A 71854-nucleotide genomic window follows, 5' to 3' on the forward strand; every position below is an offset into this window, starting at 1 on the left:
GCGGTAATCCTTTTTCATCATTTTGGGAATGTTTAACTTATGGCTACACAATGGTATGTTTAGCCCGCAACCTTCATCCAGCGCCAGATTAGGGGGTGAAAACAACATTCGGTGCGCTTTTTGCGGCATCGTTACAGTTCATAAACTTTCAGCCCATCCCATCCGACACATATCCTGCTCGTATTTCTCTGAACTCTATTTTACTGGTTTTAATGCGTTCTAGTTTAGTTGTTTGGCTGGTAGATTCGTTTCGAACCCTTCCAAACCTGCAGCCAGTCAGTACTAATCTAAAAGGCTCGATAGGTTGTTGTTTAGATTTTCCCAAACATGTGTGTTTATTCCCCTGATCGTCCTGCGTTGTCGATGATCGGGAAGATGTTGTCGGTTATCTTCAATGCGCTGATGATCCTGCGACTATCCAGCCATAGTACAGCAAGATAACAATTTTGCCACATGTACGCACTGCGTAGCGGATGTGAAGATAATAAAATTGTTATGCTGTCTTTGTGGGCAGCTACATTATACGAGACAGCACCGTCTTGGAGGTCCGTACCGTAGACGGTACGTATCGCACTTTTCGCGGGAAAACCGTTCAAGAAGCGCGTTCCGAAACACGTGCATGGGAATGGGTTGATTTGCGTATACATTCTGTAATGCATGTACAACAAAACCCCACACAGAAACACACGCATTAATTTGTCTGGACAAAATTGACATTAATATTTATACTTTATTCTGTCCCGCTTTTTTTTTGCAGAAACGCATCCCACAAAACGTTGCGGTGGTGTAAGTCGCACGCACACGAAACGGCCATGCTGCTGACCAGGTTCAAGGTGGATGAGTGTGTGAAAACGTGCGTCATCGAATCGTGTGGTGAACGGTCGACGATCGCGTAAAACAACCGGTGGAAAGGACCAGCAGTGCTGCTAGTGCGAGCAATTACCAGAAGATTGTGCCAATTGATGTGAAGTGTTGAAGTGCTATGATGTCGCAAAGTTTTTCCATAAATATGGCCCCGAACGGTGCAGGCTGGTGGTGTGTGGTGGCAGTGTTCGTAAGCCTATGCATTGGGCATAGTTCACCGTACAAACTATCACAATCCGATCCGGACACGATACGGATCAATTTAGGTGAGTGATGATTTACCGCATTGATTAATGGAAGCATTTTCCACCAGAAGCATTTTCAACAACCATCTCCATCCTCATTATCATTTAGTTTTTTTTTTGTTTTGGGTAATTTTATTTCATTTTTCGGCGCCATTTCCCTGTGCCAACTTGCTCATTAGCGTTGTGTTTTTGTATGTCCTGTCCTCTAAGCGCGTCACCACTAAGCACCGAAAATTTCATAATTATTTTCCCGTTTAGCATTTGACACATTCCACTCGAGGTTGGAAAATGGCAGTCAGAATAAAAGAAGGGGGGAGGGATGTCGTAATGCTCATTTTTTTCACCGGGAATACTTTTACCGGCTTTCAAATATTTTGACGATGGGAAGCACTTCCGTCTTGCCGAGCGACAAGCGGGCCCGCGCACTGAAGCAGGCAGATGAAAGCGTGTCACATTCCATCACACGCGTGGGGCACGGAAAAGTTTAGAATTTTCTTTACGATTTTCACCATTTGCAATGCCGTACGGTCGAACGTGCGTGCGTTTCAAACCGGAGGCACTTAACCGTCGGCCGTGTTTGCTTAAGCGAAATCGAATTTTCCTGCATCTGGCGGTCATTGCGATGGGAAATTTGATACTTTATATTCTGGTGTGCGATGTTCCGTTTGCAAATGAACCGCAGAGGAAAGTGAATGGTGTTGGAGGTTAAAGTACGGCCCGAGGATGGATACGAAAAATGGCATTGCTTCGCCTAAACTTTCGTCTGTTTACTTTGCAACTCAGGCGAAAAATGTATCCATTCTGCACGTATCCAGAAACCTGAAAATTCCTACTGCTGTATGTATGACCATCAGCTTTTCGCTTTATATAGTTTGCTTTTCACGTTTTCATTCACGTACAGCCTTTGTTTACAACAATCAACAATAATTTCCCGACGCAAAACAGTTTAAGTAACAGCAACAACGTTCATAAAGGATCGGTAGCGATTGGTTTGCAGTTTTTCATGGTGCTATTTCAACCAGAAAGCTATTGGTGCGATTTGTTCATCGTGTGAGTTTGAGGATGATTTAGTTTGGAATTCACGAGGTCACTGTTTTCTATTACAAAACATTGCAATTGTTTAGAGCATTTCTATTCATGTGATAAGTCTAAACGATTTGCATCGTTACAAAATGTTAATGCTAGACGAGAAATGTCAGGAGTTTGTATTAAAGAGAATATTTTATGAGGAGTAAGAGCATATTATTTCTTTCGCAGTGATATCAATGATATTGATATCAATTAAACGTTTTTGGCGAATGTGATTTAGACTCATGAATCTGAATGAACTCTTTGAACTGACAGAATGGCTCTGAATCTCAAACCTGACGATTCAATACTCCTCAAAGACAATTAAATTATATAAGATTACGAAAATTCTCAAAGATTCTTAAATATCCATAAGATCCAGGAATCATTGAAGAGTCTTGAATACGCATTTTATAACTTATAACGTATTTTTTATGTTCCTTATCCTTCAAATTAACAATTCACATAGTGTTGAAATAACCCAAGTACTAATCCAATTAATCATTAATTTATTCGTCTCAAGATCTGAATGACACTCAAGATTCCTACGAATGAGTATCCTCGTAACATTTATTAGACACAACAATTGTTTTCTTCTCTTACACTTTTTAAGTTAAAACTTAAGGGCAAATTTTATTAGTGTACAATGGTGTTTTAATTATTTCTTTCAATGTACCACGATAAAGATTTTCCTTCTGTCAGGAACTGCAATTAAGACTCTCGTGTCTACTGACATGCAAAAACGAACATTTAATTAAGCACACACCCTGATTTCGGCATTGTTCTGACCCCTCTTAGAACTTCCATATTGACCACATTGATTCTTTAGCTCGTACGTCGTTCAAATGCGGGTTCAATTGCCACAGCAGCAATCATTCAGACGTACTTATTTTGAGAGATTGACGTATGGTAGTTGAACATTTGAACATCTCGGTTCATTTTTACTGCTTTTCCTGTGAATTTGGTGCTCTCATAGCAGCAACCCAAAAAAGATCGAATAGTAACAAACATAATAACAACAACATTGAACCATTTTTGCTGCGTACCATTCATTAATGTGATGGTGGGTACGCCTGGTCGCGCACATTACCCTCACTTCGGAATGGAGATTTGGTCATTTTCGGTGGGTCTGTGTTGGAGTTTGACCCGCATTACGTTGTTTTGGGAAAGAAGCACTGAACAGATTGTGGGTTTTGGTCGTACGACCTCGCGTGATGGACCCGATAGATCGTATGCAGTCATTTCTGCACTCATTCTTCAGCCTTCATTCTTCTCATCCGTCAGCTAGCTGTAGTAGAATGGTAACAAAACAGATGAACGAGAGTCCAACAAAAAAAAAAAACTACAGTTGAGAAATCCGTGCATCAAAGCACCAGCAGCGTTTTTGGGCAGGCCGCAGATTGTCCCGACGTTTAATTGCAAACAGGCGCGGTAGAACGTGCGAACCCTTATCAGACAGCACCAATAAATTGCCCAGAAATCGGTGACGAATCTGCACCGCACTCCGCCAAACCATTCCCTTGAGGGGGGACCCGAGGATGGGTGTACCATGGATTTGGATTCTCGAAGGTCAAGTCGGCCCTAGCAGATTCCGCACCCTGTGTAACCTTTGAAGACAAGGCCCTGAAGCGACATTTTGAAGCATCTTTGTTTTCCTGACGAAACCTTCAAGCACATACGACGGGTCGTGGCGGTCTCCCGACAATGTGTCCCATTATGGGTTTTTTTTTGTTTCCTTTTTTTGCCATCATGTTTCAGAATGTGAAAAATGATATTTTGTTGCCGATTTCATCTGCCTGTCTCGCTGTGAGACGTTGCCTTTCTGCTCTGGCACACGCTTGTAACGATAGGACAAGGATAGTGTTACCCCTAAATCGACCTGACGAGTTCGGACTTTTTTTTTACTGCTCACGATCACTCTCGCGGGACAGCAACGTCGAAGTTGCATATGCTGGCGTCTTGTGTCCTGAAGTCTGGAAGACGCCAGCAAACACAACATAATGCCTGTGTGAGAGGGAGAACGAGTGAGAGTGACTAGCATACTACGTCTGGCGCATATAATAGAGATCATAAATTACTTGCTCCTCCGACCAGTTTGTCACGCGCAGCTACCGATGTAGTCAGGAAGACAGGAAATAATAAAATGACAAAAATTAAACGAGATCGCTAGTCGAGAAGGAAACCCCCGTAACCCGAGCTACAAGCAACGTTGATGAAGTGTAGGGTGCGCCCAATGGTAAGATCGGATCGAATCATCTTTTACTTCCCATCGAAATTCGCTCTTTATTGCACTTGGGCAATTGCTTCCCATCATCTGGGATGTGTCGCATAAAGCGATTTGCATGGACCGCCGATCGAAGGCGGCAGAGATAATACAAGATGCGGCAACAGTTCCTTGACCTGCGGAGCGGAAAACGTCACACCGACCCGTCAAGGGCCTGAATCATGCACATGGAAGCTGTGATGCATCCAAGTAGCCCACCCATGTTCTAGATCTATCGACTATCGACGCTTTCATATCCAATGGTACTGAAGGTTGTACTGAAGACATGGGTTAGCGTTGGCTTATTACTGCTGTTTCCTATCAGTACGAGGCACCGAGTGAGTTGACCGAGAGCAACAACAAAAAATACCACGTTCATTGTGACTTCCTGCGAGATGTTGTGCGGTGTTGACGACACGTGAGGTAGCAGGCAAACATTGGGGATTAATTGAACATTGCCTACGCTTCGCATGATCCTCGCGTTCGCTTTCCTGCCTGCAGTACAATAATTTTCCCCCCATTAAACTGACGCTTTTGAATGGTCCATTTAGTTGCCACCATCCATTCCCTGGCCCTGCCGCGGTAGGGCGATGCGGGTTCATTTCTTTTGCTGTCCTCGAGACTGAGACGAGTCTGTTTTGCACGGGGCCCCGGTGGCGGACTATCTCTGTGGGCCGCCTTTTTATTGCGTTTGTTAACTCGATGTTTACATCGTTCGCTTTATGATTTGTTTATACGATCGCATCACTTTATTAGATGCGATCTTTGCCCTAGAGACTCACCGGTTTCCGACCGCGGGTACGGGTGCGTCTTTTGCCAGAAGGATCACATTCAAGGGAGCTGCGATTTTGGCACACATGCCTCCGGAGTAGCGAAGCAGCAAGCGCTCCGGTTCGGGTACGAAATGGTTCACCAAAATTTCGGTACGTACACAACGCACAGGGTCAGACAACAAGAGGAACCGAATCTGCTGAACTTGCCAGACAGCAAATCATGGCATCTCACAATGTTTGCCCGCTCGGTGGAAGCTGCGTCTGTGTTTGAAAGGGGTCGTTTTTTTCTGGTTGGTACATAATTTTATGGCTCCGTTCCTACGAATCTAATGTTCCTGCCAATTCTGACTCACCCGGTGGCAGTTGGGAGCGCTGCAAGATACTGATACTGTCAAATCTCAGCAACACTCGCTGGCTGGTTATACATCCGCGACCCTTGTGTTCCAGTCACCGATGATGCTGAGGCCAGCGGAAGACAGCGTTGTGGATGTTGATGGGATCTCATGTTGGTTTGCTGAATTTCTTGGAAAGGCAGGGATTACGCACACGCTGCAGCAGCGCATTACGGCTGTGGAGCAATGTCGGAAACCAAGATGGCGCCAACTCCAGGGTCTGTTGAGGCGAGACGGTTTGGAAAGATCTTCGCGATTAGATGGGTGACGATTGACAGGAGATGTAGCAGATTCCAAGCCGTTCTTGATTGATTCGTCAAAACCAGACACTCTCCGCTTTGGGCAATTGGTGCGAATGTTTGCCGTTTTTGTGGAGTACACGGATGTGTGATGTGATGACCATTTTTTCGGTGTTTTTTAATGAAATCCTGTTGTTGGCATCAATATTTCTGAGAATTGTTTGTGTACTTCATGTGTAATGAATCATTTCTGCCAGTTGGTTTACCAGAATGTGTTTACCTCAGAGGACGTTTACTATGAATGAGTTAGTCGAAAATCAACTTTTATGTAAAAGTATTCTTTTAACATCGTTAGCGAAAAACACGAACACTCTCAGCTGCAGTACCGTGGTCGAACTTCGTCTGCCTGCCTTGCAATGCCAGAAAACAACACCGCATTGTTCTCCACATCAAGATAATCGCGGACGCATTCCATTCCATGGGCAACGGTTATAAATGAATCTCGATCGTTCGGGTACTCGCGTCATAGCTGGATACAGAGCAGGTCAGTACGTGGTTGGAATACTTCCAGCGCTCCGTTGGAGTATTCGGTTTGTACAATTTTTTTTTTTAAATTAGCGGTTACCGTCGTTGAATAAAAGAGCACGACGTTATCATACGAACATTCTTTCGAAACGCATCAAAAAATGACTCCTCCCAAACAAAACCACATTGTAGCCCAAATTGTCTCTCGTCCCTTGCATGTACATGTTCATGTGGTATTTTACTTTAACCTAGCGTGTCTAATCTTGCGTGCCGATCCACCAAACCATTTGCCGACGTTGTTCGCGAAAAAGGTCTTTTGAATCGCTTAAAATAATTAACTCAATGATATGTTTGTCGTCAGATAATTAGCCCGCCCTGGGGAACCGTGGCGGCAAGAGTCATTTATGTGGCGTATAAATCCCATCCGCTCCCTCCAATCCAAGTGCCACACCCGGGGAGGGAGAGAGCTTGTACGGGTGGTTTTCTAACGCAACATGACATTCAGCATGCAGAGCAGCAGGGGGCCGGCCAAAATGTTACTCCAGGCCGGTGACCGCGAACTGTTCGTGCGGCAGCCACGGTGTCTAGTGTCCGGCAAGCTGTCACTTAAGCTGTCGTCGCAGTCAGTGTGTTGAGTGAACACAGGGGCTAAAACGGGCTTATAGAGCAAAGGTAGACTTTCGGGCGACGACATTGAGGGAAAGTCACATTGGGGCATGCCCCAAAGCTGAGAAGTTTCGGAATTATATTGGAAATATTACGACCGATTAATGAACTCCTTGTAGCCATTCGGTTTCCATTGCTGTCTTCACACTTCCGTCGCGTAAATGTAACAAATTCAACCATAAGTGACACTAGCATATACTGCAACGTGATAAGAATACGAAAGAAACATTTCGTCATCTTCCTCTGGTGGAAACCTAATGCAGATGAGCGCAAACACAAATATCCGATCGCAACGCTGGCAATAGTGTTTGCGAAAATTGTACGTCTGCAGAATACCAATCGTATCCCACCGCCATGTTCGGAACAACCATTAAGCATGTAATGTGCACACCTGCAGTAATTGATTAGATTGTTCACGGTAGCACACTGAGTCGCACTGCACAAGAGCCGATGTCCAAGCAACCTCACCAACCCAGAATTCGGTTTAACATTCCAACCTTACCACGGCACAGCTTAACGGCCGAGCTTGTTTCAAAATTAGTGCCAATAGATTACTCTCAAAAATCGATCTACGAAACGAACGCTACCGATACCGAGTGTTTTGCCCTAGTGGCTGTTTATATTGGCACATTCGTTGCTGGGCGAAACCACACGTTGGAATGTTTATTTACCTTGGTTTATGGGAAGGTGTCGAAAATAGCACACCGCCACTGACGCTGCAGATGATGATAATGACTATGGCGACCGGTGATGATGATGATGATGATGGTAGCATTAGTAGCAGTAACAGCAGGGGAGGATACGTACAGCGTGCCACCACGTTTTCAGCTGCTTGTGAGCTGCATGGGGAATAGGAATTGACGCAGCACGGCCAATTTTGTACACGCTGCTGCCTCATTCCGGTACCGTCTGAGAATTAAGCTTCCGGTGAGTGATTTAACTTAACGGCCAAAGTGTGGACGTGGAGGGAGTCATCCCATACACCTCGAGACTATCATTGTGTACCAAGGTTACCAAACCATCCGCATATGGTTTGGGCTGAAAGGGCCAGAAGGGTTAGTGTTTGTGTGTAGGAACACACCAACAGCTCGCTTGGTGGTTGAAGTATTCATATCCTGTTGGTGTCTTGGCGACATTGAAGTTAAAAAAGTGAGGTGCAGTGTGAGGGTTGGATTTTTTAAGTAAAAAATAATTGTTTGTTAGAAAAAACATGGTTGAATACTTCACTCTAATCACCACTTGACAGCAACATTACATCTCCTCCAACGCTCTCCAAGAGCTCAGGAAGTTAGAATTATCCAACTGACCTGTACCGCTTATTGTCGCTTTGTAAACAAACACTTTGCTCTACGGCCCAACAGAGAGGTTAATTGTTATCACTGCCCTTTTCATTTAACATTGACCCAAGACGGTTTGCAAACTACAATAACAGTAATCGTTATACCCATTACCATTGCCGATTAAAGGGCAGAAGGTTAACAGAACGCTGATTGAATCGTCTGTAACATTAAGAATTGTAGAGATTCTTTGATTTCCACCATCGCTCCCACCATGGACGATTCTATCCCAGAAACTAGAATGTGATATTTACGAACTCGCATTGCATGTTTGCGGTATACTTCCTACAGAAGGAAGGAAGTCCAACTTCCTTCAAGCACCCGGAACAGGGGTTCTAGTTGGTATGGGTTTGCTAACGTTCAAACGTTTCCACCGAATCTTGGGCGGTCACGTAATACTGTGCATCCGGTGTTTATGTTCGCGTTTGAAGTACGTTTACATCGATAAGTTTCCGCATAAACAATCCGAAATCGAACATTTCACACAAAGACGAAGAAACGGTGTAGGTTTGCGCTGGGAAACGTATCGCATCGCATCCAGCAGCTGGCTAACCGTTCCGTACTGCTAGCCTCCAGCTGAGGGATTTAGATGTAGGCACTACACCACACAAAGCGAACACACGTCCGCATCAAGACTGCGTGGACAAATTTAGCACTGCTATAAATTATTTAATTCGCCTACCATGCACGGTGCACCATCGGCTCGAACAGCATGTCCAACCAGAACCGGCCGCGCGATACACGCATGGGACATTCCGTGCATGAGCGATAGCGTGATTTGGGCGAGCGAAACATTTAAATCCTTCCTATCTGTCCATTCGGTGCAGTTTTGCAGCGCGAATCTACCAAGGGGTCCACCGTAAGCAGGCGGGCGAATAAAGATGATAGTAATTGAAGCTCATTTCCGTCGGTCTTACCCTAAACCGGGTCCATTCGTGCATCTTCCTAGCGCGGCTGCTAGAGCCCATGCTCGTTCTGCACAGCCAAGATGGTCGAACCGCAAGGGCCAAAGTAACTCCACAGTGTCACCAAACGAAGATGCGTCCCGTGCCCGTCCCCGCTCTGCATTTACTCCAGGTCCCTTCGAACATCACACCATGAATGACTGCAGCATTACAGCCATGGGTAAAAGGAAAAGTTATGAATGAAAGTGAAATTTGCGTCAACTAAAATAAACTCTGCTTGCTCGCAGATGCATTACGGTGCAGTCGTACCATCGGTGCTGCCCATCGAGGCCAAAGGCAACGAAACGCGTGTCACGAAAATAGAACAGGTGCAGCAACCTTTACAGTTGCGGCATATATCATTAATTACACGCTACAATGCAAATGCTTCGTTCCAGCAATTGGATGGCTTGGCGAAAAAAGATGAATGACCAAGCAGAAATGGGTGTAGCAGTATCATACGCTGCGGTATTCTACATGTTTCAAACGTTCGGTTACAGGTCGGGCCCGATATCGATCGGATTCTCGCAGCCAGCATCTGTGGGCCAGATGGCATCCATCGGGTGAGATATATCACTGTGCATCTCTCGATCGCATCTCCAGAACACGAAGATGCGGCGAAGAAAAGAGATACATTGTTGCATAAGCTAGCACCACCATAACTCTTTATGTGGTATTGTCTGTGAAGGTGGGGATGAGACCGAACTTCTAACAGCACAACCGGAACTAGCTGGAATACCAGCACGGTGAAGTGTACTGCGTCGATGCCGACGTACATTACCGACCTTCTAGAAACGCTTCTCTCTGGACACTGCATAGACATCAATTAGCCACACAGAGTACTTGTTGGAGCAGTTCCAACCATTGGCGACGCGTATCTGTCTGGTGCACTTGTTCGCCCCTGTTAGACGAAACGTTCGGTGATCGTCAGTTCCGAACCGTGCCATACTTTAGGCAGCATTCGAACACACAGCGATGCCCGGCGGACCAGAACGTTGGGCTATAATTAATATTTTATTTTCGAGTGGTTCAAGAGTTTGGGTTGAAGGTACCGGGTTCGGTGTGAGCATCTCGTTTTTTTCCCGATCGTTCGCGCGAAGGTCATTACTTTGATCATGGGGAAACGTTGTCACTGTCGAAATGCGATGGGCGAATGCACTCAACGCGCGCAAGGTAAACCATGTGCAGTTACACCGTCAGACATTAGGCAGGATATGCGAACGGGTGCTCGGATGGTTCGGTGAGTACGTTAGCCACAGCCATACATCACACCTTTCAAACTATCGGTCTAGTGCTGCAGACTGCATGGTGTCTAGACTGGAACTTCTGGGTCTTGTGCTGCCACAAAAAAAGAAGATCTTCCAACATGAGTTACAAGCAAAATCGAACGTTAAAAACCTTGCTTGAGAAGGTACTGAGGCACTTTGCCTGTTGGGAACGTGCAAAATGTATGCATTCTCGTGCATAATTGGAACCGGAGTTATTACGGTACGATCACACATTGACCTGTGAAATTATTCGATTCACACGAACACTCCACCGCGAACGAGTTTGAGTGTTTGAACCGTGGTCCTGTGACAGCAGCGTTGACAGCGGGCCGTCAGATAGCGGTGTCGCTCATCACGCGCGTCAGTTTCATCTGCGCACGTGCGCATGGGTGAAGGCGAAAAACGACCGCAACTCGATGCACATGTCACTAATTAAAGCCCGCCAGCTTGCCAGCGTACATCAGCGCACGGTTTCACGTTTTAATTAATATCATAAACGCGTAAAACTCATCGAAGTTGTATCAAGCGTTTTATGTTGGGCATCACCCGTTTGCGGTATGGACCGAATCCGTTATTTTATATACGGCGAGTTGGAGTGTCGTGGTCGATTTCCAAGCTATTCCCTGTTCGGTTTTGTCGTTGGTGCTAGGCAGTCTTTTCAAATGATGGAATGATCTGACTAAGGTAATAAAAATCTTTTGCTAGATTTAGTGCCTTCTGTGCACTGTGCCTTCCTCTTTTGCGGAACATCCAAGGTAAGGATATCCTCCAAAAACCATCAACACACGCTCTTGCTTAGAATCGCATCTTCGTAGGTTTGTTCCGCATCTGTTTTCCGAAAGCTGGTGGAAGCCGCAAATGTTACAACCGTACACTCCTGCGCCTATGCAACTTCCTTCTCTGACTCTCTCTCCTCTGCGGCAGGGGGATGGCTCATTCCGGTAGCGAAAATGGAAACCTTCTCAAAACCGCCCCGTAGCACCGTGAACGACGCAGCAAAACCCGGCCGCACACCAGCCGGAACCGTTCGAAAGGGGTTTTCGGGTCCCGAAAATGATCAAAACGGAAACATGTGCAAACTAGCAAACACCCCTCCGCCTCGATATCCGATGCGATCTTGCGATGCGCAGGTTGCGGTTGCAGCCACAGCTCCCACTGACGATCTTCATCCGATCTTCCCGTCGCCGTCCGGTCTCCGGATCCGGTTGCCTAAGCTACGACCGGAATACGGCTCACACCAAATACTTTAATTTCATTTGACGCGAGATTTCTTTTCTACTTCATACGGCTCAGACGAACGCCTGTGTGAGTGATGGCTTGCTGTGTAACGCCGGGAGCTGTACGCTACAAACAAAACCTTTAATTTTAGCTTGACGTTGTCCGTGGGTGACGCTCCACATTGTTCATCTTTCTTCCGTGCTTGGCTGTTTGTCGACCCGATTTCAACACTTTGCTAATAAAATCATTTTGTCTAGAGCCGAATGTTTAATATCCTTCTTCCATTTTGTTTTATTACAGGCAATAAAAAGCTCGTGAAGGAAACGGTCCCACTCGACGCCAAGCTGACCATCAAGTGCAATTTCGACAGTCCCACGTGGTACAGGAATGGTAAACTGATTGCGGTGGATCATAAGCGTGCGAAATCGTAAGTAAATTCGGATATTGAAATTTGTTCAACAAAGTTCAACGCAATTGTGACGGATAGGAAAATTGTTCCTCAAACAGGAGTTGGAAAATCGATGTTGGACATGACTTTTCCCCAACGACAAGGAGAGATAGGAACAGTGCAATAGATGCATTTAAACTATCTCTTCGGCAAGGAAACCGTGCTAGCCGCTTGTCTAGCTTTCGTGGAAACCCGGTAGAAAATTCACCAGATGGCGGTCGGAATCGGGTCTGAAACTGTTTACCTTTTACCCGGGCGCACGGGCGCACGTACGCGGCGTCCACCCGTCGGAAAAGTGGGGTCTTTCCGTCCGTATGTTTAGAGCGCACGGCGGAACTGTGACCATCGACCGCACGGTACACATGGAAAAATTGGTGTGTGTTTGAAATTTCATTGAGCAACTTAAAATAAACACAAGCGCAGAGTTTTGTTGAAATTTGGCAGTATCCACCAGTGATGGGCGGACGGGAGGGAAATTGAACGGACGCAGCGCGTGATGAAACAGTCGCAACGCATTTAGGGGTAAAACAGAAGCAGTGATGAGTTCCCCGAATCCACCCGGTGCTCTTTAACTGGTGCGTCGGTCACCGTACGTGTACGGAGTAGTGTATTTTACAGCAGGGCAAAAGAAAAACTGTTAAAATAATCCCATTCGGTGCAGAGTGGATTTGTGTTGCGCCGTTACTGTGGTCTGCTGATTCCTACAGGTACTACATTAAGGTTCTAATGTGTGTACATTAAAACAGTGCTTGATGGGTCGGCTGCTATGGCTCAAATTGAAGTACAAATTCCAAAGGACGATCCTCGCCCGCGAACTTGCCAACACGGGGCGGCTGACACCGATCCAACGCCTGCCCCCTGCGCGAAGCCCGAGCGTAGTTTACTTTCGCTCGTTCATCGATCGACATGCATGCGATCAATCTTTTCCCTCGCTCGGCAATTCCGACATTTTGGGGCGGTGGGGACGCAGCCCGACGGGCCGGTACGTCAATTTGTAATCCATTAAGAGCAATTACTAGCGTCTCTTACCGCGACAGCCCGTTGCAAGAAACTGCATTCAAACAGTGGCAAAAGACTGGCAGTGATTGTCCGCACGGTTTAAACAAGGAACTGAACTGCTTTTCTTCAACGGCCGCTGAAGGCTAACGCGCTCCACTGGTGCAACACTGTTCCGGACAGACGGCGTACTTTATGTGCGTTAAATGGGCTCAATTTTTCACTTACTCTTTCAGCTTCTGTCGTCCTTGGAACGGTTTCGACAATGTTCCAGTCTAAAAATACTCCCTTGGATGCAGTGGAGGTGAGGGAAAAAATTATGAGTTTTAGCATCTTTTGTCTTTTTTTAATATTCTTGAGTTCCTCAATGTTTACAAACATACGGTCCCGGCAACCCCATCCTAAGCGCGCGATAGTGCACGCGTGCTGCATCAACAGCACAACTACATTTAATTCCATCAGGCAATGGAGGGCTGGATTGCAGTGAAGATGCATAACAACACTGGAAGGGAACGAACCTTCTTGATCGGTTTTCATTCCAACATCTGCTCGATCGCTTCGTGCGCGAACAATGTGGATGGAACATTGTGCTACCTTCAAGCCACAAGGTTCCCAACACAACCGATGGGAGAAGATCGAATGAAGAACTCAAAATGTAGTGAAGTTATTGGAAAACCCCAAAATTCAATTAACCCCACCCCCTCGTACGTTGCCCAAACCATACCGTGAGGGTTGAGATAATTTCCAAACGAAATGTCGAGTTCCTTCTGCGCCGTTCTGTCGCTGTGCAGCCACAGTCAATCGAGTGGAAATCTCCACCGATCGACAAATCTTTATTAGATGGTGGAAAAATAAACAAACCTTCATGACCAAAGCAGGCACGAAATCGTAAAAGCGAACGAAGAGAGCGTTTTCCTCCTGGCGCGGATCGATCGATCGACCACGTGCCTTCGCACGCGTACCAATGCTCGTACGTTACCCTGGTGCCGATTGACGTACACATGAGTAAGCAAAAGGTTAGGCGCGGCGAGAAAGAATTTTACACCAGGATTAGTTCGGAGCCCAACGATTGACACTTGAATGAACTGGCAGTGCTACTCCCCGGGAAATAATGCAATTTATGACACGACGAATATACGCTCGGAGTTCCCGTCGGGAGCGCGTACAGTTGACAGACACGGGTCCCGGTTTTGGAAGTATGGTGGCAGTTGCTTTTGCTATGGGTTGATGTGATTGGATTTGCTGTTTGATGGATTTATTGCCATACCTTTGTAGACTTTTATCGGACCACCCTCTGGCCGGAGAGGAGTCTCCGTACCTTCGTGGAGAAGTAGAAAACAATAAGTAGCTAGAATTTATTTCCAACGGCGTTCCTTCCGCCCTATAGTAAGTGTTATTGACAGATAAGCAATAGCATTAAACAACTGTACAACATGTGTTCGCGTTGTCTAATTCCTATGTCTGCTCGTAAAGGCTCGCGTATACAGGGGGAGGCGTAACTTAATAGTGTGTACTTAGGTTTAGACAAGTTTGGCTGAGTTCGGGGAAGATGTTTGACTTTCGGGAGGAATAAAAATGAATGTCAGAAACATTGATGGAGTAGACTAATTACATATGTATTGTATTTTCTTCCTCTCTCCAACAGATTGCGTTTTGAGCATGTTCGCAAAACCGATGCCGGTTACTATTCGTGCGGATCCGAATTTAACGAATGGTCCAACCTGACCCTATCCGTGTTCAGTCAGGAAACGGACCAATACCAAAGCGACGGTGCCGGAATGGCAAATCTGGAACGCAAAAGTTTACATGCAACATCGGCCGGACCCGCACCCGGTAGTGTTAAACCTCTGGACATACTAGACAACGAGCTGAAGGAAGGTCCTCCGCGGATACTGGGTACACGCGATGAACCGTACCCGAGCTCGGTTGTTCGCGAGGTGGGTGAAGACTATCGGTTAAAGTGTGACGCGGTCGGTCAACCAGTGCCGCACATCAGCTGGCAGAAGGATGGCCAAGAATATCGGGACAATTCGTACAAATCGACCATCGTGTTCAAGCAGCTGATGCCGACGGACGCCGGCACGTACGTGTGCGTGGTGTGCAACGTGCACGGGTGTGTAAATTCAACAACCGAGCTGGAGGTGGTCGAATCGGGAGAGCTCGAACCGGCTTACATTCAGCACAACACCATGGAAAGCCATTCCCAGCTGCAGGGAGATGTTCGACCGGGTCCGGCCCAGGATACGGTGATGGTGCGTGCGATGGGCCGGTACTACCCGGTCGCTACCGAGAAACGAATGCTCCAACCCGAAGAGGACGCGGAAGAGGAAGATGATGATGACGAGGGAGAAGATCCGTCCAATGGAACCGGTGTGCACGGGGCCGACACGACGGAGGATAGCGCGGGTGCGGTAAACGGATCCGGTACGCCACCGCCCGACCGTTGGCCCGAGTTCATGAAGAAGGAACACATGCCGAAGATTGTGTCGAAGCCGTCCGGCAACATGGTGCGGCTACGGTGTCCTGCCGACGGGTATCCGAAACCGAACATCACCTGGACGAAGGATGGGCGCGAAATCGAACGCACCATGGGGCAGGTGAAGAAGGTCAACTGGGCGATCGTGTTGGAGGATCTGGTGCCGCAGGATTCGGGCTTTTACACCTGCACCGTGTGTAACCGGTTGGGATGCGCCGACTTTACTACCAAGCTGGAAGTGAAAGGTGAGTTGCAAAGGTGGAGCAGTGGGGAAAAATCAATTTGCCACCAAAGCGTCAGGTATTTTCGTGCGTATATGGTTTTGATCATCATTCTTCCTTCCTGGGTGGCGGTGTCTCAATCGTGTTCAGATCGCTTCCCAGCTCGTCCACTGTTTACGGAACGTCCGAAGAATGTGACCACACTGGTAAACACTACCGCCATCTTCCGCTGTCCAACGCTGTCCGAACTGGAGCCACACATTGAGTGGGTGAAGCTACGCATTGTCGAGCTGGAGAATGTATCCATACCGGAAAATCTTAAGCTGAAGGTACCGAGAGACAGATCCGCGTGTTGGTTAATGTTGGTGAACGGTAGATTTACGTTGTTCGACTTCGGTTCCTACGGTGGTCGGTTCCATACGGTGTAGTTCCTTTGTGTGTTGGGTGTTGGGTTTATCTTCGCTCCGGGCGGTTGTTTGTATATTACTTTTAAGGGAAAACTGCTGGTGATGGTCACATAAGCGTGATAATAATTTTCTTGTATCCTGTGAGGTGATGTAGCTCTTACTGCGGTAACACAACGCATATTCCTTTCCATCAATTTGCAGATCGTGTCAACCACAAGCCGATCATAACGAAAGCATTATCAAACGTGACGATAGTTATTGGTGGAAATGTCACGATGGAGTGTAAGGTGCTGAGTGATCTCACGAAACACGTGGAGTGGGTCAAATACAAAGGTCTCTGCGATGTGAATTGCGACGATTTTACAAACACTGTTAAGGTGATGGTTAAAAGAAAAACAAGATTCTCAGACTGCTAACACAATAATCGCCTGTCTCCTGTTGTGCATTAACCGTCACTAATCTTCGATTTAGCGATAGTTTAAGTAAGTTTGTGGACTAACTAGATTTATTAACCTATTAACAGTTACTAAACAATGAAGTCGTAATGTTATGTTAGTGGCTTAACAAGCTTTACAATCTTATTAAACTGTTTACTCCCATGTGTCCTCCCACTATCAGCGTGATCCGGATAATCCTGAAGTGTTGACGCTGGAAAACGTAACTCATGCAGACGAAGGTTGGTACACCTGCATTGCGGCCAACAGCCTTGGTGCGTCGTACGAGAGTGCGTACCTGCAGGTGTTGGACGAACTACCCCCGGACGACACCCCAACGGCACATCCCGTCCGAACACATTCGACGCTGATCATGGGCATGACGTTCTTTCTGTGCGTCTGTTTCGTGGTGCTGGCCGGCGTGGTGATCATAGTCTGCAAAAAGCTAAAGCGCGAAAAGATGAAGCATCGCGCCATGGAACATGTTAACCAGTGGACGAAGAAGGTGATCGTGTTGAAGCAACCGATCGTCGAAAGTAGCATACCGGGCATGTCAGAGGCATTGGTAAGTTACTTGCGAGATTACTACTCTTGTGTTGTTTGGAGCTGGTTTAAAGATGTCCTTCCTGTGTTTTACTTATTAGCAAATGCCGATCGTTCGCATCGAGAAACAACGGTCGACGCTGGTGCAAAGTGGAAACTGTGATCCTACCATGATCTCGGAGTACGAGTTTCCGATTGATCTGAATTGGGAGTTTCCCCGCAACAAGCTACATCTGGGCAAGAGTCTCGGCGAGGGAATGTTTGGAAAGGTCGTCATGGCGGAAGCGCACGGGCTTGTCAAAGGTCATCCATCTACCGTGGTTGCCGTTAAGATGCTAAAGGGTAAGCAAAGTACACGAGGAGTACAAATTGAGAGAGTTTTAATGGAATGCATCGGTGTTGTTAATCGTTTCCAGAGGGACATACGGATGCCGATGTCAAAGATCTCGTGTGTGAAATGGAGGTGATGAAGATGATTGGAAAGCATGTGAATATCATCAATCTGCTAGGGTGCTGCTGCAAGGATGGTCCACTGTACGTGATTGTTGAGTATGCTCCACACGGCAATCTGAAGAACTTCCTGCGAAGTCATCGCTTTGGATCGAACTACGAGGCAACCAATGAGAAGGAAAAGAAAATTCTCACCCAAAAGGAGCTTATCTCGTTCGCGTATCAGATAGCGCGTGGCATGGAACATTTGGCTTCGAGAAGGGTAGGTTAAGAATAACTAAGCGTCTTTGAAACTTTTATTGAGAGTTCGTGTGTTGCTTTCATGTAAAATGCAGTGCATTCATCGAGATCTGGCGGCCCGAAATATCTTGGTGAGCGACAACTACGTGATGAAGATAGCCGACTTTGGGTTAGCCAGAGACATCCACGATCAGGAATATTACCGAAAGACGACCACTGGCAAACTACCGATCCGATGGATGGCACCGGAATCTCTGGAAGAGAAGTTCTACGACTCGCAAAGCGATGTGTAAGTTGCTATCTGTTTTGCACAACTTTTGGAATTGGATTTAAGATATTTTTCTCTACCTCCAGATGGTCTTTTGGCGTGCTTTTGTGGGAAATTATGACACTGGGAGGAAATCCTTACCCGTCAATCCCAACGTGGGATAATTTGCTGGAACACTTGAAAAAAGGCAAACGGATGGAAAAACCTCCGCTATGTTCGATTGAAATGTACGTTGGTGTTTCGTTGTTCGAAGATGTCGGCCATCGACCACGACACTAATCAATGGTTACGGTCTGTTCTTTCTCAGATACCTGTTCATGCGAGAGTGTTGGCATTATCGACCAGAAGAGCGGCCCACGTTCAGTGAAATCGTGCAACACTTGGATCGGCTTGTGAGCATAACGTCCAACGAAGAATACCTAGACCTAGGACTACCGCAGCTAGAAACTCCACCATCTAGCGACGATAGCGACGACGAAGAGGACGAGGAGGATTGCGACGACCAAGCGGGCACGGAACACGAACGTGTACACATGTATCGATTTAATAGAAGCTACAACAACGACTGTATCTACTAATCATTGTGCCATGCAGAGCGGGTAGAGTTCTTTAGGATGAGTCTCGTTAGGAGCATTCTCATTGTAGATTATTTATTGTAAAGCGTTGGGTGAATGTGAATGTATGTTTGAGTATCTTGAATTGCTTGGTGCAGAGTTTTACAGTAGTTCTAAATAGTGAAACACCACACGGTGGTAACAGAATAAGGCAACGGCTACAGCTGCCCAGAAGTATGAGGAGTCACGAACTCGGAACAACACTTCGGGATAACGAACTCCGGTTCAGGAAGCGAGAATCATAATTGTGGCAAGCACAACTTCGGAATCACGTTTCAACATGTGGTGCGAATCGCTGATCTACTTCAAGGAAGACACTCGTCTTCTTGGAGGCAGACAAACCATGGGACGAATTTGGTCTAAATTGGGATAGAGATATCAAGTACGGGTTAAAATAACAGCTTCACAACCATTTGCAAGTAAATAAGTTGGTTTTCGTGGTCTTACTGAATTTATGTTGCGAATACAGCCGTCGAGCAGCTATGAAATTGAGTACCCAACGCGGATGTCACACGTGTCGTATGCTTATAGACGTTAAGTTTGAACAAGACTGTATTTATTTGATGTAATTAAGAGCAGCTTAGTCGGTAATTAAAAACAAAACTAAGGAGGGAAAACTAGTCAATAACTGCGGATCCTTTCGAGCAGCATATCCAAATCTTATTGCGTAATACCAATACCATGACCACATTGAGGCCATTACATGTTTATTCATTTGATATGTCGAAGATTGCTTCTCGGCTCATTATTTGAACGCCAAAGCAATCCCAATCCGAGTTTAGTAGTAACGTAATGATGTGTAGTTTTAAAGAAGTTATGTTAAGTCACAGTTTTTCAACGATGTCTTCGTCGAATCTGGTTTAGTTTCATGAAAGTTGTGCCGTTTGTGGAAGCATGAATATAGTGAAATGTAGGCGGCATAGGTCAATTCTATAGGACACCCCATGGAGGTCAAATGCATACGTAAGAGTAGGGTTCAACGAGTATTATTGTACATAGACTGTAGATGAACAAAACTACCAACACTGGAAAACAATTGTAAAAATCGAAACTACGAATAAAGTTTAAGCTAAAAACGATGCAGATCGAATGTTTTTTTTTTTTGACGAAGGCGTTATGATTTATTAATTATTTGATTTAACATTTTGCTACAAAGAATCATTTCTATAGGTAAGTTTTCTGCTGTACAGCTCGCCGCTCATGGGATATTTGAAAATTTTCAAACGCACGTGCTATCGGTTTACAACAGTACATATGCAACAGTAAAAATAAATACGCCTGTTTTATTAGACAACTTTTAGTTCTTGACTGAAAAAGGTGTCCTTCTATTGCTTCTTTCACGTTTAATACTACAAATAAATCACTTTTTAAACCAATTTTCTCATAAATTACGATAGAACATTTTTTCAAATATATTTGAAAAATACAATTTTGGTCGACCAATTAAAATGCCCAGTGTGCCGTCGTGTCATGCAGATCAGCTCGAACGTCTGTGGAAACTGCTCGACGACAGGTCTAAAAATAAAATAAGCCACGAATAATCGAAATTTCGTCTCACATCCAAGATGGCGGGTAAGTGCGAGCGTCTGTTCTGGGAGACGAAAATTTGTCGTGGATTTTCCCGCAGTGTATCTAATCTTTGGTTACACCAATGTTCACAGAACTGTTCGCCAAATACACATGTACCAACTGCCAGGAAGATATATCGGGGATCCGCGTGCACTGCGTGGTGTGCACGGACTTCGAACTGTGCCTAGCGGTAGGTGTTGATGCAAAGAAGAAGATGAAGAAGGCGAAGAAATGTCTCTCCCATTGGGTTACTTGATTACTGTGTTTTGTTTACAGTGTTTTGCTGCAGGTGCCGAAATCGGACCGCATCGGAATGATCACTCGTACCAGTTTATGGACTCGGGAATACTTTCCATTTTCCGTGGCAAAAGCGGCTGGTCGGCACGCGAAGAGCTGCATCTGCTCGATGCTATCGAACAGTACGGTTTCGGTAACTGGGAGGATATTAGCAAACACATCGAAACCCGCACACCAGAGGAAGCAAAGGACGAATATGTGTCGAAGTTTCTCAATGGCACCATCGGGCGGCATACATGGCAAACGGCAGTCGATCAGCGCCCGATCCTGACCGACCACACCTCAGACGATACCGGACCACTCAGTCAGCTGTTGATACAGAAGCTACCGCCGATGGATTGCACGGCCGAGGAAGCGGCCGCCCTGGGCTACATGCCGAATCGGGATGATTTCGAGCGTGAATATGACCCAACGGCGGAACAGCTCGTTTCTACACTGTCGTTACAGCCGGACGATGAAGATGTGGACATGCTGCTGAAGTTAGCCCAGGTGGATATCTACACCCGCCGGTTACGCGAACGGGCGCGAAGGAAACGAGTGGTGCGCGATTATCAACTGATAGCCAACTTCTTCCGCGGCAACATGAAACGTGCGCGACAGACCCGCGACCAGCGTGAATTCCGTGAACGGTTACGCACTTACTCTCAGTTCTACACGTCGCTGGAGTTTGAGAGGCTGATATCGTCACTCGAACGTGAACGGGCGCTGCGGATTCGTTTGTCCGAGCTGAATCGTTACCGCTGGAATGGCATTCAACGCGTCGATGAATGTGTTCACTTCGAGCAGCATGTTGCTGCGGCGCAGTATCGCAATACGGGACCATATGGACATGGACGGACGGTATGTATATGCGTAGCTTTCCGCACCGGCGTGCCGTTGAAAGCCATGGAAATGGATAGGTACGGATGCATTGATATGATTAGATTGTTGATTTATTAGCTACACTCTCGTCACGATGTTTCGTGTATTGTACGAACGATTTCACTACAAATTATCGTGCTCCATTTCCATAGCAACAACAGTAGCACACCGGGCCGGGTACCGATTATACATGGGAGCTATTTCTTGTGAATACAATGTTGCCAACCGCGAAGTTAATCGGTCTCAATCTTTTCTCTCTCATGTTCTTTCTCCCAATGCTCTTCCCGCGCGTCACTGTCTGATGTGGCTGTTGTGCCCTTTGTTTGTACGGCGGTTTCCGAAATAGCTTGCATGTATAATCGGTCCAAATGGTCAGTCGATCACCGGTTGTATACGACAAATTTTGACAGGACAACCGAAGCAGAGGCGCCTCTGGAGAGATCGCCAAAGGGGCATCCTCGGTGTTGGGCAGCGGAATGGGCCAAACGGGAGCGGCGTCGTCGGTGGGTCAGGTGAATGCGACCCAAGGGGTACCATCGACGGTGGGATCGGGAAGAAGAAGCGAAAACGACGCCCGAAGCTTAAATTCCATCGACCGAAAGCCCACGCACCTCACCGAAGACCGGGTTTGCTCCGACGACTCATACAGCAGCAAAAATTGCTTGGATAGCTCACAGCGGGAGGTGGTGACGAGCTCGGGCGGCCTGCATCAGTCAACGAGCGGCCAGAAGCTCCACCTCCACCCCCATCAGGCGAGCGGCGGCGCAGGGGTCGGAAACCTGGCATCCGAACCGGCACAACAGCCCGGCGGCCAGCTGCTGACGTCTAATGAAATTCAACTGTGCAGTTCACTGAACATGCCCGTTACCAGATATCTCACGTTAAAAACGGTTCTGCTTAGCCGTCCCGCGCTAGACCATAACATTCATTCGGTGGGGGAAAGCATCGTGAAAAAGTATCTGGTCAGCCGCGGTTGGTTACAGACCAGCCCACAAAACTAGATTCATCAACAAGCGCGTATTTTTGGTGCCGATGGCGCGAGAACGTCGGAACGGCACCAGGTTTTACCGTGTATTAGACGCTTTAGAAAACGGTTTTAAGTTGATGTTGATCGATCTCATCGCGCTGTAAACTATCTGGTTAATACGTGAGATAGGCGGTATGTGGGTTTTGGAGTTATACCTTTAGCTGTTTGAAGGTCTACAATTAGATGGGATGTAAATTAAACGTGCACGAATTCTAGTTCTTGCTGTAACCCGCTCGGTTTTTGTCGGGAACAATCGTGCACACGCACTCGTACTGTGTAAGCAATGCCATAGTTACATTATTCGAAGTGTAGTTCACATTCCCACTGTGTGATAGTAGACGCTTTTTACATGCAACTAGACAGCGACAGCGGTAAGCGTCTTACCGTGCAAATGGATAGGTGCAAGCAACAACTCAATCACCACTAGGATTAAACAACAAAAATTGTGTAAAGCGCATGTGGGAAAGAAGGTCTTTAATCGTAAAATAAATCGTTATTTTGTAAAGCAGCGGCTTCTTACCTACAGTACCGTGGAGAATAAAATTAATTTAAAATATAATCCCTTTTTAGTTCTATTTTATTCAAACTAACCATTCTGAATTCTTTAACGTCGAGGTATATTAGTAATAGTGTGAAATAATTATGTTATTATTGGCTGTTTTTAACACATACATTTGCTGTCGGTATTTTTTAAACTAAAGGTAAGAACCTTTCGGTTAAGTAAATGAGGCACCATAAAGATGAATGAAAACATATTTGTTGCTCCAACCTTGTGAATAGCACCTGAAAACGATGTGACGAAAGCTTCAGCGTTAAATGGTAAATATAATGACCAGCTTGCATCTGGCTCCATAGCTCAGCTGGTTAGAGCGTCGTGCTAATAACGCGAAGGTCGTGAGTTCGATCCTCTCTGGAGCCAACGAAATTTTCTTTTTTCTTTTTTTATTTTCTCCTTCTTAAGTTTTATGCTATTTTTAAGCAGAAAAAATATAAATCATTATAACGTGTTGAAGATTCGAAAGAAAATAACAAAATATAGACCATCACTCTCTAGTGACGCAGCGTCATCCCACGTAATCAAGCTGAATAAATTGATGAGTTTTCTGCGCCTATTTTACCACTACACATCTACACCAAAACGCCTGTTGAACTGCAACGCTGCTGACGTGTCTGCGTCACTGAAGTCGTAATGTCAAATCGCGCTAGACATTGGAACAATTAGGGGGTCGATCAAGTGAAAACACGCACGATTTCCCTGAAAATTTGCACGCAGAAGATGAAAAGCGGTTGTGAAAAGGTGTGCTAGTGTTAACTTTGGCCAAGGGTAAGCAATAAACGTGAATTAAGGCGTGCGTGGTGCGTTTATTGTATCGTGGATTAGCATTTTTCGTGCTACGGTGCGCAAGCATCTTTACGTGTGCAGTTTGACACTTGGATGATGGAAATTCCAGGGCTTGGGTTTGTTGTTGTGCTGTAAGCGCTAAACTGGTGTACCTGTCTTTTCAGCATTCCTGCACTGTGCACTGCTTTCGTGCGTGCGATTGGTTTGACTGTAGGCGCAATCCCGTGCCGTGACTAGAACAAGGGTGCGCATAAATGCTCACCGATCTGCCCCAAAGTGTTTACCGTGTTGTGCGTTGAAGTGTGGCGAACAAGTGAAATCCAATTTACGGAGAAATAGTACGCTTGCATCCTCGAGGGGGGTGACGTTTCTTGCAGGGGTATCCGGAAATGGTCGGTCAAAAGTCTACCGGTGTAGGGGTCCGTACGAGCGGGACGAAGAAGGAAGAACTTTTGGTCAACGTTCAGGTGAACGGTAATGACGAGATTGATCTGGTGCCGGTTAATAAGAAAACCGAGTACGGAAGCACATCGGATGATGATCGGGATGGTGATGAAGATTACGAGGATCTTTCGGACAATCCGGACTCGGATCCGGATTTGTTGGAAACGGCCGATGGCCGACTGATACTGGACATGAAGCGCAGCAAGTACTGTGGGAAGTGTAAGAAAATTTTCAAAACAACGTCGGTAAGCAGCAGAAGCTAGTGATCGTGTGATCGCTCGTAAGAATTCCCAGGAATTAGTGAACCGAACTAAATGTTACAACTTCTTTTCAGGAACAAAAAGCACACAAGTACAAGTGTCCGGGCGTGGTGGATGAGGTGCAGGACGTTATCTTGAAGGAGCGCATAGCGGCCAAACATGCCAACCCGGGCGAAGAGTTCCACAAGTACTGCAATCCGAATCCGGATAATCCGTGCTATTGCTGTGGCGAAGATGTCAGCACGGCACACGTCGGTCACATCCGGTGCAAATTCTGTCCCAAATCATTCAAGGCGTACGAGTACATGGAGCGACACCTGAGCTCTATCCACTCGGAGTCGGACGCATTTCCGTGCTGTTACTGCAACGCAAAGTGCAGCACACAGACAATCTTGGACGAGCATCTGAAGACACACGACGAGGGCAAACCGTACGCATGCATGGCGTGTGGGAAGGATTTCACCCGCCGCTACCATCTGGACCGGCATGAGAAGCACACCAAGTGTGGTATGGTCCCGAAAGAGGTGGAAGTCTTACCGTGCGAGGTTTGTGGCAAACAATTTACACGCATTGACAATCTGCGCGAGCATTTGCGTTCGCATATGGGCAAGGGAGCGCGTAAACGTGATTACCAGTGTCCGTACTGTTCGAAGTCGTTCTACGGGTCATCACTGCTAAACATACACATTCGCACGCACACGGGCGAGAAACCGTTTCCGTGCGATCTGTGCCCGATGTCGTTTCCGTCCACGGGAGCGCTACGAAAGCATCGGCGCAAGCACACCGGCGAACGGCCGTACCGTTGTGACGAGTGTACGGCAACGTTTGCTGCGCGTGAAACGCTTAACCGGCACCGGAAAACGCACACCGGCGAAAAACCGCACGAGTGTCAGGAGTGCGGCAAACGGTTCATCCAGGCCACGCAGCTACGAACGCACATGCTCAACCACAGTGGCGGCAATGCGTTCGAGTGCAGCGAGTGTGACGAAACGTTTAACCGGAAGGCCCGACTGAACGACCACATCAAGTTCATGCACAAGGGAGAGCAACCGTTCGAGTGTGACAAATGCCCAAAAACGTTCTTTCGCAAGGATGATCTAACACGCCACGAGCTGATCCATTTGGACGTGAAACGTGAGTTGACTTTTTGTTGGCGATCAATGCTTGGAGTGATGCTTTATTATGTTTCTTCTACCTTTCCAGCATACGAGTGTTTGGTGTGTAGAAAATTTTTTACGACCAAAAACGCTATCGTGTTGCACCAGCGGACGCACACGGAAGAAAATCCGGTGCAGTGCAAAGTTTGCTCGGGAACGTTCAAGCGGTCCGACTGCTTGATGCGACATATGCGCACAAAACACCGGTAAGTGATATGGGTTAATTCGCAAACACTTAAATCGCTTACTTTGCGATTAAGTTAATACTTGTTGGTTAACTTCAAATCTAAGAGACTTAAAATAATTGTATATTGGAAAATATTCGATGCGATAAAAATGGATTATATAAGCTTGTTCTGCTGGTTTGTTTTGGGTCTACAAGATAATGTTTTCACCTACATTGGGAACCTCATTGGCATGCTACAGCATGTAGAGCAGAAGCTGCTGATCGATGAACACCATAGAAACCGCACCGTTTGAACTAGTATAAAATTTATATTATATCCTTTCCTGGGATTGTTTTATTTAGGTTTATAAATTGCCGGCAAAAATACTATGTTCAAATTGACCACAAACGTTTTTGAGCTATGATGTTTTCTAACTTTTAATCATACTTTGGAGATTACCACGTATTGCGAGTACTGCACTATTTCGCTGTTTTGGCCTGTAATTTTGGATTGGAGTTTATCATGGACTTCCAGTAAAGTTTACGGTAAAGTAGATACTTCTAATAATAGATTTATTCAAAGAAATCTATTTTTTTCAACATAATTAGGAGCCTCCCATGTTAATTCATTTGTGTGATACGAAAATGATTTTTTTTTTAACGTGTACTGAATAAATGGTTTTCTTACCGTTTTTCACAAACAGTGATTATTTGGAAAAAATAATCGACGATACGGAGAAAGAGAAGATGGAAAAGCTGATGGCAAAGCGGGAAGCGGAAAAGGAAGCAACGGTGGAAATAGACGGTGCCGTCTACCAGATCACCACGATGGAGGATGGCCCCGCAAAAGAGGACGTCTACAGCACCAACCAAACGGTGGAAATGTTCGAAGTGGTAGAAATCCCGGCAAGCAATTCAAGCATGCCGCCAACCACATCGGTCCCATACGAACTGATACCGATCGTGGATGACACGGGTGCAGTTTTGGGCGAGAACGGTATAGTCGAGTTTATCGACTTGTCAAATGCAGCCCCGATACAGCCAAATGTTGCGACTATTAAAAAGGAAGTTGATTCGCTTAACAAATCCAAATCACCGGCAACGGCGACTGTCACTGCTCGACCAACACCAGCGGAACCGATCGTTACAAAGAAGGTCGATAAAATGGCGCATGAGGACAAATCGCCCAAGAAGAACGTTACAAGCTCCACAAAACCAACCGGCAGCAGCAGTGGTACGATGAAACTGAAGTTGGAAGATGCACCGATGCGTTCGCCAAAAGAATCACCGCCGAAAGCGGTCGCAAAGGTAACGAAAGAGATTCCCCGCACGAAGGAGGAACCCACCAAACAGGTAAAGCCGGTCACACTACCGACAGCAACAACCCGCCCGAAAGAAGCTAAAGCAAAGGTGATGGATGAGGTGAAAGTGAAGCGCAAACGTGAATCAAAAACGATCGGTTCGAAGCGTGCGCGCACGGATGAAGACACTATACCGATCTTCCTGAGCGATGATATGTTGGAGCGCAAAATTTCTGAACTGCTGCAGATGTTGATGGGGGATGAGATGTTGCGCAGTTTCGGCTGGCCGAAAGCACCGGTCGAGGAGGTGCTCGGGCGCGTTATTATGGGCTGCGGCCATCAGCCGGCAAAGGGTGAAGAGGTCGGTGATCATACGACGCGTATGCGCGAGAACACAAAGATTCTGTTTTCCGTCACGATGGACGATGAAGATATACGATCCTTGTTGAACAACCACACGGTTGATGAAGTTATCATGCACGTGTTAAAAAATAAATAGTCCAGCAATATTGGGAGCACAATATCGGCTCGATGAATGCGGGGGCTCTTCTCAAAAAGCCTCGATTTGTTGATCTTCCGAGGTATCCGAGGTGCAATGGATTGAAGTTTGGCTAACTCCACACACAATAACGGCAATTTGTGGCCTTCTAAAGACCTTATACAGCAGTAAGGTTAGAGTATTCTTTTATTAACCTTTAAAGATTTAACAATGTTTTAATTATGCACGATTATATTGATAAGAGTATACAATAAACACGAACTGAGCTAATTCCACAGGCGAAAGAGAAAGTTTGTTGGAATGTTTCGCAAAATGGTGTATAAATCACAGATTTTACAGGATTTTATTCAATTAGCCAGATTAGCCAGTGGGAAAAGAAACCATTTCTTTTAAGCTTTGGCATTCGGTTGCGGTATATTTGCTTCGCTACATGAACTTCAACGCAAGCATGCCTGCGAGTATAACCACCTCCATTACGATGATCATGATCAAGATGAGCTTATTGTACAGCACGTTACGTTTCATCGCACGGATGATGGCACCGGATTTGCTAAGATCGTCATTGGCGCTCTCCAGACGACGTTGGCTACGTAGCAGAGATTCGCGCTGCACTTCAAGTTCGTTAATTACCTAAAATAAATGAGTGGGTAAGTAAGTGGGTTGCGATGTAATGAAAGCACTACTCACTTCATGACCCGTATGTTCCGTCTCGATGGCAATCTGATTCGAACGGGCCAGACTGGCAGACGTTCGTTCTAATATTTGCCGGCCCTGTAGAACCTGCTGCCGGTGATGATCGTTCCAGTCAAAATCGGCCATCCTGCTTGATCAAATTGTGTTGTTTTATCCAGCAGATTGGTGTAGAAATGCGTCGAAGTTGTACTGCTTTGTTATTGTTTCGGAACGTTTGTATACTTTCGTTTGTCACCCTGTGCTGTCACAGAAGTGATGTTTGCACGTCAATTTCATTCGTCGATGTTTGTGTAGGAAAAGATGTTTAATACATTATCGTAAGTAATTAACAGTGTACAAGCGTTTTAATGAATAAAGCCGAGGCACAAGTTGCTAAAGAAACTTTCATTCAACGGAAAATGTTTATATCCGTTTTATTTGTTTGTGTTTGTGTCCGTTTTATTCATATAGCGAAATAAAGCCTTTTCAACTGTTTCAACGATTGTCTTCCATCTCGCTCATCGCTGTCATACAAACTATGGGCAAATATGTAGTTCAAAACGACCACATTGAACAGTGTAGCCGAACAATTTGGTCAAAACATTAACAGCCTGTCAACGTGTGTTCGTGATGAAATATCCATTTTTCAATCCCATTTGATTAAAACTCACACTCAGCCGCACACACACATCGAAGGTACGTAAAAAGGTGTGTGCACTGTGTAGTGTATTTTCCCACCGCCCAAGCAAGGTAGAAAACTGTGCACTACGTGTGGAAAGTTCACAGTCAAGTGATTCGCTGCCGGAACGAGTTGGGTTTTTCGTGCACGCGGTGCCGGAATACTGCTTTATCCGACAAAAGGTATTAAAACCGTCTCCATCGGTGCCGTTGTGGTGTTGTGGGGAGTGCAAGCATAGCAAGGGAAACGTGTGCAAAAGTGCTACTGCTCCACTGTTCACTCCAACAGCAACAGCAAAGATTGCTCCAATTTGTGGCTGTGATCTAATTTTGTCTCCCAGTTTCATCAATGGATTAAAATCTGGTCGCACGCAGTGAAGACCCAAGTTAGAAAAGACTGTTCATACGGTTTTTTTTATGGCTGCCTCTGTTTTACCTCCGTAGCAGTTTTCGGTTCAATGAATCGGCTTTGGTTGTGTGGGAAGTGTGTGAAATAGGCACCAGGAACAGGAAAAGACATCGCATTCATTTTTGTTTTTTTAGTTGCAGTTTTAGTGTGGTAAGATTTCTTTTCTTCTATCTTCTTCACGGTTGTTTTAAAGTCCGGAAAGTGTGCGTGTGTGTGCAACATACGGCAAAAGAAGAATTTTCTCTCCCTTGTGGGTACGGTGGGACCGTTGTCCAAAAATAATACTCGCCTCAACCGTATGTGTATTTTTCGCTGCACACACGCTAGTTTGTTTGTAGTTGAAGAGTGCAGATCTACCGTGCATGGGGTGCGCGCGTGTGTGTGTGTGTGGCGCTATCGTGTTACCGTATCGAAGTATGCGTTAATCGTTCCATTTTCGGGTGTGAATATTGTACTGGCATGTGCGAAGAACCATGAATGATTTGGTGTACGGGTGTGTGCGTGCGTGTGAGAATGAATATTTATGTGAACATAACTCGACGTCGGGGAACATCTTTACCATACAATGCACATTTCCCACCATTTGGACTGCATCGTGTCGGTGTTGACTTCACCTGCAAATGCAGTGGTAGTGTGTTAGTGAGGCGGTGTTCAACAATTGAGCAAGGGTTTTAATCAAACAGCAAAAAGAAGCGGGAAGCCGTGCGCGTGAATAAAACCAGGTGCGCGCGTGCGTTTCGTAAATAGAAGTAATAATAATGACAGTGGACAACTCGGCGGATGGAGAATAATTTCCGGTTTGTGGTAAAGATGGAACCACCTCCTACGCGCTTTGTGCTAAATAAATGTTCCAAATGTTATTTTCATCTATTTTTATATTCTCTTACGTGTGTGTGTTTGTGTGTTTGTGTGCTTTTTAACATAATTTTATTCTACCTACTTAAGTTATATCACATGCTGCAGAGTACAACTGCTTCAACTTGCCGGCAGGCTTTTGGTGTGTATACTTTGATCTCCAACGGAAGTGAAATCGATAGCCGTGGGGTTGATATAAAGTGAGAACAAGCTGTTGAGAATGCAGTAATTATCGTCGGTGTATCCAAGCAACTCGTCCGCGTTCCTTTTTTTATTAATAAAACACCACCGCGATGTTACAGTGTCGATGGTTGTTCATGTATAACGCCACTTGCTAATTTCGTCACCGGCGCCTAACCCTGGCACTGTGCGCTTGTGTGCGTTTTGGTGAGTGCGGTTGAAATTTTCTTTTTATGCCTAAGGACGGGTCGTATTGCTTGAATATATTGGAACCGAAAGGTACAATGAATATTAGTTTTTGGGGGCAACAATTTTCATCACAAAATTTCACTACACAGGGAAAAGCAAACGTAGCAGCAGCAACATCAACTGATCAAGTGAAAACAAGTGTCCAGTGTGTGTTTTTGACAGGACATGAGATAGTGCGCACGTCCAGCTGGCAAGTGTTGTGCTGTACTACATTCATCATAGTAGTCGATTTGCCGGGTTTGTTCTCAGTGTTTAACATTCGTCGAATCGAACACAGTACCCAGTTGCGAGTTGTCCAAATTTATCCCATCCCGGCCCACTGAGGGATTCTGACCTACAGTGTTGTTAGAAAAAGCGGCAGACCACAACCCAAGAAAACGGTGGGAATTCAACCTCTATCGGAGCGATCTAAGTAGCAGCAGTAGCAGCTTCCCGGACAAACCAGAGCCGGGGTTCGTACTCACGAGCCAACTACCAACCATCCAGTCGTAAAGAACCAGCAGCTGCAAAATGGGCGACTATACGTTGGACGTGGATAATCTGATCCAGCGGCTCCTGGAAGGTAAGGAAATTGCGCAATCTTCTCGTTGCCTTGTCTCTGGCTCATTCTCAATTTTCATGAAGCTCACACATAACTCACCGAAGAACTATGATGCAGGAGGGTATAGTACATCCCCAAGAACTTACCCTCCTCGTCATGTCGCAACACTCGTTTCTTTTCATAATACACCACCACCATTCCTCCCCTTCCCCATAGTATTCATCCTCCATGCCACCCCGGCAAGATGGTCGGCAAAAGGGGCTCTCCCTCATAGTTGGGTGATCAAGTTTAACCCGCCGTGGAGTTCCATTTTTATTCGGACATTTCCCTGCTTAAGCGAAACCTTCACATTTCTAGTGTTGCTCCACTCGGGTGTGTATGTGGCGGATGTGGCGTGTATGTGCGCCGTTTGTATTTCCCTTCACTTTTCACTTTCTTCCTATTATATTCCTATATCATCGTTCGTCGTTTTCGTGTTCATGTGGTTAGAAAAGGTCGTTTTTCATTCAACATTTGTCGCCATTGAATCACAGGAAAATTCTTCGCTTTTTATTTCCCTTTCCCAGTGTCCCTAATTCGTTCGGTGTTCATTTGCTTTCTTACTTTGGTTGTTACATTCCACATACGTTTTTATTCCCTTTTTCGTCTGTCACTTTTAAAAGTTTCATTACTTCACTGTAAGTTCTCTGTGTTTAGCACAAGTAAACTTCCTTTCATTTCACTTAAAAACTCCTCCTTGTTCTTTTTTGGTTGTTTTTTGAAAAAAAAATCAAAGAATTTACTCATCAAATCCGGTTTTAAAGCTTGCGTTTTAAAAAGCTTCAAATGCTCTGTGCAATCCCTCTTGCCATTAGTGTTGATTTCGCGACTCCGTGTGGCCATGGCGGCAAAGAGTTAAATAATTGTTAAAACTCACTCACTCGGATGTAATGCACTGTACTGAGAGGTTTTTTTTCCAACATAAACCGTACCTGCTGATCAGATGGCCATATGTCAACGAACGAAACAAGTGATAACCGGGTCGGCACAAGGTCAGGTGAATTCTGACGAAGTGGTTGGGTAGAATTCTCCATTAGAAGGTATCCAAATTTTTTTTAACGGGTTTTTGGTAACGTGTGGCATGATGAAGCATGATCACTTATCGTGGTCCCATTCGCATCAGTTGGATTCGTTCTGTTCTCCAGTGATGATTTTGTTATGGTTATAGGCAGCTCACAATACATAACATTCTCACTGGTCCCTCTAAAAAAAGAGCGTCGTTGAAACTGTAAGAAGCCAAAAGCATATAACGAAACAATAAAATCACTAATCAGACGAAGCGGTTTGATTGTCATATGTCTAAGCGAGGTTTAAATCGCTTGCATACGTCAATAATTACTTGGTGTCAATTGTTAACTAACAGCGAGAACTTAGTTACACCCTTTTGCTAATAATGGCCGGAATCATACTGTAAGCCTGTTTTTCATTGTATGCGTTTTGACGTTTCCAGGCTTATCCGCTTACAGCTCCCCATGGAAATGGCAAGTCAAGTTAAGCCTAGGAAAGAAGGATTAGATTGTTTACCTAATGAAAGCTTCGGTCAGCTGCACGACAAATGTCAAAGCAAACCAATTTTGCTAGCAGGTCTGAACCTGTGGTCATGTGTCCTGTGTGTTAGAAATTTCAAGTATTTTTTTTACGAAAACATAAAAAACCAGATTTATTTATTGTTTTAAACTATTTCAATTTAAAGTTCAATTGCTTAACTTCAATCGATTTTGATTTTGAACTTGTAGTTCCGTAAACATGAAATTTTGTACTGCTTATGTCAAAATATTATGTACTGTATTTAATGATACAAGCTTCGAAATACGAGGATTTTTGCCGGGTTTTAGCGGTCCGCTATAGTAGCGTATGTCGGGGACTGCCTGTACCTGGATTATTTGACAGATACAGGTTGAAGGCTTAAGTTTTCTAACTTATGGTATGATCTGTCCCAATATCTTAAATGTATTAGCTATAGTCTTGATGAACCACTTTTTGATGGACTTAAGTGCTTCAACAACAAATATTTGTTATTGCAACTATTTATATAACATCATCATAATTAAAAAATCATGAAAGAATACGTTTGCAAAGGTGTTATAAATTGTTTAAAAATATTTGAAAATCAAGTAAAGGCCAACTCCTCCCTTCTGTGTGTCACGAAGTCCTCTGGCGTATTGGGATATTCAACCCCAAATGCTTGAAAATTTAATAAACCCCTTTCTGGTGACCGTTGCGTGTCGACCGCGTCAAAAATAAAAGAGTGTAACTTTTTTTTTGTGTGTGCTGGTTCAAACACATTCATTTCGAAGCACTCAAGCCAATGTTCACTGGCCAGTGTTATCACATCATCGTTTGTATGTTCAGCGCGCTTACCATACCACACCAAAATTAATAATTAAAATGCTCGTTAGGTTTTTCGATTGATGGACCGACGTGTGTCTGTCGTTATCGGGCGCCGATCGATGGAAGTACCCAATATCGCCTGCACGGTTTCGTACGTATCGTGAGAGCGAGGGTAGCGAGGGACCTGACCGTCGTCCTTGGGCGAGTCGACGAGTGTCCTTCGGTTGACCGAATCCCGGTATTGGGGTGTGGATTGCCGTAGATTATCCGTTACTGATCCCTCGGACGAATGTATACTGACGGTGCAAGTGTTATGAAGCGATGGGCTTTTTCCCTTCCTCCCTGTCGCTCGGTGGGAAAAGCTTACTTCATTACGCTTTTATTATCATACCCATATTTTGAGCTGCGCGCTCCTATCGTACACCCTGTTTATTTGCTTTCCCAGTGTTTATTTATCTCCTGACAATACGTATACAATAAACAGGGCACGATTGAATCGTGAACCGTTTGGGAATCGCCCAAAAATCTCCCCTCATCCCCACCGTATGCAGCCGCTTTTGCGAGGAGCTGTTTTGGTTCTGTTTTGCTAAATCGAAACGGGAGGAAGAAAAATAACCCAACCATTCGTCCTCACTGTCTCACGATTGCCTTCGAGTGTTCGATATGGCGCGAGAGCGTGTATTTTTGCTGGTGACCGTGAACGTAACATACATGCTGGTTTGCCCCGTTCTCGTGCTTGTAGAAGGGCGAATAAGTGCGGGGGAAGGGGCGCTAATGTTGCATGTGTTGCAGATGTAGTCCCGATGCCACGGGCACTATTATTGACTTCAATTGATTGGGAAATATTTTTATCGCGCGCCAATCGATTTTGCGACTTTTGAACTTGTTATTTTCGGCTGCTTTTACAGCGCCGACCGGGGTTCTATATGTGTGGCAGCTTTGAACGTTGATGGTGGGGTAGAGCGGCGGTTTTTTTTAAGGGAATATGATATGGATTGTTGATCGAATGCCAATGTTTGTGCTATGGTTTTTTTTTGTTGAAAATATGCTAAATCTGCCTCCCATGTGCCACGACGATTATCGCTGTCAAGGGTAATTAGACAACCATTATGTGTCTTACTATTGTTCTGCAAAGATCGGCTCTTGCTTTTGTAGCTTATTGGACCTGTTTTTTTACTGTGACATCACTTACGGTAGAGTACCAGTGGTTAATATCACGTCATGCCATCTAATCTTTGTCAATCAAACTTTTATATGCATGGATTAGTTGTTGTAGAATAAGAGAGGTTAGCGATTTTAAGGGGACTCGTTAGGTTGAATATGTCATTGCTAAAAAGACTGCACAATACTGAGAACCATTAAGGTTTATTATTTCACTGGTATCATCAAAAGCCAAGATGTAATCTAAAATTATTTATATAATGACTTGGATAGTTTTTTTAGGTAAATTGATACACTTTTTTCGGTACAACTACCTGAATAGGTTTAGGACTGCCATTTCTGGCTTTCTTTGATTTAATTAACCCGTAGCCGGATAGTCAGTCTTGCGTACGGAGGATTAGTACGGATAGGATTTTAAAACGGTTCTGTCGTGTGGAGACCGCCGTCGCTACCACCACCGAGGCACCTCAAGTTAATACACTCCTTACATATATTGCTGGAGATGCGCTATTTACACGCATTGTAAAAGAAAAATATTGAATAATACAAGTTCGACAAATGTCCATATTCATCTGAATATCTGTGAATTTGGTAATATTAGATATCTGGTACCTGGTACCAAATTCAAAATAATTCCAGATATTCCTAATATAATTGAAGTACTTAATTGGCTCATAAATTATATATTTTTTTATATCCCCAATGTAGTAAGTTATATTTACGATTACAAAAAACTTTACCATGTAAAATATGAACCATTAATACACAGTTGCAAGCACAATTGATCGGACTATCGTGAGTCATCTCAGTCAGTTCTATATGTTCATCAGCCGATCGGTTAAGATCGCGTCGAACCTAAACTATCTTTACTGGCCCAACAATCTGCAGCCTACTTCTATCGGATACTTAAAGACCCTGACTGAATATGAAATCTTTACACGGCACTTCACGCTGCTACTTCGAAGCAAAAAGCCAAAAAGAAAGACCCAGAAACAGTAATTAAGAATCATTCATTGGCAGAGGGTGATGAATGTTTTGCTATCCGCCCGCGAATCCGTTAGATCCGGAGGGTGTTTGCTTTTTTTTTTACCTATTTCGACGCACAGAAACAGCAACAGTGAACTAAGCAGACCAAAAAGAGAACGCAGGGAAGTGCACACAGAAAAGAACAGACCAGATCATGAGTGATCTTTCCGAGAACGAGTGAGCGGAAGAATGAAGCTTTGGCAGCACAAGTGGAGGAGAAACAAACATACATTAAACATACCTGCGGTCGCTTGCGAAGGTGGTGCTGTAAAATTATCTTACCACTTGCCATGTATATGGGGGTGGGGAGGGGGCTACCTAATGGGTGATGATCTGATTTTGCTTCCTTTAAGCCTTTCGGTCCGTTGTTGGTTCCGACTCATTCTATGATAATTTCCTGCTGTTGTTTCTTCTGCCGATGGAGGTTTCGCGCTTCGTGTACCGTTTTCACGTGGTTCTGTTTCGTAGCCACATCCAGCCGTACAGTAACAGTGTTGTTTTCTTGTGTTCGCTTCCGCCCCCGACAGTGGGATGTTTCTTTGGTGGGTTTTTTTTTTGCGCGAGGAATTGCTTTTTTTTTGCTGTTGCCTCCGCTGCTCGATACGGTTGCGCTCGTTTGCTCCATTTTGGGGAGCACCCGGAACGGTTGGATACCGCTAAATGGTAACACCCACCTGCTTGCTTACTGTGCGCGGTGGTACCGGCGTCCACCATCATTGATGGGGACGGTATAATGGGCTGGAGGTGGAACAAAAATACTGGAAACAACGGCACTTATTGAATACAACCGTGGAAAGAGCAATCATCCGCTTCGGTGGTTTGGCTGTGGTCTAATAGAAACACCTTTGCGTATTTTGCATGTCATTACCGATGGGGAACGAAACGGCTGATGTTGATTTCCGTACCAGAATCATCTTGTATACCTGTACCTACAAGTTGACACTTACGGGTTCGGTTAACGGTTGAAGATAGCGAACACGTTCCAATCGTTCCGCGGTGAGTTCTAGTACAAATGATTAAATATTGACTAATTGGCGCACGTAGCGCCTGATAGGTGAGCAAATAAGTACGATATATCGTCTTACAATATTGTGTTACTCGCCTTACAAACAATACCAATTGTTGCTATTAATTTATAAGTTAATAATCGTAAATTCACCAATACAACCACTTAAGCTCATTCGACATTACATGCGCGGAGATGTTAGAAGACGACCAAGATAAATATAGATAAGAAATGAACCCAAGTTGAATCTAATGAATATCGAACTCTATTTAGCACTTTGATAGTATTAAGCTATCAAATTAATGTTCATAATCAATAATATAAGTCGTATTTTTTTACAGGACTTTTAAAATACATATGTGCTGTAATCAGTAATTGCCCGTTTTGATGGCAAAGGTTTATAGCAGAAGAGATGCAAATACATTCTTAGTGTTCTATATCATCACTTACGAATTGCAGTGGTGTCTATGCGAATGCAAATAGCTTCAGTCCTTCTTGCCAGCTTTATATGTCTCCTCATTTTGCACAAGAACACACTTAGTTCGGATCGTAACAAACTTGTCGTCGGAAGGAGCAAACCCCTATTCGCCACAATCTTCATCGATTCTTAAACACCCCTTCACTGCAATCTGTTTATTTCTTTCAATTTCTGACACCCATCGATTTCAGCTATCACGCTACGATTTGTGCCCGCTTCAGCGAATGCTTTCGATCGATTGGAATGTAGACCGGCGACATATACTGCTGCTTGCGCTGACGAGATTCTAACCGTTGGAGAGTATGTTGGGCGAGTGGATTGGAAAAGCTTTGAAGAGACCATCCACTTTTCCAGCCGCGGCTTCGAGTGACACTCGATAAGTCCTGTTACTGCATGACCATTGCCGGCGTATCGTCCTTTTTTCCATTTTGGAACGAAAAGTGCTCCCCCCCCCCCCTCCCCGGCGCGGTAAAAGGACGACCAGTTGGTTGGGTGTTTAATGCTGTTTGGCTTTTCGTTCCCATTGACTTAAGCTGATATGGAGTGCTCTATTTTTTGGGTAGCTGGTTTGTGTTTTCTTCTTCTTCGTCTTCTTCACGCCCGTTCATTCCGTAAAGTGCTACTTCTTCCCCACTTACGGACGGTGGAGTGGTCCGTACTCCAACCCCGTGTCGGTGGGATTATGGCAATATTTGTCAAAAGTGAGTCACTTTTATTAAAACAATTTCCATCGCTTTTCGGCATTGGGTCGGGTGCCGCCCAGCCACGTGTCAGCAAAATTTGACGAAATGCTTGATGTTAAATCGTGCGAAGAACAAAATACCGAGTACCGGCGTATCACAATTCTGATGCCTTTCAGCTGCACATACCTACAGCTTCACAGCTGTCGGTGTTCCAGCACCGTACGTGGTGGTGTGGTGTGCCACTGCCACATTTCAACATTCTGCAGCAGTATCTATTCCACCGGTTGGCAGGGTTGGCTCTCGCTACGTTATCTCATTTGTAAACATCAAATTTCCTGCACCCGTTCCAGCAAGTGAAAGTGCTCGTTAGCATAAATCATAACATTTTCCTCGCCGAGGTGTATGGGCACATTTTCCGTCCCAATTTCGCTCGTTTGTTTGACGAGAGTAGTCTATCGCTTTGCATTTATTAAAGATGTGAAAGGAACCAGAGCCTTGGGAGGGACACTAAAATATTCGAACTCGATATTTGCCAGATAAGGGCAAATATAATATCCCTTCAGATTCTTTTGATATCGCTGTGTTGTCGTATGGCTGTGTGAAAAGCTTTCAGCATCTTCCGAAAGAAAGCTTTCCAGGTATGAAAATACGATGTCCTTGCCGATAAGATGGATATTGACAACTCCTTGGCAAGGTAAAGTATTTTGGAGGCGAGATACAAGTTTGGATATGGATAATGGATGAAAGAATATCAGTTTGTTCCCTCGTTTGGATTGTTCCCATTCTGTCGTTCACTCTTACAGGGGCTTTCAAGTTCAAGTGGTAAAGCTGGAGCTATCGATGAAGGGTTTTAAGGTGATCTAAAGTGTGCGAGATCGATGCAGCATTCTTGCCAACAGTCAACATGGTCAACAAAACTTCATAGGGACATAAGGAATTTTCGGGCTAGGGCGTCCGGTGTCATTCTCATGACGTAACCAGCCCACCGGAGCCTGGCGAGTTTAATCCGCTGTTCGACAGTAAGTTGGTTTTTGCTTCGTTAATCTTCAACCCCTGGTTTTCTGCCGCCTACTCATTCCTATGATAAGCATCCGCTACGTAGGAGAACCGTAAACCAATGATATTTATGACATCAGCGTATGCCACGATCTGGATTGTCTTTTAGAAGATGGTCTCGGAAGTTTCCACCTCTGAGTTGCGGATGGCCCTCTCCAGCGCTCTGCTGTTCCGCCATCTTCTCCAAGATCTGCCGCATGGTGAAGATGTGATCAGTGGTTGATTTTCCGTTTCGGAATTCCCTCTGATAGTTTCCAGCTACCTTTTCAACGAATAGGACAAGATGATCTTGTGGTATAAGGGATAATATTTTGCAGGCGGTATTCACCACTGCGAATTGGTAATGTTGATCGCCATCAGCTATTTCTTTACATTTGATTCTGAGTTTGGTTTAATCACCAACCACCACGAGTGCAAGCTTCGCGATAGGTTTGTCAATTCGCGGCCTATTTGTATCGAGTCTATTTTTAGCCACATCTTTACATAGCGGGGTTGGAATGGCGGATTTATAGTTTAGCGCTTGCCCCCATTTGTGGTGTGAATATTGACAATGTTCTCATAAATACAGCAGTGGTTCGCAATGTCTGCTATCGCGTCGTCCAAACTGTGGAACGTCGTTTTGTGTATACACGGTAACGGATCGAACCGATCGAAGGCTGAAGAAACGGTAGCAAACAATGGGATGCCAAAAGAGAGATCCCTTGGATACAGAGCATTTACGATGCTCTATCGTGTATCTATACAGTACGACCGATTGTTGATATGTGGAAGGGCGTGCTGCAAGCCACAAATGCACGCATTCACTGCGCCCTGGCAAACGTTGTCTATAAATAGCGATCCCATAGCGAGATGGTCACATATTTGCCGGTTCAATTTTCGTATCGCTTGCTGGTAACATTTCAAATTAACTCTTCTTCCTGTGTCGAATAGCTAAAGAATTTCAATGTTTTGTTATGTGCATTTGTTTTCCATGCTAACGTCTACGAAAGAACTTTCTTTCTCTCCGCTTGCCGTAGTTGGGGATTCGCAATACAATGTTACTATGGTGGAAAAGCTGAACAGTGCATAAACCTTGGGATTTTTGGTGTGCGAATTTTAGAATCATTTTCAGTGTGTGATGTTCATTTGTCAATTTGGCCTATGATTGCCTATGATTGAACCACGTATCCAGGGCCAAGCAGAAGTTCCGCTAGATAAACGAAATTGACACACCACTACCATATATCCGCCTCGTACGAACATCGAAACCTCCCATGTCCATAGGTAATGGATTTCTATTTATAATGTGTCTGGTTGCTAATGCGAGAAGGTTGGCCCCGCATGGATGCCCGTGGGGTCGCCCTCTCCCCCCCACGCCAGGTCCAAAAGAATCGCACACGCACGTAAGGGTTGCTAGGTTGGGGTGAAACCGTTCTGTTTGCCAAATAATTTACCTCGCGTTTTCGGGATTTCGGGTTGCGTTGCCCTTGAATGTTTAGTGTGTGCCGCTTGTAACGGCGCACGGCGTTCTGCTCGCTACATTATGTCAGTTTGTGAAAAGTTGCTTTCGGAGTTTTCTCCATTGCGACGGCTGTCGCAATCGAAATCCCTCCCCAATTTAAGGATTGACGTACACAGCTCCTTCCAAAAGGGCTATTTTCCATGTACCCATGTACGTTTTGGGGGGCTTCCATGTATGTTTGATGGGTGTGTGTGTGTGTGCATTTTCATGTTCATCAAAATCAATTTCACTGATGAACGTTACTGGGTATCCAAAAATAGTTTTTCACGATTCACATGTAAGGTTTGTGAATTGTGTGAAATGTGTGCGAATTGTTTATACGTGTGTAATGTTGTTTTTTTTTTTGAGAGTCAAGGTGGAAATTGTCCGGACTGTACGGTAGTTAGTTTCTGGCACAAATTCAATGCTATTGACCACGATGCTTCGTTTGAGTAGTTTAATAACGTTGTTTTCTTTTTCTTGTGAAAAGTCATTAAAATATTGTAGAAACGGTTCTTTTTTTAATTTTTAGAATTCCAATATTCTAATTATTTTCCAGTTGGTCTAGCCGTCGCCGGGATCATCGTTTTGATTTTAGAAATATTGAGAGTTATAAATGATTTTTCTAACTTCTAAATTAGGTTGAAGAATTATTGCATGCTCCAATTTCCAGTGCGGTTGAATCACGCGTGTAGAAATAGCCAGTTTGCTGCTACCGTCTTTTTAAAACATAGCACAGGGAAGATCTTTTTACGCGCTATCTTATCACAGGTCTGCCCTGAGTGTGTCTACCGCGATCGGGTGAACCTATTTTTTCCCCACCCCAGACGTACATGGGCACTCGTTCCTGAGATAAGCGCAAGGCAGCATTGATGTTTACCGAAACTAGAGCATGTGCTTGCATTGAGAAATATGTGCGGCATTTAGTTGTTGAAATGAGATGTTAAAACATATTCTGAGTTGAACGCGAAACCTTTACTTCCAGAAGTTAAATGACATTAAATTTAAATGTGCTGTAGATTGATTTTAAATTGTCATTTTTTTGTTTTTTGTTTTACTAGGAATATAACACGAATTGTGTTTATTTGTGTGGTGTTTGCCAAAACGTGATGTGATCCCACGTGCATTACACGATGTTATTACATTCGCCGACGTAGTGCTCTGATTCATTCGTTTGTTTGCTTTTTATAAGCTGATTGATGAATGGACTATAAACAGTGACGCGTGCTGATAGAGAGATCTTCCTCCCTGTTCCTCTAGAGCAGGGGTCTCCAAACACTTCATTGGGTGAAATTACCGTAGCTGGGAGCCAATTACCCAATAACTTGCGGGCCACTTGTAGAAATATTGCAAACCAGATATTTTATACGTTATGTAGGTTTGGAATTTAATTAACGAAAACAATAATTACTATTTAAACTGCTAAAAAATTTCACAACTTCGTTTTAATAAGCTAATTTTATTTATTTCTAAATATGGCGCGGGCCTCACTGTCTCTCGAGAGCCGCATGCGGACCGTACTTTGGAGACCCCTGCTCTAGAGCTAAATGCGTAGAGAATTTTTAACCTTAGATTGTTTGAAAGTTTTTTTTTCCGTTTTGTTTAATTAAATTTTCATTCTGTGAATTTGATAAGCAGAGAAGCCTGATAAGGAAGAACACATTTATCATAACGCTACAAACCATCAATGCTTAATGCCGGTGAGATATCACCCTTATGTGTGGTGGGAAATTAAATCGCTTCTGCTAATAACGACAAAGAATGAAATCAAACCTGTACCTTATCGTGCCACTGGGGCATTCAGACATGGAAATATGTTTGTCATTACCCTAGATTTTCACTTCCGACCCTTTTTCGTTTATAAAAGCGTCTTGGGTTGACCCACAATCGACAGGATGGCAAGTTGGGAGAAGCATATTTTGCTCCCTTTCGATCCGTACATTTTTTTTTTGTGTGTGCATAATTACATTACAACAACTTGGCACATACGCTTATACCTCACAGATGCCTATAAACCTTCCATTCGTGTGTGTGAGAAGAGAGCTTTGGTTCTGATTTTCTTTCCCCACCCCAATGAAAAAACCACCATGTCGTGGTCGTCCGAACCCCTTTCTGGATCGGCGTTCCCGATAGCACTAACTTTTCGATCGAGAATGTCCTTGACACGGAATGTGCACGCCACCGACTTTACGACCATACAGGCGCCACACTGTATTGTTTGCTGCACTCCTGGTTTAATGGTTCCCGCTTTTGCCACCGCGAAGTGGGTGGTTGGAATGGTGGTTTTGAAACGCCGAATGGCGGAAAAGAAAGCTCAACAGTTTTCCACCCGGAAGAACAAAGAGGGGTGGGTTCGGTTTGAGGGGGTGGCGTCGCTGGTTGGGACTAGAGCTTTTGCGCCCGCTTCTCCTGTATTATTCAGTGCCCGGCCGAGGTGTCGTAGAAAGTTATTTAGATGCAATCGATCGTGCCCGAAGGATTTATATTTTAAATTGAACCATTGGTTGTACAATTAGTTGGGTGAAGATATGTATTCGTAACAGAAGAAAAAAAAATCATTTCACTCGGTCGTACTTGTTGCGCTTCTATTTTGTCTTGGAGTGGTTTTTTTTTTAGTTCAGCATGAACATCAGTTTCGCGGCGCGTTGTGCCACGGTGCATGCAACGCAGTATTGCTAATGCAATTTAAAATGTCAAATGACGTTTTTCACCAGGCGACGTTTTTCCGGTTGCGGCAGCCATGCCATTCCTTATCTTTCGTGTCCGGTTTGGGCGGGTGGGGTCGAACGATAAGGGTCGTTTGCCAAGGGTCGTCTTCGTCAACTCAGTTGGGTTGGGAAAATCGATACCTGAACAATGTTTATTACAGAGAGAGACAGAGAGAGAGAATGCGATAGTGAGAGGGAGGGAAAGAGGGATGAAGAGAGAAAGAGAGTGGCAGAAAAAGGGAAAGCACGTGTCCTGAGCTACCGCACAGATAAAGTCCGCTTCTGTGTCTATTTCTATTCGCCCACTAATACTACCAACTGCCAGGGGTTGTGAAAAACGCTTGCGAGCTTTCCAACCAGAAGGATTGTACTTTCGTGTGTTGCCTCTGTAGTGTACTTTTCATTGCCAGTCCGGTAAAGATGTACCACTTCCCAGCGGACACAATGAAACTTTGGCGATGGGTCGATGGGTTGCCTCGGCGGGGTTTGTGGTTAAGCTGGGAAATATGTTAGCAACCGTGAAGCGTACGCAGTTTTCTTCATGGCTTTTCCACCGGTAAGACGGTGGCCCAGTTCGCTCGATGCGTGTGTGTATGTGTGTCATTTCAAGCGACTTTGTGCGTTGACCATGACACTCGCCGTTGAATAAGTTGCTGTAAGTTGAGAACGCCTGGAGAAAATGAAAAATGGAAAATGGCAGTTCTTGGTCATCCGTTCCCTTTATACAACGCCATTGCCAACCCGCTCTGTGGGCCGGTTGCACTGCGTCGATGGGAAAAATATTATGCCCGAACCAAGCCGGATGATGGAAAGTTCGCGCTGCTTTGAGCACTCGTTGAAGTTAGGATCACGTTTTTCTCACTTTTCAATGGCTTCCACGGGTGATGGTGTGGCCGCGTTGTTGCTTTTTCGCTAAGGATTCCCTTCCCCGACAGTATGGTGCTGTTGAATCGATTGGAGAATTCTTCAACAACCATGACTGGAAAGAAAGGCCGGAAGGAAAGGAAATCATACATTCAAGCCCGGGAGAAAGTTATTGACAAGGATGGGAAAAAAACTTTTCTGGATGTACTTTCCATAACAATAGCGTGTGCCCTGTAAGCAATATAGCTGCAATAATTAATTTTCTTGTTGATTGAATTTTCTGCAGTGATATCGGTCCGAAAGAATGTGAGCCGCAACCGATCAGAAGCTGTACCAGTATTACGTGATAGTTCGGGGGAAAATGTACCGTACTGACCATACGGGAAGCTGTTTGGAAAGTGTGTTTAAAAAACGACCTGCTATACGACATTATAAAACGTTTTTACACTGTATTGGCTGTATTGGCGGAACGATAGTTCTACAGTTCGGGAAGAATTAATTGGCAAAATTAGAACGGGTTCTACATGGTCTATCAAGCTGCACTATCTGTTTGTGCGCAGTTATTTTTTTATCAGAAACTTATTATTTTATTTCGTTTTCCCAGTGATCGAATGAAAAAGTTAGGGGTAAAAGGGCAATGTTTGCACCGACGAAAGCAGCTTTCGGTGCGTTTTATAATGTGTTTCAGCGGGCCGCAACCAGCACTGTAAATGTATTAGCCCTTGACGACTCACACCGGTTGTACCGTTGATGGGAGGGAACGGAAGTCCAATTTATAGCAGTAGAGCTGTATCAAAGTTGTTTGGGCAAAGTTTCGAAGGGTAGATAATTACTTTCAAACTTGCCCTTTTTTGTGCTTGGGTGGAGGTTTCATTGCTGTTTTAGGAGCGAAGGCGTTCCTTCATGTGCGCTTCCTTGCTGTAAAGCGTTTGTAGAACGAAAAGCATGTGCTTTGCAATGGTTTTGTACTGGTTGAGGAGGGGTACCCAATGTTTCGTCTTTAGACCACAAAGTGCAAAGCTTTGGTGGAGAAAATCCATTAAATGTTTAATCTGTTTAGTTGAACGAAAGCTGATGGATGAATGTTCACTGATTTACGGCAAATTGATGGATATGTTTGTTACAGATATAGTGAGAAAGAGAATAATTGATAAGTAAAAAAAGAGATAAGAAAGAGAAAGTAAGAGAGAGAGAGAGAGAGAGAGAGAGAGAGAGAGAGTGACAAAGGCATAGTGGCAAAAAGAAGAAACATATCAGAAGGAATAGAAAAAGTGGCAGTTTGAAATGTAAACAAAGTGAGAAATAATGAATAAAGAAGATCTTCGCAGATTCCTGAAACCTTGGAGCTATATGAATCTTGACGTATTCACGAAGCTTTAAAGAATTACAATCCACAGAAATTGACGATTCTAGGCTTACCTAAATGCTCAGAACATAACTTATTCAGAGATGTTGATACGTATGAATCTCCAGAGTGTCCAACATTCATAAATCTATAGATATTAATGAATCGTCAGAGATTTAGATGTGTCAGAATTTCAGGCTTCAGAGCCTGATACATATTTTGAATGTCGACTGATCCGAATGACTCTTCACTGAAGATTCATATGACTAGCCGTTCTCAAAAGCAATTCGAACAAACGCCTAAATACAGTCAGGATTTGATCTCTGAATGTATTTAGCATTTCCCTCAGTTTATGAACTTTTATGCCTGCTACTATGTTTGCATTTTGCATTTCCGTACCTTGCATCGACGAGTTAGTACATCTCCGAGGTCACCCAAAAATTGCTAGGTTTGTGTGACACTTTCCAATCCGAATGGATCTATGTCCGTGTCTTCCTGGTGCGTTCGTGATACATGCAACCAAGCAAAAGAAAAAGTACATGCTGCCGAAACAAAACAGAACGTGGGGAAGAAAAATGTATGTCACGGTTTTCCCACCGTACTGTAGCAACCCCTTTTCAATGGTGCTTCCCAGCGAGGGTGCAAAGTTTGGCTTGTCTAATGATTTAACGAGGTTTCGTTGATGGTAAACATATTTCTCTAATTTTAGCTTCCGCTAAAAGGTGGACAATTTTTCAGGCCGTTGCGCACTTTCAACAGACGTGTTTTGTTTGCTTTGATGTGGTTGCGGTCGTTACACAGCCAGAACATGCCGAGCCGAGGACAATACTGTAGCATGATTTTGCAGGTACAGTGAAGGATGTTTTTGGTTCAGTCCTCAGTTTGAGCATGGTGTGGATATGGTTATTGCGAGAAGTAGCCTTTAGTGAGGCGTTGGATAAACTAGTGCATTAGTCAATATTGTCTCAGGGTCAAATGTGTCAGGCGCGGACTGTATGAACTGCCTATCACGACATATCAAGACCTGAGCTTTAATCACTTCCACGGCCTTTCATCCGCCTCAAAGGGGATTGAAAGTGTGCAGAAATCATAGCACGATCATCAAAATTGCTTTGATGCGAGTGTAATGTGTTGTCGGTGTGAGCGAACGAAAGGTCACAACGAACGACCGGTGTAAACATGTCACTCAAATTCGACATGGCTGGCCGCATGCTTCACGATGTGACGCAATTTCTTACGGAGTTTGATTGTCATTGATGCGGCGAGTTTCTGCAGGCAAATCCATTATTTTGCACTGCTGGAATGAGATGTTTAGAATGTTTGATGAGTGATAATAATATATTTTATAAAATTTGTCGGCACAGACACAGCAGTTGTTTAGTTTCTCATACATGGTTTAGCAAAATTTGGAGATTGAAGTTGACACGAAGTGCGTCAAGCTATTGGCGTAAGTAAAATACACAAACACTTTCGACACCGCGTAGTTTAGTGTTTGAGGTGAAATGTGAACTTTGAAGAGGATTAATATTTCCGTTGCTTCAAGATAGGTTTTCAGTCATGAACTTTAGAAACAAAATTGAACACTGCATAATTTCAAACGGTACGAACCACGCTTTCTTCGGCAAAACAAAGCCAGCTCGTTAGGTTCCTAAACAGCATGAATTGCATAACCTTAAAGTTCTTTGCTACAGATCGTGATACAGTCCGGCGTGAAGGTAATGCAAGCTGCTGGTTCGCTTCGCTAAGCCGTGTTACATCGTTAGCTGGTTAAGGCATGCGCAACAAAGAAAACGAATGTCTCTACGTCACGGTTTCGTAAGCGGACGGCCAGCTCTTGAAATGTTACATATTTATCACCTTTGATACGGTAAATGATCCGGTTCCGGTTTCATTTCACGACACGGCGCCACCGGGCGCAGAACGTTAAAAATATGTCTTCCGGATGTGTAATGCTTTTCGCGCTGGATGGTGCGCCCTTAGGAAACCCATTGGCAGCGGCGTGGCATGATGAAACGGGATGCCCTAATTTGGGGGACGCCCTGTTTTGGGGGTGTCCAGGGTGTCCAAGGATGCGAGGTATAAATTCAATATCGTTCGAGTTAGGGTTACTTCCCTGAGGGTGTCTTTCGGGGGAGACCTACACCGTTGCTGTCTGCTGCTGGCATCTGTCCGATACTGGATGATGTATGCCGTCTTTGGTTACCGTTCAGGTAGCACCATCAGTGCTGACGGATATTTGATAAACAAGTCTTAATACCCCGCCGGTCAACTAAAGCCGGGTGCCCATGCACCAGAAGCGAAAAAGGTGTGCACAACACGGTGTGCTGCGTAAAGCAGAGCAGTAATTTCTTTTTATGGAAGGGTGATTTAAGGAAATTTCTTGTCGCGAGCAACTACCACTACAGCATGCCCAATCGGTGAAGGCGCGGTGATGATGATGTTGCCCCGGCCCGAAAGCCCGACGTGGGGAAGTTTAAAGCGCACAGCGAACGAGCGCACGGGAAATTGGTTCGCTAGTTCAATTTGCTGCTCAATAATTAGGTTGAAAATGAACATTTTCCCCCTGCTCGCTGACAGACGCGAGACGTCCAGACGGGGGCAAAGAATGTTTGAACGGAACGGGACGAAAAATACGGCCCGGCTGTGTTCACGTGTCGCGCAACAATTTTACCTCTGCTGGCAAAAAGATGCTGCTGCCGTAACACTATTACCTTATTTTTTCTTTTTTGCATTACCGGCGTTGACCGGCGTCGTTGGGGAAGGAAATTGGGTTTTTGCAAATGTTTTCCATCGCTGGCATCGCATCCCCCGTAAAGCGGATCGCCCGTGGTGTGAACCATTACCACTGTCACTTTATGGCAAGGTGTATCAGTTGCCAAGGTGGGAAGATTTGCCAAACACTTATTAGTTTTGGAGCACTGAAAAATCTTAGCAGCAGATTTTAAACTCATCACACATATCGCACTATGAATATTTATTATCTACAATTTGATTACAGCATTGTGAAGCGTGTGTGTTTCCTTCAAGTTCAGCAATAAATTTAATTTGGATGATGGCTTTTCAAAAACACGCTGCGTCTGAAAGAGAAAGGAGGAGTTACATTGAAGGAGGGTTTTCATTTGAATCTTTCACATTTAACTTCCTCGAATTGAAGTGCCTTTTACCTTCACATGTTTAAGGTTGCATACTCCGGCTAGCGCTTCAAACGAACAGTACTCATTAAAGTACTCTTGCCCTTATCTGTAATATCATAATATCATTTGGCATGCATAACCATCCCCCCGAGAAAACATACACCGATACGCCTTTTGACGCTGTCCAGTTCGTTTCATCTTTGTTATGCTCGTTGTGTTTCGTTTTTTTTTCTTTCTTGTACTTTATATGATCAATAACTGTTTTATAATATGCGCTATATCTCTCTCTCTCTCTTTTTAATAAACGGACCAGATTTTTGGCTTTATTTATTCGTTTTGTTTCTCTCTTTTCTTTTTCTCTTTCTTTTCCCGCTGCTTTATAAATTCCGGATTTCGTTTCGTTTTGAACGGCCAAACAACTGCTCCAATGAAATAATTTAACATACAAACCTTACAACTGCGTTACACAATGTAATAACACATTTGGCCTTTGGTTTGGGTTTCTGCTGCGACGTGTTGTACCGTGTCGTTGTACGATGCATCAACTACTGTGCGCGCTGCAACTGTTGTGGAACTTTGGTACCGATCATCTGATTCTACATGCTTCTTGGATATATCTGTCATGAAATTAAAAACAATACCAATGCCAAACTAAATGATAATCACTCACACACACACACATACACTCACACACACACTAACTCCCCAACGCTATCGTGCTTAATTGGTGGTACATTATTCGTAACTCATCGCCACTTACCACTTTACCATCTCTATTGTGCTGTAATTCTGCCTTTCTATGCTTTCTTTTGGATCATCTTGTGCTCTTCCCTTTCTTCGGCGCACACCCGACGATCGACGGCTGCGTGATCCCATCCGAACGAATGCACAAACATGGCGCATCCCGCGATCGGTCTCCCACGCCCCTTTGTGCCCGGTACACTTGTTTTGCTACTACCACCGTGCGTCATGTTGCGCGTCATGTCCAACAGCTCACAAACTGCAGCAGCAGCAGGCGCAAGAGTCCCGGAAAAAGGGCAAACTGAAAGAGATATTCTCGCACGATTTCATGGGTATAGCGAACATTGCGAACGGGAATGAGCTCCACATTCCTTTGTTATGGTTTTTGTTTCAGAGTTTCTTTCTTGTGTTTTTGGTTGCGCGTTTGGAGTTTGCGTTTCGATTTTGCATTCGGATAGTAGTGTTCCGTTGTATGATTAGTTGCTCCCCTTATCGGTTGGTTTATGTAACCGGGTTTAATTCTAGTTTGCATTTGTTTCTGATACGCATAGTACATTGACCTTTCCTGTCCGTGGTTTTCGTTGATTGTATTTAAAAATATCTAATTTCTGGAGGTGTTTAGTTGCATTTTGGTCTTAATATGTTTTCGTTTTCTTCTTTCTGTATTTGTTTTGCACTTATGGTGTTACACTGTCTATTCTGTCCTTTTCCGACTCCTTGTGTACTGTTGTATGTAACAAACGGTTGTGCCTTTCCTACCTGTGTTGTGTATTTCCCAGTTTTCCACGACTTCGCATTCCTTGTCTAATTCTTCTATACTCGTTAGACCTGTTTGCTTGCAGTTTTTTTTCGTGTTTTAGTTATCTGTTGGTAGATGAAAATGGCTAGATATCGTCTATTTTTGATGTAAAAGCTGAATGCTTGATTGCCCGGAACAATGTTCTTACATGTTATTTATGAGCGAATGAATAACCTCTGTTAAGATATTCTGTAAAGTCCGTAAAATTTTATAGCGAATTGTGAATTTTGATTGTTTGTTTTTATTAATATACAAATTCGTAAAATTTCGAAGGTAAGGTTTACAGATATTAACATCAGTACTTTGTCACCCAGAGTTTTGAACAGATTACAAGAAAATTATGAAGCTGCGGGGCGATGAGATTTGCCTCTAAACTCAAAACCTCAGGCACTTTTAAGTGAATTGAGCGATGATGAAAAGCTGGCTCAGCTACAGAAGTCCTAACAATTTTTGAGACTTTATGATTCCACTTTTTGACTCCTCAAACCACAATTTGTTTGACCATACTTTCCACAAAATTAAGGTAATAACAAAATATAAACAAGAAATACAAATACGTGAAACACATTTTACTCGTCCCACACTGTGTGTTGTCACCGTCAAAAAATAGATCCAGCATGGCCGCCAAGAGTGACAGCTTGAGTGACTGAATGTGAGGAAAACCTCAAGAGGCAACGGAGACTTTGACTTACTTTTTGAGGTAAATGAGTGACTGAGGAGGTTTGAGACGCAGTCTCAGCACGCGTTGCCCCGCAGCTTAAGATTTTTTAAAGTTTGACTAAATGTCATACTATTACAAAAATAAATTTAAATACTATCGCAATACAATATCATTTATTTACTTTCATTTATTCATTATTTTAATGAATATTGCTACGATGATTATTATATTGGCTAACATTGTATCATGTTACACTATATATCATCAAAGATGGTGTTGTTTAATGTATTGCAGTTATTATGTTTTTAATAATGGGAATTGGAAGGTGTGCATTATTGTTGTTACAATCAACTCACTAAAGTTCATCTCAAATAGTTTGATGTACTGAGTCTGAAACATCTTCCAAACTGAGATGGTTTTGATTTTGTCCACATGAACAGGTTGGACATACTGTTAACAGCTACCTGTTACATATGCATGAATGAGTTTGCAAAGCGTTTCTCTTTCTCTCGCCCCGTTCGTTGAATATGTAAATTTCCCCTATTCGAGCTTCTGCGAGTCCTTGGAATTCGCTGCAAACCCATCTCGAAGACGTACCCTCGCTCCTCGCTCCAAGTGTCGTAAAGCTTTTTTTTTTCGTTTTGCTCAGGGTCTGCACCGTTGCCCATTACTCACACGTGCCCCGTGCGACTGGAATGGATTAAAAAGGGAAAACAAAGTCGGCAGGCAGCGGTGACGAGTGAATTGTGCAAGTAGACGGAATTGTTTATTCAGTCGACTCGCGGGCTGGGTGAACCATCTACCGCATGTGAAGTTCCAATTTTCGTTGTGCTCTGTGCTGTTGCTGATTTAGCTGTCAATGTCATTATCATGGATGAATTGGCGAAGGCAACCAGTGGCCGGTACGCTTTTTGAAGGGTTATGGCATGGGCTGTGGACCATATTTTATTGCGATTGTTACTGTTGTTGTTATCATTTACGACTTAATTGGATGATCGTTTGGCTTGATAAATTTGATCCATTTCTGACCTGGTCGTTCTGGTTTGGCTGCGTTGAAGCGTCGAAGTAAATAAATAAGATGATGAATAATACGTTGCAAGAGTTATTGCAACGTTTATTGCCAACAATCTTAACCTCTTCCCCGGTTTGTGATGTCAATAGTTATCGTAATGGATTTAAATGGTAAATTAATGGTTCACTGAGAACATTAGATTGCGCATGTCAAGGACTGCTAGGAAGTGGGTTGTTAAAATTTTACTTCTATGCAGATACGCGTTCTTGCATTATGTCGATTCGTCGTACCTTGGTATTATTTGCTCGTGTTACCATTTTTGTTGCACACGCTCTGAAGCATTTAGCTCTACTTTAGCAAACATTGCTTGTATCATTTGTACGGGAAGATGTTTATTTTTTTCTCACGAACGGTAGTAATTACCTAATACCTATCACTGCCATCATCGAAGGGTTCGGTTAAACAATCACGTGGCATCCTTCATGTTGCGTGTGCTTTGTATCATACATGATAAGCAACGTAAAACCTAGCCGGATGTGAATGTTTTGAGCACTGTTACCATAATTTCATCCCAGTTTTTTCACTTGCGTTCCGGATGGATTGGTTAATACATTATCCATCAGAAAGAAAGGAAATTGTTGCCCACCTCCTCCGTGTGTCTGCTCTGGTAGTTGGGCGCAGTTATGATCCTTTCTTATCGCACACTCAAAAGAGACCATCGACGGTGATGGATCTGCACATGAGCTGCGCTGTATTAGCGTAGGTCGAGCGAATGATTGATTGCAGAGTGTGGTGGAAAATCATCAAATGATTGTGGTTTACATCTTCAACGACCGTATATGTATATATCTAAAGATGCGGGTATATCGAACCCGCACAGCTTGGGTGGAACGTTTGCCTTTCATCGCGTAAGCATAAAGTTAAACAAAAAGGTACATTGATAAGATCCACAGTGTAGGAGGCGTTCCTGCTCTACAGTACCGGGCGCCTCCATCTGCCCACGGAAAAATTCTTTAAGATGTTGGGCGTTCTTCCATGAACTGTTCTTTCCATAATTAACCAATCTGTTAGCATGATTTATTGTGGTTTTCAATTGAAATATGTTTTCTTTTAACTTCAAGGTTGCTTCCTCCTTTGATTTAGTCAACTACAAGCTTGGTACAACTTCCTGTAGAGCTGTTGTCTGTTGTTGTTCGAGAGTGCGTTTTACCGTAAAACTTACCGTACCTTTTTCCTGCTCTGTCCACTAGTTTGTAGCTAGTAAAGTTTTCTGTTGAATGATTGCGGATGTATTGTGCTCTGCACTTTTAGGATAAACATTAATGTGTGTTGTCTTTGAGTAGCACCTTCAGTAAAGTGACCTCTTCGTAGTTTCATCACTAATGATGTTTTGTTTTGTTTCTTTTTCTTTTATTTTTCGTTGCAGGTCAGTATTTCGCATACCTCAGAGTTATTCAAAAGTTGTAAGAATGTTTGGTATTATTTAAAAGTTGTAAGAGCGTTTAGCGATTTTAAAAAGAATATCAATCCGGAAGCTATCGAGACACGTTGTAATATGCTCAGGTTGGATTCTACGTACGAATGTTTTGAGCAGGATGCAGGATCTCTCAACGTTTCTTGGAAAGGGAATATTGGATCGATAAATATCTGTTTTCGTTGCAGAGCTCGTTAGAATATTTAAATTTTTAGTTAATAACTATATATAATATTATGATTAGCGACAGATATAGTTCCAATCGTATTGTTAAATGTATTAAACTGTTTCGTACCTAATTCCCACTGGCTCTGGAAGTCAACGAATAACCGATACGATATGCCGTCATTTTGCAAGCACTGCTGCAGCACTGCAATTGTTTTTTTTCTCTTTCCCCGCTCTGTTTGCCATGCAAAGCGTAACGAAACTGTCATCATGCGAGAATACGCGTCATCGTCGGCGCGACTTTGGTGGTTTTAGCTTCCAGCAAATTACTGGCTACCAAGCACCCTACCATTAGTTAACGTTTGCATACATAATACCGAACAGATATGGGTATGACCGAACATAGACATGCAATCGTGCTCTCCAGACTTAAGGTTTTTCGTCGCCGCGTGTAGTTGAAGTTCATGGCCAACGATTTTGCGTTCGACTGGCAACAACTTGCGCGGTGGAGCGTTACGGATGGATGGTTTTGAACAACTTGATTGTTTATTTACTTCATTCTATGTTTTGCTCGGTGAACAGTTTGTCGACGGCATTGCAAAGATGGGGTCTTCTGTTGATGGGAGTAATTCAACACGAGCTGGCTTGAATATGCACTGATAAAATCGACTGCCGTAGTAGTGTTGAGGAAGCGGATTTGCGAAACATGCGGAGTGGTTGGTATTGTCGCTTGTGGATTATAAATTTGTTACAATATGAGAAAACTATTTTTTACATAAACTTTATTTGCCTAATATCCAATTTTGGATGTTAAACAGCATTGTTTGTGTAAAATTTAAAAGTTTGTTACACATTTTTCAACGAAAAAAAAATGCTACCATGGATCAATGGATTGTGTCAGACTGTAAAGCTGTAAAATAGGAAATCCGTACATGCGAAGTTGGCAAGAGGGAAAACACCACAGCATCTAGTTCGGTTTACAAACCTATAATTTGCTCATACCATCGAATCGTACCGGTTTACAATGCAGTAGGATGTAAAGCGCACAATGTTCAATCGTTCCACGCACCATCAAAGTTGCTAAAGTACCCGTAGAGTACTGTGTGTGTTGGACTCGTCCACTATTACTGTTATTTCCATTAGCACTGCCAACGCCACACCAACATTTCTGTAACCATTGTTACCCCACAGACGGGTGCTATTAATTCGTGCATCAATTGCATTCGATTAGGCTCACGCGATGCTGCCGATGACGATTTAAATGCCGCAACTACATGGTTGGGGATTGTCGACGACACCGACGTCACCCATGCTAATAGTACACTGGCGCGCGGCACTCACAAAACACAATCGACTTGTACGGCCCCGGCCCCCGCGTCTCCGCAGTGGGTGTAACCCCCGTTGGTCACGTTTGTTTTTCCTTTTTTTTCTCACTTTATTTTCTTATAACAAACCGGGTTTGTTCGATGATCGTAAATTAGGTGCAATTAAACCCGGTTTCCCATTGTGGGTCACTTTCCCGCACCTCGCGCGTCTCAGCACGTGGCGCGGGAAACATTTGCGGCGGATTTGCATTTACAAAAAGTAGAATTTTCTCTGGAAAAAGTATGAAAAATTCACCGTATGATTGTCTAGCCGGCAACAGGTTTGAGAATAGCTAATTTGGTGGCTTGTTTTGCGAATGAATGCATCGTTTTGCTTCATTGCCGTGCTCATGATATTCGGTCCTGTTGAGTTGTGGTGCATTAAATACAATTTCTGAGCGAATAGGAGAAATAGAGCAGATGATGTTTAGATGTTTAGAATTTAGAACGCCGCTGTGTGCGGTTTTGTTTACTGCTCATAATTTTATTTGTATTAAAACTGCCAGTATATGAATGTATTAAATTTCTAAGCGTAAAACCTGTATTTTAGTTAATAAGCTTCGATATGTGCTTGATTTTTACAGTAGAAAATGACAAATCTTTGGATGGTATCCAATTATCGATCTAAATTTTGCGCCATTGAGTATTTTGGGTATAATGTTTGCAAATATGAGCAGTATCGTATATGACGAGGTCTGATTTTGTGCTCGAAATTCTACACGTGTCGCCTAAAAGAAGAAACAATTTCGTGAAATCATTGGAAAACCACGTCTAACAACACGTTTCAATCGCATTAACGGACGGCTGTGCAAGGTTTTAAAGATTTCATGAGGTTTAAGCAGTTGTTAGTGAATAAAATATCACTATCACCGATGGGATTAAAGGTGGAGGATGCGAACGGACTGTTGAATATATCAGGCACATGGGTTGCTTACGCTACTCTAACTTTTCAAGAGCAACTGACCTGAGGTGGCATGAGTGCAACATACTGTACAGCTCACAGGTTAAATATAGCATCATAAACGTGAGCATCTGATGATACAGAAGTGCCGCTTAGTGGCGATTTACCTTAACGAGTTTGTGTAGTCGACAGTGATGAGATTTTACACCTTTACATAAAAGGACGTGCACTGTATAAAGCTGGTCTGGTTAAAGCAATTGACCATTAACCATTAAAATCTGTTGCGTTTAGAAGAATTTTCATTCTTCACATTCCCAAACATAATTGAAAGCCTATCGTTTCGCTTTCATCCTAAAAATTTTTAAACGTTAGCCAGCAGATTTGTCCCACAGACAAGGAATCACTGAGGGGTAAGGTAATGAAAATTTCGGCTATAAATAGTTAATGTGTTTCCCTGTATGTCTTGTTGCTGGACTCTAATTGAATGCAGAATGTAATGTTTTTGTGTTCGTCTTACCTGACGGTTGCACATGTTGGTTTTTACAAAGCGGATAATTTAATTATAACACCGCTTGCACAATACGTGTTGTGCTACGGAACATAACCGACAGATTATTACACTTCCGGCTAAATAATAACTTTTTATGAGAACGTGCCAATTAGTTACAACAAGAAACGAGATATTATATAATCGGTCGATTATTAGTAATTTACTGTTAATTTTATCTACATTGTAGGCTTTTGTTTGTTTAGATTCACTATATTTTAGCTCGTCTGTTTATACAGTGATATGTTAGTATACTGGTATTAATAAGATGCGACTAGTTTTTGTTGCAATATATATGTTTTGTTTTGATTATGATTAGAATTAGAAGGAATAATAAAAACTCTTGGTAAATGGTGTCAATTTTCTTTTTGTTTCTTTGTAATAGTTCGGGGATGTCGTCCAGGAAAATCAGTACCTATGCCAGAGGAAGAAATTCGAGCACTATGTCTTAAATCGCGTGAAATCTTCCTGCAACAACCAATACTTCTGGAATTGGAGGCTCCACTTAAAATTTGCGGTAAGTGTTGAGAATTAAAAATATATCAAAACATAAAACATATCTGCAATTGGTTGTACGTTTTTTCATAATTTTCCTTTCCTTGTAGGTGATATACATGGACAGTACACAGACCTGCTGCGACTTTTCGAGTACGGTGGATTTCCCCCAGAGGCCAACTATCTATTCTTGGGTGACTACGTGGATCGAGGCAAACAGTCGTTGGAAACGATCTGTCTTTTGTTAGCGTACAAAATCAAGTATCCGGAAAACTTTTTCCTATTGCGCGGAAATCATGAGTGTGCCAGTATTAATAGGATATATGGTGAGAAAACAAGAGCACAACTCAAATTAATGAACAACAGTAATAACAAAACTCATTCTAATGTAGGATTCTACGATGAATGCAAACGGCGGTACAACGTGAAATTGTGGAAAACGTTCACGGATTGTTTCAATTGCCTGCCCATTGCTGCCATTATTGATGAGAAAATATTCTGTTGTCATGGAGGCTTGAGTCCGGATTTGAATGTAAGTACTTCTATCGATCAGCTTGTTTTTTTTTATTGTTGTATTGATGTGGATGCTTGTGCTTATTTCTTTTTTGCTTACAGCATATGGAACAAATAAAACGCATAATGAGACCTACAGATGTTCCCGATACGGGGCTGCTGTGCGATCTGCTGTGGAGTGATCCGGACAAAGATGTTAAAGGTTGGGGAGAGAACGATCGTGGCGTTAGCTTCACGTTTGGTGTGGATATAGTTTCGAAGTTTTTACTTATTCACGAGCTGGATCTCATTTGTCGAGCACATCAGGTCGTGGAGGACGGGTACGAATTCTTTGCCCGCCGATCACTAGTAACGCTGTTTTCCGCACCGAACTATTGCGGTGAATTCGACAATGCTGGCGGTATGATGTCGGTAGACGCAAATCTAATGTGTTCGTTTCAGGTACGTTGCCGCAGCGCATTTGTGTCGGTGGTTTCATTGTCAATAACGCTTATTTTGTTGTTGTTGCGTGCACCATTTTTGTTTCAGATTCTAAAACCATCGGAAAAGAAGGCTAAATATCAATATAGCGGAACGAATAATCAGCGACCGCAGACACCCCAGCGCAATCAAAATCCAACCAATAAACGGAAATAATAATTTCTCTCCCTTCTCAACCGCTACCTAACGAGACGCAGCAAGAAGAAGTCATCAGCAACGGCCAGTTCGTCGACAAACACCGCCACCAATGCCACTAACGTTTCCAACAGTATTGATGGTGATGATGAAATAATGCTCACCGGTACCTCCGTGCCGTACGATCCTGCAGCGGAGCATTTAGCGCAAGGTCAGGACCATGAACGAGTTAACGCAGTGAACGGCACCACGGTAGCAACCGGTGCAGTAGCATCGGCTTCATCAGGCGCGTCATCGTCTTCGGTGTTGCTGAAAAATGTTCCAATAAAAGCAATCGTGTTTTCTGACCAATCTTTGCAAAGTATTGATAACGATACGACCACGCCGCATTTACGACCCGCTACTCCCTCTGCACTCAGCCGTCCGGATATATCGCTTATGGAAAGAAGAGGATCTGCAGTAGAGGAGGAAGATTGTTCCTTGCCGTCACCACCGCCTCCACCGTCGATACAAACGGTACCAGTGATGCAACTGCAGGCTCTTCACCTACACCAACCAATTCCGCAGTATCCAGCAGATGCAGTACATGGCTTGGATCAGGCCGCGCATAATGCAGCGACCTCGGCACGCTCATGTTTTTCTCCGCCACCACCAGCCGTAGTAACGACCGCGGTAATGAGTACCTCTGGGACTCACGTGATGCCTAGTGCAGCTGGCCCCAATAGGCAGTTGCCGCCCTATCCACCGGCGGTGCCACTTCCGAAGCCGACACCTATTTGGATTACGCCGGTTCCACGTCCAACAGGTGCCGGTAGTAGTACGCTTGGGAGGGAAAGGCCACCTACCGTGTCGACAAATGCATATTCTACCGCATCCACCATTACCGTAGCTACCGGCAGCAATAGCTCGACAGTTGTTTCGACTGTGCCTATCTTGCGTACATTCGGTGCCTCAGCGGGCTCACGTCAAAATTCATTTGGCAGCTAAACGGTGCTGTACATGTTTGGTGTGTGAGCGCCATAATTGGGTCAGCTCTATATTATATCGTGCGCATGGAAAGTTATGGCTGTAAGCGTGTGATCTAGACGGAACAAACGGAAGGGATATGGCTATTACGGGCTAGGATCGGTTGGATAACAAATAGTAAAAAGATTGGCCTCAAGAGTTTAATTGGCAAAATGGTCTTACGAAAACAAAACAAAACGATGATGACTATCAACATGTGTGTCGCGACAAAATGGGAAGCGTGTGAGAATGTGAGAGAATTTAAGACGCATGAGAAGGGATACAAAAAAACTGCGCATTGAAGTTTAGCAAGGAACGCGAAGGAAAACAAAAATTAATTAGTTTTTATTGAATGATATTGTTAACAAATACACACCTTGCGGAAAAAAATCGAACTGCTTTCTCGCTCTGCCTAACTAACCTGTCAAAGCAAGAGAGCATAGCGATTTTTTCCGCAGGGCACAAACACACACACACATCGTGCACTATCAGAAAAGCGCAAAAAGATGCTTTTTGTACTAATGAAGCGTGTTTTGTGTGAGATAATTGCAGGAAGAAAGTAAATTAAACGCATGATAATAAATCGGATTCGAAAGTTATTCGGTAGCGTGACGGGGAAGCGTGACATCGCATAGGATAAGAGTCAAATAAGCAGATAAATAAAATGCCACAGTGGCACACACACTCACACACACACATAACAGGGCTAGGAAAACACTGGGAAAAGGTAGGCAGGAGAGTAGCATGGTAGCGTTCACCATATGGAGAAGTCTTATGCCAATCCAAGCAACTGAAAATGACCGCACTGTCCTCGGCACTAAGGGGTTTGAAGCAAACACCGACAAAAACACACCAATAAGCGAGGTACAGCAGTGGATGCTTGTTCACAGTGGATATCCAGCTGAAGCGGCACATTACGAATGATGAGCAATGAGAATGACCCAGATAAACACATACAACACGTTCCAGTCGCTCGCTGGTACCAGTCACAAGGAGGTGTCTGTTTCACGTGGTGTGGATTAAATATACAAGTTTCCACAAAGCACACTAAAAAGTTGTGCTCCGTAATATTATGCATCTAACCGTAGGCAGATACGGTTAGAGGTGTGTGTGTGTGTCCGTCGACAAAGGGACGGATACGGATATATACATATAAAAATGGAGTACATTTTCAAAGTAGTAAACATAGTGTTACAAAATCCGTACAGTACGATCACAAAGGCATTGCAGCTGAAAGCCAGCAACGTTTGATTTGATCAAATCAATAAATGTACTGTGTGGGGGTGAAACATGCGTCCCGACAAAGGTAGGTTGAACGGTTGATGCTATTATAGGGCAACAGAATGATGAATAGTAAAGAGCTGTGGAGCGTGTGGATACGGTAGCAGAAGAGATAATCCGTGTGGATACGGAAGTAGAAGAGATAATTATATATATAACAGATGTAGATACACATACGCATATATAAATACATATATATGTATGTACGCATTACTCAAAACTGGCGACGCGATAAATACGCATGTGAGATTTTCCGATTATCTTCGGTTGATCGTTTTATTGCCTTCTGGAAATTAAAAGTAGGAAATTGTATATTTTCTCCCTCACGTCGTCGGCACAGGGAGAGTAGCATGAGGCGGAAGTGTGTATGCACTGTAGTAAGGGAAAAGAAATCAAAGATCAAATATGGAAGATATGGAAATATGGAAGCGAAATATTTGCACACATGCAATTATTTATATGCATGCAAAGTATCAACGTATGGATGGCGGCACCCATTTAAGCCGGGTAATGGGACGAACCAAGTATGTAATGTAAAGCACTGTAAAAAATAACCAACAACAAAGCTAGCGCATCCGTGCATCTTCATCTTTTACATGCGCGTGTAAAGACGCAATCATTAGCATCGGGGTGCGTTCGGTAAATGGAAACATGTTTGCTACACAGAGAAAGGTTAAATGAAATGGTTTATGCATTTACACCACGAGAAAGTACACGATAAGAGTGTCAAGCGTAGAGTACGGTTCAATGTATGTGTATGTGTGTGTGTTTTTTTTTAATTTGTTTTAAACCTTCCAAAGAATATTTATACCTTAGTTATGAAGATACGTTTGCCTCGGCAACGGCCTTTGCTTTCTGCGTTCTGGTTTATCGAACATAGTTTTCGATTAACCTAACTGGGTTTCGCATGCTACGGATAAATAAACCAGCAGCTGCTGATTGGAGTTCAAAGTTTTTCCACATAAACTATGCTCTTTGTTAATGGTAATGTTTTTTTCATGTTCTGTTTGTTTTACTTGGCCGCCCGTAACGTCCTTACTTGCTCATATATGCCTTAATGGCTCTCGGGGGTTTAATGTTTTGTATGCCGAGTGGATCGTTACACATTACAACAATCCGGGCTTTATTAGCTCTTTCGTCAGGTCTTTGTAATAGTTTTTGTATGATTTTCGTTCACCAAGAGACCTAATGAAATCATAAAGCAAAAATATGTTTCAACACAGCTGTATATACAGTGTTGTTTGTTTCTAACGCGCAGTACTAGTAATGGCTTACGTTGTACCCCTTAGCGTCACCGAATGGCCCAACGGACTCATTTTTTTTTGTTGTCCATCTTACATACATTTGGAAAATTATTACTCTAACGTTTCTTTGGCTGTGAAAGAGAAGTGCATAGCAGAACAAATAAACCCTTGGAGAAAGTGCATGAGATGCATGCAGGCGGGTGGTTTGTACACTGTAATCCACTGAACCAAAGCTGAACGCTACTAGTACAGATAGCAAAAGAGAAGAAAAAAAACCATTAATTGTCAACCTGTGGTTGGTAGCTGATGATCGCTCGTTTCATTCACAATACAACCATTTATACACGTCACCAGTTTGGAAGGCTTTTACAAACACTCTTGTTACATTCAATCGACACACGCGACACTGGACGGTAACAATAACAAAAAAAAAACTGCAGGCTGGAAATATATTTCTGTTAAAACTGGCAACGCGATTCTGAACAGAGAATTTGGCGCTTGTTTGCAAGTTTATAGCTATTAATAGCTTGTCCGGCTATCCTGGCACGTACACATAAGCGCTTTTATGTTTCTTTTTTGTTCGTTCGTACGGAAAAGACGAGATCTGTTTGCTTGATTTTTATATTATTATCATCCGCCAGAAGAGCCGGGATCGCGAAGAGCAAAACAAAAAGATAACCAACACGCGCGATGCTTAAGTTTTATGGTTGCATCAAAGTAAAAGAAGCGTTAAGGGGCATGCATGTGCAGTAGACAGCAGCAAGAATGTAAAACAGTAAATTATTATAATTAACAAAAGTCAGCATACCGCGCGACCGCGTGCGACCGTTACTGGTCAACCGGGCACCGGGCATATTATGTTGGAAAGAAGAGCAATGTAATGAATAAAGGATCATAATTAATATTAAAAGTACGTTCTGCTCGCTTGCGTATGAGAATAGTGGTAGAAAGAAACTTGCGTTGGTTAAGAAAAGTTAAATTTAGTGTGTTCGTCGGTTAAGATAACGATAGTAACGCCCTTTTAAAGTTGCACGGCACGTTTACCAAAGGACCAAATGTCCGAGCGTGACGGGGTGTGGACGAGTGTTTTTGACTAGCAGTAAAATAATTTCCAATTCTAGAAAGGAGGGAGCAACATAAACTAACAGCTGCGGGTAGCTACGTCTTCCAACCGTCGGACAGCGTTGACATCGGCTGCGGTTGACAATGGCTTGACAGGGGACTCGAGTGAAACGAATTCCTGCTGCTCCGTTGAAATTGAAATGCAAAACGAAATGCATTCTAAAGAAGTGCGTCGAATGGGATGATGGTTTTTTTTTTAATTTTCCATTCATTTTATAACACTCACTCATCGCCCTTCGCGGGAAAACGCAAAATGGTGGTCATGTGGAAACGATCAAGCAATTGGTAGCGACACCTAACTATGATGGGCATAGCAGCGATCCGTTGGTAATTGCAATCGAAATGAACCTTTCAATCAATAGTACGTAAGGCAGGGTGTAGACAGAATTTTTTACGCACCTGAAAAGCATAGCGCTGTTTGCTGTCCTATGACAAGTCCTATGGGCGCCCCTACAGGTGGAGTGTTGCAGCGCTACTCGGCATAAATTCCATAGTCCATATTTTCCCTTATTTTATGATAAATTCCCTATCATCGAACGTTGAGCTGTTTTTAATTGATTTAAAACAAGAAAGTTGGAAACGTTTTGAAAAAAAGTGTGGAGTTCGATGGCATAAAGGGACTTACAAACTGGCATCTAAACAACAACTTTCAAAGTATAAAAGCTTCTACTTTTTTGGCACAACAACATCAAGTAGAAAGGCGAATTTATTGACGTTTAACTACAGGAAAACAGAACAAAAATTTGCTCAAAAATCAATTCAATTCAATAAAAAAAAGTTTGCTCCAAAGAAAACTAATGTAATGTACGAAAAATTTAGACTAAACTCAGAGACCAGTGTGGCCTTTGACCAAAGATATTAGTCGAAAACAACTGAGTTCCTTGAGTCGAATGAAAACTGTACTAACCTCGAAGGAAAACTGCTGGAGTATTTGAGGGATGTGAGACAATCGAGGAATAGTTCGAACTTTGGGAAAACATGGAATGATTTGCTCAAATACTTATGGAAAGCTGCTGAAAGCACCGCAACCCGGAGCACCGGCATGGACACCAGAGAGGTTTTCTCCTGTCTGGGTTATAGTCCAAAGAATTTACATCTCGCAGTGCAAAAATCGCAACTTGTTTTTCTTAAAAACAACTTTTTATGAAGCTGCTACCTAAAATCTACCAAAACCTTAAGAACCAACGGATTTGCGTAGTTCATCATATGTTTTCGTCATACAATTTACCAGTACTGGTTTATTTATTTTATACGCAAAAGACTGGAAAAGTTTCGATAGAAAATCACGTTTCATTGCAAAACTTGCACTGTTCGGTATAAAATTTTATTTTCGTTGAAAAATCGTCAGGAAAGTTATGTTTTTCTTTGAACCCCTATCGTCTCTATCTCTCCGCCTTTAATTTTTTACCTTTACGTATGAGGACGAACCTTGTCAAGAGATGAACCATTCTGTGCAAGCGTGATTGAAAGCTTCGTGGAAAGGAAAGAAGAAAGAGCTTTTTAAATCCCGCTCTGGCAGATTGAGTCATGAAGCGGCGCAGTGTGCGAATGTGTTTCGAGCATTATTTCCTTCAAGTATATTTCTTTTTGCGTTTTTACCTTTCCCCCCACCGAAAAAAAAGGAGCCGTAGTTCAATATTTTGTCCTTCGCATTGTGAAATGTAAAAAAAAAACAGAAAAGAAAACAATTCAGAAAGTTAATTACTTTAAAGAAAAATCAAAATCCCTTCAAGGACCCTTGCCCTTGTCAACACTTACGCCGGTTGAGTGAGCAGGGTATCAGGTTGAGAGTGTTGTTGTTTTTTTTGGCTCCCCGGCGTGTAAATAATGGATCGAATTTTTACAATACCTTCAACCCTCTGCGAACCGCATTTGCTCGGAGTGATAAATTATTTCCCTAGCACCGGTACCGCTAGCCCCTGGCTGGGCCTGTCTGGTCCGGCTTATCCTGGTAAAGTTTCGCCGTGATAGCGATTGGCACAACTTTAAAGTCGCGTTAAAACGATCCATCAGCAACACACAGCTCTACCGGTTTCGGATAAATTATTGTCTTTTCGCGTGTGAATTCGTACACACCGCGAAGAAGCTGAAGAGCAGACAAGAACAGTGCGAAGGCACAATAGCAAGAGCAACAAAAAAAAAAACCCCACCAACCAGAAACGGACAAAAACAAATGCCCAGAAGTTGGGATACGAAAACTTTTGTTTCTAATCCCAACCACTCACCAGACCAGAACAGTCTACTTAGGCTCGGAAGACGCAGAAGTGGTGGGCATGTTTTATTTACGAAAGGGTACTCCAATTCATCATCACTCTGTCAGCATCAGGAGCCCGTGCTCGTGTTGTCTTGGAAACGCTCCAGCCACCGTGAGATGCGGAAAGCGAACTACAAGGGTTTCCCTGGGTTTCCGGTTTTTCTTGACACACGATGCGCTTTGTGTCCCAGGGGGGGTTTCCCCCGGGGGCCATTGAGTGGTAGTATATGCCGACTTTAACGCCGTGGTGCGTGTGTGTGTGTGTGCCCAATGCACACGGGCACACACTTCTCGCAAGTGGCCACTTCGCGCTGCAGATTGCCGGAAGTGGGGTGACAGGACACAGCGATTTATGGGTTTTCACGCCATGTGCCAACTAACATGCCCCGGTGTACACCGGTTCGATGGTGCCTGATAAATGTGAAGCATCCATTAGGTTTTAGTTGCATTGGTGAAAGTTTGTGTCAAGCTTTTTTTCCCCCGTTTCTTGTGAGGTCGTGCATGTGTGTGTGTGTGTGTGGAATTGCATAAGATGAAGGCAAGAATAGTTTTTATGTGGTACAATTTTTCGGCAGGCATTCGGTGCCCATTTAAGAAATTCAGCTGAAGAAACAATTCGTGGCACAACCTAAGGGAATGCATATGCATTAGCGTGCGCGGAAAGTGCATTCGAATTGTATTACTTTCTACTCCCCAAACAACTGATGTGCGGCATATGTAGCGTTCCACAGCTACAACGGTGCAATCGGCTGGGAACAGCGTTTTGCTGGCAGTGTACCAATGCAAGTATGTATGATAACGGGGGTATACAGCCACGGCTATGCCGTTCTTTCTTATTGCATTCCAGATCAGTTGAACAAAGAGTTGCTACAAATGGAAACAACTTCAAACGGACACGCTGTTACCGATGCTGAAGATCAACGGTATGAATAACAAATGTCTTGCTGCAAACGCCAGCTGCAGCATCTCTTGACAATAGAAAAATGATGTTCCCCTTGTGGTGGAAACCCGATGAAATGTAGCTATCCGGCTTTCTACCACTTTCCCAAGCATATCCAAGTGGAAATGCATCTGATATAAAAAACAAACAAACTTCATTGTTTTACCTTGTTTGCTTTCTATCGGATGTTGGTTTATAATGTTTCCTTACAATCGCGTGAAGAAATGAAGTCGAACGCCAGACGCCACGGCAGTGCGCTCCATTTTCCTGGGAAATTGACAATTCTAACTCGACTTTTTTTTGCAATCGGAAACTTTCATGCTAGATGTTGCATTACTATTGCAATTTCCGAGTTGTCTATTGCTTCGAAAGCGAAATTGTTGTAAACAGCTTGTTCTGTCGTTTCTATATTTATTATACCTGAAACTACTTGAGTCCACAAACACCATTGATAGAACCACAGTTCCAATTGATGCATGCTATCTATTCCATTAGTTTTCAATCTGTAAGCTCAGCTAATCAATACCACGCATAGGAATTCTATTTAATATCATGACTCCCCTCTGCTCGCTCTCCGCTAGGTAAATGTTAAATCCATTTCGAAAATTAAGCCAAACATAACCGGCAATATCCATTCAAGTATCGGCAGGTCAACAGGCGACGCTCGACTCCGTTCGTCGGGAAACGCGTACTCCAACGCGAGACCATCAATTTCTATCCGATGTTGTAAGCATCCCGGTTAATTAGCTCAACTCTACCCCGGGCAGTCGACATCATCCGGCTCCGGCTAATTGTGTAATTGAGAAAGGCCTCGAATTTGTTTGCCATGGTCATGGCCCACGATGAAAATTCCTTTAAAACGGACTATTGGCAGGATTGGCTCGAGATTAGCTGATACGAATAACGGCTTAAAACTTACACAAGTTAAGCTATCATACCGCATAAGCTATCAAAGCCATGTTTTGAAAATGGGAGGTATTTCTGAAGAATTAATTGTTTAAACTATTCTTTCCGTTAATTAAGTTTATTGTTCTATAAACAGATGAATTACTGATACAGTTTCACTAATATTAAGCATGAATGTGGGGTTTGTTTTCTCCCCAGCATCAGTTTTATCGCTGCGAGTTGTTTTAAATCGTCCCACAGTTGCTCATTATTCCTCGTAATGCAATGCACACACAGCTCAGGTATTCCTTGAACCATATCAGACAATATTATAACTCACGTATAATTTGCATTGCGTTATGAATAATCAACACTACTCCTGCTGGTCCCACAATACCTCTTCACTCATCGTCTGCTAGCGAGAAGGAACGGAAACGCTCCTTCTCCAAAGGAACGACCGTCTTCTGAGTCATAACATCTGCTTGCCATACAACGAGATAGTGCAGCTGGTGGTTATTGTCTTAAGAATTTAGCCGCCACAGACAAACACCAATAATCCTTGCTCGCTTGCTCACGGGGACGTCGAGGAACCAAGGTCTCGCAAGGACCGAAAAGCACGACACCCAGACATGGTGCTGCGTTGCCGAAAATGCAAATGCTTGCAACCGTGTGTCGTGAATTCAGCATGCAGCACTCGCAAATGCGTGCGTATACGGCAATAAGATGCGAACGGAACTTTTCGCTCCACACTCCACACCGTTTTCTGCAGCTCTCCGCAGTGCAGGAGAAAAAGAAGCATCCGGAAGGAGGGATAATCTCGTTGCAATGGTGTGCAAATATCAACAAAGGAGATGGATTTGCGACCCGTTGTCGCTGCCAGATAGAACACAACCGTGTCCACAAAAATCCGCGTCAAAGGCACTCCTCCGAAACGCCCGAAAGACAAGTAAGGAAGCCTCTAGCAGTGTTTATCGTCGTTTGCCCGGCGCTAAGTGATATATTATCACTTTGGCCAGGTGTTGCGTGTGCTTGCAAATTGTCTTGTTCTTTGGCGTTTTATGAGCTCGTTTTATGGCATTTACACGGTGCGTTTACGACCAACGTATGGATCTGCCATTGCGAACGCCAGCGGAATGCAAAAGCATTACACTTCGAGCAGGAGCTCGACAGGAGCTGTTTAAAGGCAACGACGCATATTTTTGTCCTGGAGCAGCTTCATCTGGTAGATAAATCCTCGCACGCATACCATTGCACCATTAAGGAGTAGTAAACGAGCGTAACTTACAGTCGTGTAATTGAAAACGATGAGTGATTCAGTCGCAGATTGCAGTTACCAAAGGGAGCTGAAAGGGAGCACGTGAATAACATTTCAAAAGTCATTTCCGCTCGCTTTTTCAATCGCTTTAGACTCACCATCACATTTATTAAAGGAATCATAATGTATGGACAGTTTCCCGGAACGCAATACTAGACACAGGATAATCCAGGACTGTATTCCGATTGAACTAGCTACAACAAAATCAGATTCAAACGCACTAAGTCGTAGAACAAACCGTTTCCGACACAGAATTAGAGTTTTGTATTATGGAATAGCTCGGAGTCCAATACTGAATCATTTACTGTTTCTATAGAATTTGTTGATAGAATCGTGATTGAGGCTTTAGTTCTTCATGGATTGATTACAACTAATCAGGGAAATATGGCTCTGTTTGTTACTCAATAGAAATCGATTTCATTTCATGCTTCGGATTAAAAGGAACCATTTGTTCGTTTGTGGCATGATGGTAGCGACGTCGGTCTTCACACGAACGGATCGAACTAAAATCCCATCCGTACCATTGACTCACACGCAGGACTGACTATTCAACAACGAGTGAATGAATTCACAGAAAGTCCAGAAATGGCAGGCCTTAGACCTCTTGAGATTGTTGTGCCGATAAAGAAGATTTGTTCATATATAGCGAAGCAAGAATTGCCTGATCCTGCCCTAACTAACATTAAGATTCCTAAAGTTGCTTTCGACTTGTTAACCACAATTCTCCCAACTGTTACAATTATGCTGAATCCTCTTACCCAATTGCCACACATTCACCCGTTGGTGCCTGTCCAGGGTATGTCCAGTGTTATCACACACCGAATAGACGCGAAAGATCGCAGACGGATGTGGCTCTATTTTGAAAACGCAACAAGTACACTCGAATTCTCCCGATCTGTTGGATGCATTTGCACAAATTGGAAATCACCGTTGAATGTCCGTGACCGGATTTGTGCAGATACTACACCCACATTCAAACCATTAACTCCATCTACGCGGTTCACATGTGTTCCTCTTCGCTACCATAAAAGGCTTTGTTGTTGCATGTTGCACAGGTTGGCTGATGCACCCAGCCCGAACACTTTTGATCCGACTGCAATTGCACTTCAAAGTCCGGCACTGGAAGTACGTTCGCCACCAATGCCACTAAATGGTGATTTACCAAATGGATTGGCGAATAAAGATTACAGCTGATGAGATTACTGGACGCGGGAAGCTCCCTCCACAAGACACGGCGCAAGTTAGTGCTCCGGGCGTGTGAACGAGCATGGAAGAACGTTCGAAATGCAAAACTCTAGTGAATTTGTATCTCCTTCTTTTATGATTCCACAACAAGCGTAGTTCGCATTGGCCTCCGATGCGCTGATTTAGTCATAGATAAATAGTTGGCCTTGGATTTGCAGGGGTTCTCCTACCAAAAAGGCTTTAAGGACCAACTGGAACGAGCTGCTTGACGAAATGCAATTAAAATTCATTTCTAATTTTACTTAACACCTTAAAATATAAACCTTGATGTTGATTTAATAATCTGTTACGGAAATGCTCTCAAACATCTTAAATGTACTCCAACTCCATTATGCTCCACTGTCATTTGTACAGAACTGAAGCAAATTATACTGCAAAGCGTGTAACCGTGTAAATACGAGTGAGAAGAACACACAAAGGAGTACAAAACGCTACAAGCACTTGTTTTGTTTCACGTTGCCCGGAGTCGAACTTTTTTAAGCCGCTGCACAACACCGCACGTACAAGTGCTCGAGAGGTTGAAGTTGGCCGCTGGTGACAACTGAACCGAGTAATTTAAAATAACAACACTGACACATTCCGAACCAGCATGAACATGAACACCAAATCACAACGAAGCAGAGCAGTTGGAACTAGAAACTACATGCAAACCGACGTTGGGTAGAAGCGATCTAAGCGTTTTGTTTCGCATTCACATTCAATGCAGCGAACGTATTACAACTAATTTTAATGCACTTTGCCTGTGGCACAGTAAATTTAATTCTTACAAACCATAACCAGCAACGGATTTCGCAGTTTGCGTCAAACATTCATCTACCGATCCTGTTTGATGCTTGTGTTTCATCTTCAAATGTGTTTGTCCAGCCACAATCCGAAACATAATCGTCCGCGAGAGATCACCAGCCAAAGCTCTACCGTTGTACCGATTATTGTACAAACTTCATGGTTTGCATTCAATAAATGACCTTCGGCGGATGCAGTAAACACACACCAGCTGTGTTCGGCTGCCCAGCAAAGCGAATAATTTATGATTATGCTGCCATAATTAATCACTTTACCGGGGCGGGTGGATTATGTTGGTCGTGTCGTCTGTCGTGAATGATGGTACGATGACGCTACAGCGCGAATCATGCTTCACTAGTGTGTCACACTAATCAGGGAACAATCACGGTGATGAATTTTGACAGCGATTAATCATGCTGCGGAGAATCGATGGGGATGTAATATTGCTGCTGCAAGGAATGGTGCTACCATCGCGACCATTCTCGTCAACAGGCGTTCGGAGGCCGGAAAGTAATGAAGCGACAACCAAATTTTCTTGGCTTTAAAGCGTCGCTCATGCGCTGAGATGCAGGCGTGCAAGTCCGCAAAGCTTTCCGCAACTTAATCACTCGTATTGATAGCACTGTGAATCTTACGCTTTGTTGAAGATTGACCGACTACGGGTCTTGCAACTCTCCATCTCCACACGCAGCACTGTTCAGCCCTAATTACTGTTGATGATACTCTTCTGCGAACCATTCATCTGGGTTGTTCATTTTCCAAGGATTTACCAACATGTGTGTGCTGTTTTCTGGGTAGTATACATGTGCTCGTCTTCTTTCTCGGTCGTCAACTACATGTGGTAAGTTTGCAGTACTTATTATAGCTACGGCAAGAACTTGTAAGCGAAACTACCCTCAATAGCCGGTGGCATTGGCTTCACCAAGCTGTGACTCGGTGCAAATTGAATTTAACTTTAATTGAACCGATTTATGAGCGAACTTCGTTCATTTTACTTCATTGCTAGCAATTGGAGCTGACTGTACTGTATTGTGGAACTAGGATATCCCCAAATATACTTATTGAAGTTGGTCCTATTTTTCTCGACATTTGAACTAAAGGTGAGCTTTAAAGCTCCTCAGTAAACGCTTCCATATCGCCATCATGCCGAATATCGTCCACAAAAACTCGCAATGGTACGACTTAACATCTTTTTCTATTACCTTCCACCTTCGTCTTCCAAACTCGATTTAGTGTGAGTGGGGTGTAAGGATCGTCAGCTTGGTTAAAGTGTTCCATGTCAAGACACAAAATGAATCTGTGCGACAGCTGGAAGTACATTGGGTGCATCGATTTCCGACCAACCTTTACGCCTCGGTCATCGTTCGTTGTGACACAATCTGTGCTCAAGACCGTCATAAGTGTCGCTTGCCCTTATGTGCGTTCGTTCGGACGGAGTTTCTGGCTGACGTTAAGTATCTTTTGATTAAAAATGGTACACGACTCGACGGTTTCACTGTTGCCGATCAATACGGTTGAGACAATGATGCTTTCCGGTGTAAATCGATCGATTGAAACAACTAATATGTCATTGCTGTAGCAACTAAGCGGAAGTAATGTTTGGAGTTTCGAGTGAAGCATTGTATCCTCTTTACAAGTACAAGGCCAATATTATTTGCTTTTCTGCTGGAATTTCCGTAACGGTTTGTTCTAAAACAGCCCAACCAGCACAGCGCCAAGCGCACCTTCATCAATGTGTGCATGGTAGAATGATACTTTACAGCAAAAAGATCTCAC

The 71854-nt window shown here is 43.8% G+C and overlaps 4 protein-coding genes and 1 non-coding gene across 5 annotated transcripts; 4 read left to right on the forward strand and 1 right to left on the reverse strand.

The window, feature by feature from the left end:
- The first annotated feature begins 982 nt into the window (after nt 1–982).
- Nucleotides 983–18863, forward strand: LOC128710437 (fibroblast growth factor receptor homolog 1-like). The gene is made up of 10 exons (XM_053805489.1): nt 983–1130; nt 12103–12229; nt 14892–15967; nt 16094–16272; nt 16969–17349; nt 17429–17669; nt 17744–18039; nt 18113–18306; nt 18372–18512; nt 18593–18863. The coding sequence occupies exons 1-10, from the start codon at nt 983–985 to the stop codon at nt 18861–18863; spliced, it is 3054 nt and encodes a 1017-aa protein (XP_053661464.1).
- Nucleotides 18864–20550: 1687 nt separating this feature from the next.
- Nucleotides 20551–22627, forward strand: LOC128719266 (transcriptional adapter 2B-like). The gene is made up of 3 exons (XM_053812890.1): nt 20551–20658; nt 20745–21605; nt 22037–22627. Exons 1-3 carry the CDS (start codon nt 20551–20553, stop codon nt 22625–22627), a joined length of 1560 nt encoding a protein of 519 aa, XP_053668865.1.
- An 871-nt stretch (nt 22628–23498) lies between these two features.
- On the forward strand, nt 23499–23572 carry Trnai-aau (transfer RNA isoleucine (anticodon AAU)). Its single transcript has one exon. It is a non-coding gene; the product is annotated as a tRNA-Ile (tRNA).
- Nucleotides 23573–28248: 4676 nt separating this feature from the next.
- Nucleotides 28249–28641, reverse strand: LOC128707844 (uncharacterized). Its single transcript, XM_053802803.1, has 2 exons — nt 28510–28641; nt 28249–28452 (listed from the first exon to the last, which is right to left on the reverse strand). Exons 1-2 carry the CDS (start codon nt 28639–28641, stop codon nt 28249–28251), a joined length of 336 nt encoding a protein of 111 aa, XP_053658778.1.
- Nucleotides 28642–31375: 2734 nt separating this feature from the next.
- LOC128709772 (serine/threonine-protein phosphatase PP1-beta catalytic subunit) lies at nt 31376–58114 on the forward strand. The gene is made up of 7 exons (XM_053804790.1): nt 31376–31427; nt 49710–49790; nt 56767–56898; nt 56987–57202; nt 57269–57408; nt 57492–57830; nt 57918–58114. Exons 1-7 carry the CDS (start codon nt 31376–31378, stop codon nt 58023–58025), a joined length of 1068 nt encoding a protein of 355 aa, XP_053660765.1. The 3' UTR covers nt 58026–58114.
- The last annotated feature ends 13740 nt before the right edge of the window (nt 58115–71854 follow it).

This window comes from Anopheles marshallii, chromosome 2 (assembly GCF_943734725.1).
Source record: "Anopheles marshallii chromosome 2, idAnoMarsDA_429_01, whole genome shotgun sequence".
Taxonomy (NCBI): domain Eukaryota; kingdom Metazoa; phylum Arthropoda; class Insecta; order Diptera; family Culicidae; genus Anopheles; species Anopheles marshallii.

Coding starts and splice junctions, on each gene's coding strand:
- LOC128710437 (XM_053805489.1), top strand. CDS start 983: ATGATGTCGCAAAGTTTTTCCATAAATATGGCCCCGAACGGTGCAGGC. Junction 18,040..18,112: donor AACATTTGGCTTCGAGAAGG/GTAGGTTAAGAA, acceptor TGTAAAATGCAG/TGCATTCATCGAGATCTGGC. Junction 18,513..18,592: donor CCGCTATGTTCGATTGAAAT/GTACGTTGGTGT, acceptor GTTCTTTCTCAG/ATACCTGTTCATGCGAGAGT.
- LOC128719266 (XM_053812890.1), top strand. CDS start 20,551: ATGTTCACAGAACTGTTCGCCAAATACACATGTACCAACTGCCAGGAA. Junction 20,659..20,744: donor ACTTCGAACTGTGCCTAGCG/GTAGGTGTTGAT, acceptor TTTTGTTTACAG/TGTTTTGCTGCAGGTGCCGA. Junction 21,606..22,036: donor CATATGGACATGGACGGACG/GTATGTATATGC, acceptor AAATTTTGACAG/GACAACCGAAGCAGAGGCGC.
- LOC128707844 (XM_053802803.1), bottom strand. CDS start 28,641: ATGGCCGATTTTGACTGGAACGATCATCACCGGCAGCAGGTTCTACAG. Junction 28,453..28,509: donor CGGAACATACGGGTCATGAA/GTGAGTAGTGCT, acceptor CATTTATTTTAG/GTAATTAACGAACTTGAAGT.
- LOC128709772 (XM_053804790.1), top strand. CDS start 31,376: ATGGGCGACTATACGTTGGACGTGGATAATCTGATCCAGCGGCTCCTG. Junction 49,791..56,766: donor ATTCTCGCACGATTTCATGG/GTATAGCGAACA, acceptor TCTTTGTAATAG/TTCGGGGATGTCGTCCAGGA. Junction 57,409..57,491: donor GCTTGAGTCCGGATTTGAAT/GTAAGTACTTCT, acceptor TTTTGCTTACAG/CATATGGAACAAATAAAACG.